This window comes from Malurus melanocephalus, unplaced genomic scaffold (genome assembly GCF_030028575.1).
Source record: "Malurus melanocephalus ecotype Western Australia unplaced genomic scaffold, MMel_1.1 scaffold_136, whole genome shotgun sequence".
In the NCBI taxonomy this organism is placed as follows: domain Eukaryota; kingdom Metazoa; phylum Chordata; class Aves; order Passeriformes; family Maluridae; genus Malurus; species Malurus melanocephalus.
This window is the reverse complement of record NW_026623368.1, coordinates 1469030-1541118: the sequence shown is the minus strand read 5'-3', so window position 1 is coordinate 1541118 and position 72089 is coordinate 1469030. Positions and strand designations below refer to the sequence as shown.

The following is a 72089-nucleotide window of genomic DNA, read 5'->3' as shown; positions in this document are numbered from 1 at the left end:
TCCTGTCAGTTCTGCCAAAATGCTATTTCACAGGAAATTAAAAACTCATGACATAACCAGATGCTCTGCTTAAAATTCTCATTAAAAAAAAAAAAATTGAAACTACAGATTTTTGTTAGAGTGAAATATCTGTGCTAATCTGAGTTAGAGTAATTGCAGGCCTAGATTTCTTCTGCTGAAATTTTCTCACTTATCTTAGAGTTCTTTGGTGACAAGTTCAATATTCAGGTTTCAAAAATTTCAACATCTTTTTGAAATAAATTTTTCAGCCCCTTTTAGGGATTTTTAATTTGCTTTCTTAATGGTTTTTGACATAAGAATTTGATTTCTAAATCATAATAGAAACCAGCCAATGTTTAGTATGCAATGTTTCTTATTCTATGAATGTTACATTCCCTTATGGAATGGATCAGCATTTTCAAATAGCGCAGAGTAYCACTTCTGCACATCCTCTGAGGTACTGAGGAAAGTCCAGATGTCGCCAGGCTGTTCCCATGGCAGTAGAAATGCTGGGAGCCCTTTCCAGAGTACCCACGGGTCCGTTCACAGCTGATCATTGATGGAAGGCTCAAGACCACACAGGTATTTCTTTCCATGATTTCTAGGAGTAGAAACTAAGGAGGAGGCAAAAATGAGGGAGAAGCAGCAGAGGGAACACAAAGGTCAAAGAAAGGGGGAAGAGGTGCTCCATATGGGAGYCCATACAGCTGGCCAGCAGCCCATGGAGTCTCTTTTGCTCAAAACAGCACCTGGCAAGCATTGTTCCTGTTTTTATGCTGGCCYGTGATTTTTCTCATCCTATTTTCTCCCTGTGTCCTACAGGAGAAGGAGAGGACGGAGGAGGGTATGAGCATCTGGGTGGGCATTTGGCTTTACTTTAGTTAAGATTAATCCTTCAGCCTCCTTTTGGCATCCAAGGACTTATCCTGCATGGAAAGGGGCAGAAGTATTCTACTTTTTCCTTACCCCTCCTCTGCCACCCAGAAGTATGGCTGGCACARCCATTGACTGACCAGTGCTCCACATCTGGGATTTCTAGCAGCGTCTCAAGCTGAGTCAGGGGCATCTCCTCATAGTCCTGGCAGGAAATGTCATCTGTGGCCTCTGTTAGAATTGGGCTGGGATTAGCACTAGGGGACAGTTCAGAACCTATGTGCTCAAGCTCCACGCTGCCCAAGCTGTCCTGCTCAAGCTGGTTTTGTGAAGAGCTACGGCACATAACTCTGCATGGCACTGCACCCTAYGGCTCTCCTTACCTGGGCTAGTAGCCCAACTTCAACACACAGAATAACCAAGATTGCTTAAATAGCCAATAACCCTGGCAGGGTGGTTCATCCTGCCTCTTTGGCCAGTCCACATTAATTTTATCATAAAAAGAAGAATTAATTTTATAAAAATGATATTGCATCTTTAATAAGGATTATAGCAGAGTAAGAAGGCATGTGTGGCCTTTTGTTACTATATACAGCCATCTAGTGGCTAATTCTTGTTTAGTTTTCAAAAGGGAACAGGGCTAACAGGAGACCAAGAGAATGATAGTGCACAAGCCAGAAAATTTGCTTCCTCCTTATATCTCACATAGAGTTACCCTGAAAGTCTCGAGGCTCTTGGTCACTTGCCCATCTCAATTTGTGACTAATGGCAGACTCTCTAAACGAAGCCATAGTAAGGTCTGGACTGAATGCCCACCAACACCAAATGGGAAATGCCTTACAGAAATGGCAACAATTCTATTGCTCCTTGTATTAATTCAGTATTTATGTGATTGCATACCTCTAAAAASACCATGCACAAACACTTAGCATCCTGGTGTGCTTTTGATCCTTTTGTTTTACACATAACATGTTCATTTCCTAAATATATTGTTACTTATTTTCTAAAAAAAATCCTAGGCTATTTTAGCATTTCCACTTGGGTTTGGAAAAATGCTGACTCAAGAGTCTTTAAAAAATGCATGAAAACTGAATAAAAAAGAACATGAGTACTTAACAGCTTTATTTCAAATAAATTGTTTCACACATCCTAAACAGGCCTTGTGGAAAAAACTAACTATTTAGCTAACAGTCAAATCATTAAATAATAAAAAGGAACAGCAGAAGAAGCTACAGAAATGTCTGACAATAATCAAACCATGCTCACACATAACGCAGAGTATGGCAGCATCAGGAACAGATGTATTTTAGCAAGACAAAAGGAAAAGCAATTTCGGTCACTTAAGCCCAGCCATAGATCCCTCAGTGCTCCACTGCCTGAAGTGGAGCTGGATGAGTTAGTTAGGGGCCTGATAAAGCTGTAGCACCTCAGAGCAATGTGGGAAAGGAGGCAGGACTCCCCATCCCATCTCTTAATGCTGATTGCTTTAACCAGGTACACACATTGCAGTCGAGGTCTTCAAGTGTCAAAAATAAAATTAAACAGAATAACCTTTAGCAGCTATGTTTGTATTCTCATGCCAGTGCAGTTTGCTGTACCTTGTGTGGCAATCTGCCGACAGAAACAAATCAGCATATTAATATGAAATGCATACTAATGAGCCAAATCCTTTTTRGCAAAYTRTAGACACACCATGAAGACAAGCYCKTTCAGGCACATGTTATTAAAACAGRAGAACATATGGATTTATACRTATGGATTTTTAYAYATGGATTATRTGGTTTTTGAGAAAAATGTAGAAATCTGGGGTCAGAGGAAGCATTACAGTTCCCTGGTTTAACCTCTTGTATCACATTAGCCATTTGTTTCACTGTTAGCCTTTTCTTCAGCTGCAAGTGAGTGTGAATATTATTCCTGCAATGGGCTGGTCTTCCTGTGCTCCCCCTTGGATCTCACACACTCACAGGTCAGGCATGTTTCTGTCCCCCATAACCTCAYAGCCCAGGGATTCGGGTGCCTGCAAGCCAAGGCCCAGGCTTGCAAGGCAAAGTTGCTTGGCTTTGGTGCAGCTTTATTGAGGACACCATGATGAACTGTGGGGAATACTTAAGCTGAAGTTGTACCACATAAGAGAAGTAAAAGAAAGACAGGAGTGAAAATGTTGTAGCAAGATTAACTTCTAACACGTGACAAGTGGCCATGTGAAGCAGTATAAACCCCCCCAAAAAATAAAGCAGAGTGTCAAAATGCTCAACAAKGTAAGAATCAGCCTGTTTCGAGGTCTGATGGAAGTTGCTGTGTGCCCTTGTCACTGAGGGCTGCCAGGCTAGCAATGACACATCACATGTCTGCATGCCAAAACACAGTCCAGTAGCACATTAGTCCCAGAAATCTTGCATGCATTTTAGTCACTCGATTATCACTGTGTACTCATAAAGTTGTACATAACCTGCTTATGCAGCTTTTAGGCACAATGGATGCCTGAGAAAAAGCAAACCAATGAATAAACAGTTACAAATCATACTGAGCTGAGAACATCCTACAATCCAAAGAACATAATACTGATACAGTGTGATCTTCACATCAAGCTTTCCAGTGAGAACAAAGGGTTCAGGGCCTTCCTGTTGAAAGTCTTTTAATTTTGTGCTATTTAGAGTCCCTGAACTTTCGAGTATTATAGTGCCAGCTGGGCACTGACCCCTCAGGTTTCTGWGTGTGTGCTCAGCACCTGATAAAAGCTACACCCCAAAGCAGCGAGAGGGGTCCCAGCCCACAGCTCCGAGGTCTAGGTTCATCTGTGGTGGGATTGCTGCTTTCCTTGGACRAGGTGAAGCTCTTCACATCCAGCCAGCCTGTGGCATCTTCCTCATCCTGGATAGAGGTCCCCAATCCATGTGTCTGTCCCCATCTGAGGAAGGCCTAGCTTTAAATCCAAGGTACTTCTGGGAGCCTGTCCCAGGTTTCTGTGAGTGGTATAGCAATGAACCGGACTGGCAGTTTCCAAGCTGTTGCCTGGCTGCTGCTAATCTCTTTTAGGCAGATGGGGACGGTGAAGCCGGACTGTCCAGCAGCGGCTCGGGAGAGCAGGGGATGGCATGAAGGAGCGCGGCTCCACCCATGGACACGGTCCCGCCGGYGTGGGAGCTGCTCCTGCCCCAGCCTCAGGAGCCACCGCCCGCTCTGCAGCAGGGAGCTCCCGGTCCGGGCCCTCATGCCACTGAACACTTCACAGGGAAGCGAAAAGCTCTGCCCGCTCTCCCCGCGGCCGTGGGAAAGGCCCGGCCTGGGACCAGCTCTTCAACGATTGCCCAAAGCGGAAAGGCATCTGCCAGCCTTTGTTCCGCCTTTGCCTTGGTGCTGAGGCTGGCCCGGCCGGCGAGAGCCGGCCCTGCAGTGCCGTGCCCGGCCCCTCCCTGCCCCTCCTTGCCGGTCCCTGCCCTTCCCTGCCGTGCCCGGCCTCTCCTTGCCGTGCCCTGCCCTTCCCTGCCGGTGCCTGCCCGTCGCTCCCGGTGCCGGTTCCCCCCGCCCCCGCGGCTGCTGCTCCGTCCAGCACCAGCAGAGGGCGAGCGCGGGCAGCGGCGGCGCGGCGGGGGCAGGCCCGAGGGAGAGGCGGGGGAATCCCGGCGAGTGGGGTGGCGGCTGCGCTCGGCGCTGAGTGCCTGYGGAAAAACGGGGCGCCGTCCTCTGGCAGAGATAGGCAGGCACTCTCCTCGCCCTTGCCCTCCCTTCCCCTTCTCTCCTTCTCCCTCSTCCTCTCATTCTCCCTCTTCTTCTYCTCTGYTCCTTMCCCAGGCCACTGAAGCATTTTCCCACAGGCCCTTCCCAGCCCAGCCCTCCTTTTCCGCATGGAGCTTTCTTGTGTCCGGCAGTAAAGGTTTGCGGTCTGTCGTGTCACTGGCCAAAGGAAACGTCTTTGTCATTTAAAAAGAAGMAGGCATGAAACAACAGTAATTCCAGGGGGACCTTACAAGGTTGACATGTGAACCTCAGGACGTTCAACATGGCCAAGTGCAAGGTCCTGGGTACGGCTCGGGGCAATSCTAARCATRAGKACAGGCTGGGTGGAAAATGGATTGAGGGCAGCCCTGAGGAGGACTTGGGGGTGCTGGTGGATGAAAAGCKTGATATGACCTGGCAATGTGCCCACGCAGCCCAGAAAGCCAAACATGACCTGGACTGCATCAAACAAAGTGTAGCCAGCAGGGCGATGGAGAGGGTTCTTCCCATCTGCTCTTCCCATTCCAGGAGTGCTGCATCCAGCTCTGAGGCCACTAACATAAGAAGGTCAGGGGACCTGTTGGAGTGAGTTCAGAGAGGGGCCACGAARAAAATYAGAGGGATGGACCTTCTATTCTGTRAAGACGGGGAAAGAGAGGGGTTGTTCAGCCAAGAAAGAGAAGGCTCTAGCGGGACCTTACAGTAGCTCTGGGGAGACCTTACAGCAGCCTTCCMGTGCCTAAAGAGGACCTACAAAAGAGCTGGAGAGGGACATTTTCCAAGGATGTGTACTGACGGACAAAGTGGAATGGCTTCAAATTGAAAGTAGGCTTAGATTAGATATAAGGAAGAAATTCTTTACTTTGAGGGTGGTGAGGCATTGGAATAGGTTGCSCAGAGAAGCTGTGGATTCCCCATCCCTGGAAGTGTTCAAGGCCAGGCTGGATGGGGCTTTGAGAAATCTGGTCTTCTCCTGCAAAGTGTTCCTGCCCATGATGGGGGGGAGGGGGGGAGGGTTTGAAACTGGATAATTTTTAAAGTCTCTTCCAATGCAAACAATACTATGATTTCACATTTTAAAAAAAGCATGTAATTTCACATGGCAAATCGTTCCATAGTATCACTCAGGATTTAATTACWCTGCAAAAGCTGCAAGCAGCACTTGCTGCAGTCTGTGACACCTTCAAGGAGCAGCTTGCCATTTAAGTGCCCCACTGTGATGGCTTGGAGTCACTGTGGGCTTGCCAGTATAATGTAAGTTCACAACTCTTCAGTGTTTTTATGCCTGCAATTTGCTCATAAATATCCTCTGCACTTTTGTATGAGATTTAACATCAAAAACTCTGAGCTGAGAGCCTGAAGTCATTATTTCTCTAACAAACATAATAATCAGAATTAAGTMTGTCAAGGACACTGTCCAAAAGCAGACAATGCCTTGCATGGGAAAAAKAATTCAAATTAATTTGGTGAATGACTGATTGTACCGTATGAGAAAGATCATGGCTCTTCATGCAATGTAAACCCATAGGATCACCATCACATATTTCTTCAGGCAAAGGAAATAATCCAGGTTTTTGTCGAATTCCAATCTGGATTACTTCATCCGATGTAGTGGAAGTTCCCYTGCAGGTTCAACCACTGTTGTTGCTTCTAATGCAACATATAGGTACTTTCCCATTTCTCCTGCTGCTGTGGTATGCTGTAAATCAGCTCCTTTATTATAACCTGGGCAGTGTGGARAGATGAGAAATGACTTCCTGTACAAATTGATGATACTGGATTTTCTTTGAAAGAGAGCTGCTGCAGTAGACACRCTTCTGCAAATCTTTTTTAAAGAGCTGTGCAGGTACAGAATTAATCCCCACTGCCAAATCCAGGCCACCTTRTTCCCTTCCCGAGTTTGGTCTAACTCCAAAGCTGGGGCAGTGGAGTGTGACTGGCAGAAAAGTGCGATGAGGAAATAGTATTTCAGAGTGGAGTTGCAACTCTTTGTATTATTAATCCCTTTGATCTTGTTCTCCCTCCTGCACAGGGGTGGGGCAGTGGCTGTGAATATGGCTCCAACAAAAGGAGGCAGAAACTAATCTCAAATCACCGAGCCACTTTATCTTTTCTCTAGCCTGTGAGCATGCCTCACCAATTTGAGGAGACATCAGCTTCCAGGATATAATCATAGGTAACTGCCTCAGTGCAGAGGAGCTTAAGAGTTGGAGAGCTGTACACGATTCCTGCTTTCTGTGCATGCAGCAAGGTGGGACGGACAGATTGACAGGTGCTTTGTGGCTGAAACCACCCCAGTTTGGGTGGAGCAGGCTTCACACAGCTCCAGCTGGCAGATTCACTCTGTCACTAAGCCACTGGAAGCAAATTAAACTGCCTGGAGTTGCTACAATTAGATATTAATCTCTGCCTTGGTTATGATTAACTCCTTAATGCCATTCYGCCTCACCAAACAATTTGTTTATCAGCCGAAAGCATGCATCTCTAACAGCTCACTGCCCCTCCTGCAGTGACTTTTCTTCCCAAGACTATGGATTTTGTTGTGTATTTGACAGAAATGGTACCATCTCCTTGCCCCAGGACTAGCACAGAGCTCCAGGGCAGAGGCAGTAGCTGAAGAAGACATTTGCTCCTGGAGAAAGGATGGATCAAGGTCTCCATCATGGCTCTTAAAGTGCTTTTAGAATAAAGGCAATRCCTGACAGTACCTGACCCTGTTTGCTCATGGCTTCTTTTGTACCTTCAGGAGACCTGAAGCTGATAACCAGAATGGGGTTGTGACATGGTTAAAAGTTTCAGTAACTGGACAGGAGCCAGAATGTGTCTATACAGGCTGAAATCGTATAGTTAGATGTGATTAATGTTGTTCTTTGATTGGCTGGAAGGAACCACTTAGGTAACTACTTTATCCCTAACCCAGGGAGCCTGACAAGTGATTTTATCCTGATRTCTGTAATTTTGCAACATTTCAGTATGCTTAAGCCTGCCGTTTACTCATGAATATTCTTCTCTCTCTCTCTTCAATATTGGGCAGAAAGATGGAGAAATTGAAAAGACATAGGTAATGAATGGTGCATTGTCAGAATGAAGCATACATATTCAGATCAGCCAGCTCCTGTTCAGCTGTCCTCTATTCCTGTCGTTTCTAAATACCATAAGTGCCTTTCTTTTTGACAGGCTCCAGCAGATAGTCACATGGCCCAGGGTGCCTGAGGTTCAGTTGTCTCCCACAAAATACATGGCCACAGCACTTTCTCTCACACTGAATCTCATGACTYCACATCCCACTGGTCTACAGAGGCAGCACAATTCTGCAGCACAGTGATGAAGATGCTCATGTGGCAGAGAAGGGAAAAAGCCAGGGAACTGGATTATSRCCACTSCTGTCCATGAACACGAACATAYGCACATGATCATGACTATGCACCARTTCTTAAATGTATAATCAGCACATAGAGAAAAGGCAGAATTGTAGGTCTTCCCTAAGACATGCAAGGCATGCTAATCTCTGAGACCAGGGCACATCCTTTTCATCTCTTGCTTTGCTGTTTTACTTATCTTTATTCTTTCTCAATGTCCCCACCTCAGGAGGGAGCATAAGTGCCACCTGGCAGAGAGATGCAGTTTTTAAAACCACCCTACACCTTGCCCTAGCACTGTGTGCCCATTTAAAAAGTTGCTCTCCCTCTTTTTTAGAAGCTTCCTTTAAATAMTGGAAAGCCACAGTGAGGTGTTCCCAGATCCTTTTCTAGGCTGAACAACCTCAGCTGTCTCAGCTTTCCTCTTAGGAGAGGTGCTCGAACCTTCTGCTCACCTTCGTGGCTCTCCCCTGGACCTGCTCCAACAGATCAATGTCAAACCCCTCTATGATTTTATGATTGTTACTTCTGTTATTTCACTTCMGCAACACTGAACTGCATAAACCACTTTTCTTTCTCTGGTAAATAATGCAGAGAGCGTTCCTGTTGACCATAACTCTGTTCCGGAACCTGGTTACCCTGCTYATTAGCAGCATCAGTCTGACCATATCACTCTTTGTGTGTTTGTACCCCTACMGGTCACTCTCCCTCATACACAAGCACACAGCATGTTCTGTGTCAGCAAGGTTGGAAAATTTAATCTTCCCTTCTCTAATCTGCTGAATAAAAGTGGATGGTAGAATGGCTCTGTAACTTCCCTCACCTGCAAGAGCTTAATAGCTCTAAATGTGCAAACAGTGTCATTTTAATGTGACATGAAATAGGGAAACAATGCTCTCACCTGTTGCAAATGTGTGAATCCTGTAAACAGTGTGGACACATGCTCATCAAATGGCACAAGATGACAGGACTTGGTCAGTCCATTAAATGATTCACTGTCAACAACTTGAAACCAGAATTGAGAAACTGAGCCTTGGTTTCAGCCTAAGGGTTTAGCACTTTTGAGCAGGATCCTGCACTGGAAAACGTGTCAGAGAATATATGGACAAGGGGACTTCTGTACATTTCTCTGTCTAATCAGTTGACTGATACTTTCACAGCTCTGTGTGCATTTTCTGCTTCTGGTTCAAATCAACTGAGATTTTGCTGTGTGCTTGAGTGTGGGCAACATCAAATTTAGACATTGCTCACAACAGCTCTGTTTGCAGGTTTTAGGCCTCTGGGAACTTTCAACCTTCTTGATCACCATGTTCCCGTTCAAAAAACCCTCAGGTCATGGGACCTGCAACCTGCACACAGACAACAAAAACCATCTGCAGCTCAGGAGGCAGAGAAGCCCAAGWTGTCACTACAACATTTTCTTCATCCCTTCCTGTATGGGGGAAGAAGTGATTTTTTTACATGCAAAGTATTAATTCCATCATATAGAACAATGAAATCTGAACTGTTTACTAAATCTACTCCTAAACTTCAAACTCATCATACCATTGAGTTTTCTACATTTCTTATTAAAAATTCATTGTAAGCTGTTTCAGGCATATGTCCATGGAAATAGGCTAAAACTTTCTATTAGAGCAGGTGAATGGAATATTTAGAGCACACAAGACTGTTAAAATGCAGATGGCCCATATATTTATATAAGCATGGTCTAAATTGTAGCAATGGAGGCAGGTTTCTCAAAGGCTTTGAAGGGAACTGGGAGCCCAATTGTCTTAAAAATTAATATGAGTGTGAAACATTTACAAATTTCAATCTAGAAAGCAGTCTGCCTCTTTCAGAGCAGTTTCAGGCATGCTGAGATTCTTGTCTGAGATATTTTAAAGAGAGCCATTGAAARTCCTAGAACTTTTCTGTCAGGAAGATAAACTTGCCTGGTACAAGAGGATTAATAAATATGATTCCTTTCTGCCTTCTGATTAAGACTCACACCCATCCACAGCTAGTTACTATTTGGATTTCTTTAGGATAAAYTTCAAAGAACTTCATAGCATAGTAGGCTTCAGCTGAACTTGTGACAGTCTTCCTAGTGAAARATGCTTCTAAACCCTGTCTTTTGACTATTTTCTGCCATGAAAGAAAAATCTACCTGAAGTGGAACAGGTCTGTTGGTAGTCTGTTATAGCTGCAGAAGGTTGGCTTATAGGATTGTTTAATAACAAGATTGCATCAGAAGGTTGCTTGTACCTCTATCAGGTGGTAGCAGTGCCTGTAAGTACTTGCAACCTTTCTGAATGCTGCAGTTAATTCTTCCTTTTGTGTGCACTGTCCCCTACTAACTATAATTTCCATGGCAGAAGGCACTGAGTGGGTTTTGAGGATTTTTTTTTTTTTGCAGAGTGAATGGGAAGTTCCATCCATAAGATTGGTTAAGCTCAATGGGGTATAAAGCAAAGAATGAAAGTAAAGAGCTCCTGTGCTATGACTGTGGCTGTAGATTTAATTTCAATTACATTATAGAGCTCTGGCTGCAGAAGGGAGACTCACCTCTGGAGAAGGAGATTTTAATGAACCATTGAGCTGCCATCCATAAAATGTTGTCAGAGGGGATTTTGCAATTCACTTTCACTGGGAAGAGGCCTGCGAGAAGCTGCAGGGCCATAAATGCCGAAACATTTATATGTTAACCCACACGAGCTAGCACTGCTGTGTTTCCTGGCAGCCTGGCTCAAGTAGGCTTCCTCAGCTGATGGGGAGCACCACAGAAATGGCTGTGCTGGAATCCAGCAATGTCACCAGCTCTCAGGGATGCAAGCCTAGAGGTTCAGTTCTTTGCTTTACATCATATTGAGCTCAGCCTTTTCATCTCTTAGAGAAAAAATTTATTCTAGTCTTAAGGCTTATAACTTTAGATAACAGAGGACAAGTCTGTGACTTGTTAAAATTTTCCCAGTGATGGCTCTGAAATCAGATGTTTTCCGTTCTTGCTTTGCTTTACAGGCCTCCTGTGCCCAAGGTTTTCTGGAGGCTAATGGCTGAGCCCCTTCCCTACAGAACAAATGGAGACTCATCCATGCTTCCTGGCAGCTCCTGATCCTCAGAGGGTCACCCCCAGTTTGTTCCAGGACAAGAAATCCCAGGCCTATGCAGGCTTCTCTGGGTCAGGAGGTCTCAGCAAAGCATTGGATTGTAAGATCCGGATCTCTTTGAGAGCTCAGTCTCAAGCTGATTCCAGCTCTGCAGTATGGGAAAAAAAGCTGTGAAGTTTGAGTAGCATTTTCTTCCCACCTTAAGATGATCCAGGGAGCAAGCAAAGAGGATTTGCTTGGTTTTGTTTTGGGTTTTTTTGTCCTATGGATTCTTCAAAAGAATAAGCATTTAAAAAGTTGAAAAAGTGATCTCACTTTAAAGGATGAGTTTGGCAGTATTGACATTTTTCTCATTAAAAAGTAACATTATTTGTTTTGTCATTCAAGAAGCAAGACTGTAGTGGTGAGTCTCTTACAGCCTTGAAATCTGACATTGCTAACATTGATACATGAATTAAGAGAAAATGAGACAGACGTATGGATTGGTTAACCTCTCTCAGACACCTATGTCAAAGTGGCTCAAGGAGGGCTCACCCCCTCAGGGGAGATGATTTTCCTCAGACTCTGATGACTAGAAAATTATCGACTGTCAAAGGAGGCTGCACTGCACCGGTCTAAATTTTTATCTTAGATCCATGGCAGAGGTCTCTTCTTAAGTTTCCTTTTTTTGTGTGTTCCCTCACACTTATTTCACGTGAAATGCACTCAGCTGACATGACTCAGCTGATGGAAGACACAATTGCCTTTGTTTACCAGCAGACACAGCATACTACGTGATGCAATCTTTCCCAACACTGCTTTAGTAGTGTGTACGTACTCCTGATTTAAGAAAGGAAAAAGGTGGTTTCAGCTCAATCAAGTCCTTTCTCTTGATAGAGCAAATCAATTAAGTCCACTGAATTCATAGAAAACAATTTTAACTTTTGTTCTCTGCATCAAAGGAGAATTTTTCTTAGAATGATAGAGTCCCAAACCCAAATACAGATCTGTTGTACTTAACATATGACCTAGAATATTTATACGGACAAAAGATCTTTTTTTTTTGTTTAGTTAGTATGGGTTATCTGTTATGTACACTGATCTAGCCAGAAGACCCTGAGCTCCTGTTGACAACTTACATGTCCTTTTGAAAATATCTTGACTGTTTTTGTGCTCTTGTATCTTTATTTTTCTCCAGGGTGCAATGGATCTTTCCTTTGAAACCATAGAAAACATTAATGGAGAATGAGCTGCATGTGTGGGCTACAGAGAATTGCTTTATATTGTCACTTCTTAGAATTGTTTCTAAAGGTCTGTGGGATTTTCAAGGAAGCAGATAAAGAATTAAGTGTAGTTTGAAAAATATAATCACATTCATATACTCCTAAAGAAGGGCTTGCCAAAGACGTTGRTGAAAAGATGGTAGGGCCCAGCTGGAGAAGCTTTCAGAGATGCACTTCATATTGCAATGATAGAGGTTCTCTTTTGGGTCCAGTGAYAGCAGGAAAAGTGATTCTCTGCTAGTTTTTTCTTTCACAACTCTTCTGTTAACATCACAATTGCAAAAGCATTTTCTAACTCATGTCGCYTTTAATCAATAAAGCTAATTCATGTAAATCAGAGAAAATTAAAGACTTGGTGGGAAAAAATATGGAATATTTCAACTGACTATGTTGGAAACAGGGTATGGAGCACTAACACAAGTCACTCTGCAGGCTGATCATTGAGGTATTAACTATGGCAGGAGGCAATGACAACTAGAGAAGGTAGTAAGAAGAAATTTAAYTGGAAGGAAATAATTTTCTCCAGCTCTGAAAGACTGTCACAGCCATTGCCAGGTTCTGAGAAAGCAAGAGCTCTAGTCACATCTCATTTTTATGATCCAAAGTATTTTTCCAGTATTGACAAGTGAGAAGACCTGAGAATCGGAGAGCTTCTGATGTGGACACAAATCCTTATGGTTCAAGCAAACTCAATTTAGATCMGAGATTTCTAAATTCTGGGCTCAAACTCAAAGTTGATTTATGTTTAAAAAGGAACAACAAAATTAGTGGTTTGAAATATAGCCCCATGATACTGGGTGTAAAGGATAAGTTTTCAGTCAGTGACTTTTACATTCTTGCCTGGAGTCTCTCTGATGAAGAGGTTTGCCACAGCTTACATATAACTCAGACCAAATGTATTGCTATTTGCACGGCTTTCCATTAGTGAAATTATAGATTTATACATATAATCACTCAAAAATTGCACTTCATGTGYTGGTTTGCTTGTTTATCTGCCAGACTCACCAAGCTGTATAACTGACACAGCCCGACCATGCTTTATTTCCTATTTTATTAGCAGGGAATGGGAACATTTGCATAATGCTTACTACGGAATATTAAACTCTCATAAATCTAGTTTAAAGTTAAAAGAAAAAATTATTTAAAGAATCCATTCTTTAAGTCTGCATATGTTTCTCAAATTGATACTAAATTTCAAAGCTTCTAATTCTGCCAGAAGGGCTAAAATCCATAAAAGACACGGTTCTGCCAAAAGCTGTTGCCTGGATCCTGTTTGTCTCTCTGTGTTCATCACACACACAATATAATTTGTTTTCTGGTCACTATCTGGCACTTCTGGCTGTGAAGCTGAGGGCTTTTTCCTGYGAATAGACTGCAATTTGTTGCACTGGCTAGTCCCTGACCTGGACAATAACAACACCAGTGTTTTCTTGGATTTGTTCATGATCTGTTAGGCTTCCTTGTTCAGTGCTTTCCCCAAGCCAAACCCTGCTAAGTCTGAACAACACCCTCATGATTCATCATCCCCCCATGCAGCAGCAACGTGTTGCTCAGTTACCAGAACAAACCAACATCTGCCACACCACAGCTTCCAAGAGGGCCGGGGTAATCACTGCTGTGCCATAAACTGGGAGGGGAATGACAGCACCAGCACTGCTAATGCCACAAGGATTATTACTCTGCTGTCCTTGGGGCACTGCACCACTGCTGCTGATCACAGAGGGGTAGGCTTCAACCTCTCTAGCATAAAGGGCTTGAACTTTTAACCAGGTCTGCAAAAAAAAAAAAAAAGTTATGCTGGTTTCTGCTAGAGCATATACAACCCCCAAACAGTTTGCAGGCTGCTCAGAATCAGCCATAAAAGCTGAAATGTTTAATATATTCTTGCTATTTTAAATATGCTTCTAATTAATTTATTTTGAGCTGTCTCAAATGCTCTCTCTAAAACATGGGAAAGGGCATAAAGGGCAGTATTGCTTCACCTGCTTCAATCACCATGATGTCTGATGTAAGCAAATTGGGATGTGAGGACACAGAGGACTAAGAGGAAGGAAAGCAGCTTCTTCCTTTCTTTTCAGATCAGGGTGTTGGTTTTGTTGCCTTGRGTGTTGCGTTTGAGGAGTGGCTGCATTGGCACCTGAGGAACAACAGGCTCAGATTGTTTGCCAGCTTTAGAAATCAATTAAATTCAAAAACAGTCACAGTTTCAGTGTACCTTCTAAATATGCATCCTTTTAACAACTCTGCAAAGAGTGGTTATCCCTGTTACACATAGAAACACGTGTTCAGGGGAGGTAAGTGGCACTGGGGGATTACAGCACTCAGTTCCTGCACTCACTGGGTTATTGAACATCCTTTTCTGTTCATCCCTCATATCCATGTGTAGCCAAAATTGAGGTTCCCACTCAATAAAATAACAGCTAAGCTCAACCCCCTGTAGGTTCCTCCTGAACTCTCACCACAGCAAACTGCTGAAAGATGATGACTTTCCTGAAGCAAACGATAACATTGAAAGCCCAGTTTGCACATGCAGCTCACTAAAATCTTTCCCCCCAGTGCTCCCACATGGATCACTAGCTGCAGCAGAAACGAGATGCAATTGAAAAATAACATTAGGAGCAAGCCCTTCCGGTACTTGAAATACTGGCATTTCTCATCAGGATTAGCTGCCATTGCAAACTCTTCTTGAGGTGCTCCCTGTCACTGTCACATTTTTCTAATAAAGACTCTCAGTATGGCCTCCTCCTCAACACCATTCACTCCTTCTGTAGTTCACTTACTGACCTGACCAGTCACAGTCACTCTGCATTTTATGAGGAAGGAAAAAGGAAAAAAAACAAAAACTACTGATCCTTTTTATCATTTCTATGTGGTTTCAGGGTTTTCTTCACTAGGATCTCAGGAAAAGTCATTTTTGGAAAGAGAAGTTGTCCTGAGTTTCTGCTCTCAGAGGACTTCAATGTAATCAGACAAAAACAGATAAAAATGTGGGTTAATATTAACTCATTGAATTGGAATGCAGACTCTTGTCTTGAGCATGTGCATTTGTCCTTTGCTCCCACATATTCCTTGATTGATGACTGAAAGATTTCCAATTAGAGCAGCTGATAATTACTCAGCCCAGGGTAGCTTTAAAAAGCTTTAACATTAATAAGTACCGAGGAGCTATGAGCAAAAAATTTGCCTTTTATGTGAGAAATGCATCCTTGATTGTGTGCTGCTACAAAAGCTCTTACTAAATTAGTAACATTTCAACATATATAATTTGCTAATTATACAATTAACAGTCTTTCCTTTGCTTGTAATCCATCTTGTACTACACAGGGAGCAAAGGAAATGTCACGGATGCAACCCTGGACTGAAAAAGAAGCCAGCACTTCACAACATATTATCTTCGGCAACAGCAGCCGCGTCGGTCATAAACTGGTCATGTTGCAACACCTCCCACTCCAAAGAAAGAGGCGGATCCGGATTCAGCTTTGTCTCTGGATGCAGCTGTGTCCCCCACAGCCTTGTCCCAAGACTATGGACCTAAGCAGTCTGATGTGCCAGGTGCTTGRTGGCTTGAGGCAAGCAGAGCAGACAGTGCTGGGGAGTCAGTCTGAGCACGGCTTTGCTTTGAGGCTGTGTCTGACCTACAGAGAGAGGCTGCAGCCCCACTGACAGAGCTCGGGGGTTGGTACTCACTCTTCAAATGGACAGGACATTCACCGTCCCTCCAGAATGGACAATTCTCCTACCTTTTCATTTCATTACATACAACTGCAAGAATATTTCTCTTTTCCACATTTATTCACCTTTCTTTTTCCCTGTGCAAAAGTTCCTTGATGAAAACTAAGCACAGGTTATACACCAGAATCAAAAATTCCATAACACTGATCCTTAAAAATTCCATTTATTGGCAGTGGTCATTGAAGAAATTTCTTTTCTACAATTTATGTTTTATGTTTTTATATTTCCATCTGTTGTGAGACAGATCTAAAAGATCTATCGAAAAAGCTATTTAGAAACATAAACTAAGGATTTACTGAAGTAATTTTCATAAATCCTTGTTTTGATAAGATTAAAAATTTCATCTCATTAAGCACTGCTTTTGTTGTTCTACAATAATAGGAAGAATATCATAAGTGCCTAAGTCTGCAAATGAAGTGTTACAGTCTTATTTTGTTCAGATTTGCTTTTTCCAGTGGGAAAGGTTTCTCTATGTTTTTTCTTTTTCATTTTCAGTTTTAATGGCCACACAGGCTCTTACCAGCTGCAAAGACAAACAAGAAAACTGCAGTGTCTAGAAATGGAAGCAGGCTGGTAAAGGATTCAATGCAAACCCATAAATCTCTAATTATATAAATTATATTTGTTGATAATAATACATTCTGCTAGTCAGATGATGGAACAAGGACTATTAAAGTTAAAAGGAAGCTCTATTACACAGAGGAAGAGAAAAACATCCTCTTAACATCCTATAGGAGATATTAAATTATTATTATTGTTACAATGGGCAAAGTTGTTGCTTTAAATGGCACTCATGAGGTTATGCTCTTTCCTTAATTCAAGCCCACATGAAAAGAATGGACGCTGCAGAGTTATGAGCAAATGAGGAGGCAAATGAGGAGGAGAGAATGTCAGAGGAGGATCCATATGTTGGGTAAGAGAGGTTTCCTTTGCAGCTGCTACCTAGTGACCGAGTAACATGACCCATGAGGGGAGGATGCAGATGTGGTAAAACAGAGGGTTTACAGCAGCTACATACACCTTTCTTCCTCATTAAAGCAGGTGCTGCCAGCCTCCATCACGAATCTGATCACAAGTTTCCTCTGTGCCATTTGGCATTCAGAGCAGTTTACTGGGCATTTAAACACACCAGGAAAGGTCTATTGACAGACTTTTGGAGATAAAAATGTAGGTCTTGCACATTCAGAATTTGAATCAGAAGTTGCCAATGCTTGAAAAATATGTCTACAAACCTGCAGTGGTTTATAAAACCCAGGAGACTTAAGCAAAAAAGTATTTTAAAATAGTAATTAGTTGTACAATTTTGATGTTCTTCCTTTCAAAAGAGCAAGATTAGTGAACAACGTGGATTTCTAGGTGCAATATCTGGGTCACCTAGGATGAGATAGGGGTATACAGAGAGGTCCTACAGAGAAGACAATCTCTTACATCTAGATACGGTTAGGAAAACAAACTAGTAAAAGAACATCTTTCGCTGACACTTCTAGCCTTGCCCTTCACTCAAGACAAGTCACAGCTGGCTGACAATAGAAATAGAATCCAGACTGAAGCATTGCAGTTTTTCCATTACTTTTCTGCCTTCTCTGCTTCCCCTCTCCTTTCTTTACCACTACATTTCCATTCCACTTGTTCATTTTTCCTTTTGGCTTTGAATACACCATCAGTAAATCTAAATAGAAAATTAATTAGGTGACGAGGCTGAGTAGTTGTTGGTTGTGGCATAAAGTAATTTCTCCAGTAATTTCTTGCTGTCTGTTGCTGATCTACACAGAATGGTCCTTCCTGGCCTCCTCCCCCTGTTTGTAGGATGTTTGCAATCTCTATTGGGAAGGGTACAACTTTAATTGGAAATTAGGGCAAGAGGGTGGAGGCTCCTAAAACATAATTATAAAGCACCCTGGTATGTCCCAGCACAGCCATGGGAAAGCAGCTTGTAAATTTAATTTCGGTGCTGTGATGGCTTCTCTGCCAACTGTCTCACTGCCCTCAAGCGATTGCAGAGGAGCTGCTCCCCAGCACCAAGTGCTGGATGACTGTGCCTCCTTGTCTCCTTGCCAAGGAGGTTTGGAGCAGCCCAGCCCTAGCCTGAGGGCCATTTTCTACCCAAGAACTGATACTGAATGTCTCCTCACCAGCGTCTCMGCCCACGGTTTTCTGCAGATTCAGCTCCTTGGGACAGCACAGTGTATTTCGTAATCTCTTGTGACAGGAGAAATGCACCGGCTGCCCTAAAGCTGGAAGAAAGGCTTTCTGTTGCCCAGATCATCTGCTTCATGCTGAGCTTAATTGCATGTGAGTAGATTTTCTAGATGCCTACTATTTGCATCTATACAGTATTTTGTCAGTCCCTAACCCTGATGGGAACTGCCATTTGAGGGATATTAATTCATATATTTTTTGTTTGCAAGAGGTGGATGGATAATAGTCCTATTTCCCATAGCCATGGGGGAAGAAGGAAGCACAATGAGAAAGCTCTGTGAGACTGACAACACAAGCACTCCCTTTTTGAACATCCCTGCATGATAGTTCATTCATTTCTTTTACTGCTAGGCCAGCCTGCATCTTCAATATACTAATTCAGACAAAATGAAGCTCCCTCACATTACAAAACTAAAACACCTGTAGAGCTGTAGTGAGGCACAAGTCACATTTTTAGTGGCAGGAGCATAAGGCGAAGGCACTGTGTCATTTGGCATTTCTCTGCCTTCAAAAGGTTTTTCACAAGCTGTCAAAAAGTCTTTATGTTTGTGTTTGCCTTGGCAGGAACTCTCAAAACCAGGCGAGTAGGTGCAGAGGAGCCCTCGTACAAGCCCAGTCATCTGTAACTTGGCTCAGTCCTCTGTGATCACTCATCTGATAACCCTCAAAGCTGGTCTTTCTGTTTGGATGGTATCGCTAGAGACTTGAAAGACAGAATTGCTTTGGATTACATTCACTTTACATTAGCTGTGCTACTGTTTTAATAGCAAAATAGCTACTATATTTACAATAGAACCAGGCCAGTTCTGGGGCAAATAGATTACTCACTACAAAGCTATTCAGACCTCAGCTTCTYAGGTCTCTTTAAACTCTCAGATTTGTCATTTATGAATGTTTTCATGCACCAGAAAATAAAAACGAAATACCTAAAATGTCATACCTGCATTCTTTGGAAGAAAGTTCATATTTTTCCTTTCAATATTTTATTATTCTAAAATCTGGGAAAAATACACCAGAAAAAGGAAGCTGAAATAGGTATATTGTTTTGAGATGATGTCCATGAAAGTAAGCCAAATAATAAGAAACCCAAAAAATGCCATAAAGAATCAATCATTTAGGCAAAGTTAATATCAAACTTCTGAGGTTTTTATGCAGTAAGCTATATAAATAAGTACAGCTCAGACCCAAGCTGTTTTGATGACACATGGTTGATGAATACCAAGGCAAATTTCCAATATTAATCCAAGCTGGTACACCACCTGTAGCAATGTTTACTACATTGGAACAAACCACCCTTTTTCAAAACATACACTGTATATGATCTGTGGGCTATTCTGTGTAAACCAACATTATGTATAGGTGACAGTCCACTACGATATCTGAAGCCATCTTTCCTCCTCGGAACTATTTTGGTTTGATTCTTTGTGTTATTTACACTCCTGTTGCAGGTTCCAGGCAATCTTTGAGAGGCYTCACTAGGAGGAGGTGGAGTGTATGTGGAGAAGAATTCTTTTCACTTTCTTTGAACCTTTAAAGGACTCATTCCTACAAGCACCATGGCTTCCAGGCGCCCTCAGGAGCCTGGGAGGTGAAGGCAGAACATGTCATTTCAAGTCCACCACTGCAAACAGAGTTTAGCAAACAGTTCATTTGTCCTTACATGTCTTTACTACACAGATGGAGAACTGAAGAAGTTTGTTTTAATGTTTTAACCTTGTTNTTTTTTTTTTTTTTTTTTTTTTTTTTTTTTTTTTTGCAAAGCTCTGTCATGCTGGTCTAGTTACTCTTTAAGCATGCACTGCTACAGAGATAAGCAAGGCTCCTCTCTAACCTGCTTTCATGGCCGGAGTGAGGAGTGCTCCTAGCGCAGCTGCTGCATGGCCACCTCAGAATAATTGTGCCCTAGGCTGGGCAAGAGAAAAGAGGGACTTGAAGGATGTCCAAGATGCCACTGGGGATGACAGTAATTGCCCGTTATGGCTGTTGTGGGAAATTAGGCAGCAGCTGAGACAGGAGTACAAATCTGGAAGGCAGTGTGCTGCTTGGGGAAGAATGCTTTGAAAGGTACAGAGCAGACAAAATGAAAGTTTTCGCAGTTGAAACAAGAAGCTGTGCTGGAGGAAAGCACAGAGATGACAATGATGCCCCTGGGTATTGCCACAGACAGCACCAGGAGAGGTGCTCTTGTCTGGCCAGTGATACATGTTGGATGGAAATCAGAGGCCGACCCTCAGATTATTTTTCAAATCAGCCTCCTATGACAGATGGACAGCACAGCAGAGTTGGGATAAGATAATGAACAAGATAGCTGAGACGACAGTACTTGGTGACTCAGGAGATCCTCACCTGTGCTGTGACTCAGGGCAAAGTGTAAAGTTTCAGCTCTTTGTACTCATCCTCCTGTTACTAACACAGAGGGTATTTTGTGATGTCAAAGCGTCAGGCCTAACAATTATGAAGATAAATAGGTGTGTCTGTTCCCTCCCTTTTTCTGTGTATTATACATGGGAATGTTTTGAAGAGGGATGTAAATCTTGGCACAGTGAATTCTTGATTTACAAAATTCTGGGGCTAACCACTGTAAGTCTCCCAATCTCTAACCTTCCTCTGCCCCCACACAAAAGCCTCTCAGATGAACAAAATGGCATTTTCAGCTTGCTGGTAACTTGTTTGGGACTGTAGGCTAAAACAGAAGGAAATTTTCCACTCAGGTGGGCAATCATCCTGCCTCGAAGACACCAGCCATATCATAAAAGGATCAAATGAGTCCTTTGGGCTTCCCCCTTAAAACTCTCTTCCCTGGTCACTGCTCAAGGCMGAGGTGATGGGCAGCTCCTCCTTCTGCTTTCTGGTGCATTCAGAAACCAGTGCCCAGAAGATTTGCTGATTCTAGGGAAAATCTGCAAGCACCACGGAGTGTACACTCACATGAAGGTGGGGCTGGAAAGGTWAATCGACTGCTAATCACCACAAGCCATTTTACTATCAGGACTGCAAGCAGATTTTGGGATACTGTTTTTGCACTGGAAGAGGTTTTTCTCTTAAACATTAGCTCTTGTTTCTTTCTTCTTTTGAGGATTAATTCTTCAGAATATCTCCATTCTTCAAATTTTCCTAATGTCAGCAGAATTTTGTTACTTCAAGCCTTTTTATTTAAGAAGAAAAGAAGGAGGGTTAAGGGATAAAAGCCTAGTTGCATTAATATTTTGTATAAGCTTCAGATATGAGCATGGCAAGCACGTGTGTGCTTGTCAAGACAGGTTGTGGTAMAATCGGGACAGCTTACAAAAAGAAAAGTAAGGCTTTATAGATGTGAGGTGAGCAAAWTAGGGGAAAAGAAGAATTAAAATCTTGAAATAACAGCACAACCCCAACTGTGATTTACACAACTTTGGTCCATCCTTATTCACATTGAACCAGCTACGGACTAAACGGTGATACTAACGATGTGTATGTGTAAATACTTTATGTAATATTTTTCCTTCACTCTTTCTCTTTTTTTTTTTTTTTTTTTGTTTGCTTTTTTACTCAAATGTTTGATGTTTTCCTGAGGGCAAGGCTGTAGGCCCCCAGTTACTTTGCAAGAAATAGGGAGCTGGATATGCAAGCCAGGTCTACAGTCAATAGTTGATTAATCTTCTTCTGGGTTTATGTTATCTGTGGAAAAATCCTACAGGCAACATCTGCCTCTCTGTTTGATCTGCATTCGAACACTCAAGGGCTATTTAAAGGTTTTATGATGGATTTTCCATGGATACCTAATATAATTTCTTTTCAGTATGATACTAGAGTAGGTTTTCACAAAACTGTTTTTACAAAAGAACAGATGGCTTGGGCAAACCATGGCRCAAGTAAAAGGATATATTATCATAAAAGCTACCCAAGAGAGGGCAGTTTGATCTAATCTCACACTTTATTTTAAACAGTAAAACAATTTTGAAAGTTGTTCCTGTAAATTTTTCTCACACCCAGCAGTTACATGCAAAATCCTATAATACATCCACATTTTCACTCTGATAATTAAAAATGACATGCAAAACTGAAAAAAAAAATACTACATCACTTCACATGCAGGAAATCTGTGAAACCAGCATGTACGGGTGGGCTAATGAACTCTAATGTATGAAGTCAATTAAGGAGCCATCTATGAAAACATCTCTGACGGCTCCATTGGAATCATCTGCAGCCTTGAGGTTATTCAGGTGCTTGTTTGGATTTTGACACTCAGCACTGAAGAACTTTGCAGATAAAATCAAGGCCCAGACATTCCAATAGAGCTGCACCAAAGTAACAATTTTTTTATTGAAAACAAAATTTCTGGCAAAAGCAGTATTTTGACAGTKTGGAAAAAGATAAAGGAAATGACTTAATCTCTCTTTCCTCATTATTACTTCCATAGCAGCCTTCTAATTCTTAGGTCTGAATTTCCAATATGATTCAGAAGGAACTCTTTGCTCAGATCACTATCCTTCTAGCAAGATGGTTTGATTCCTGCTTTGTGACAATGTGCAAATGAGCCAATCCCCTTCTCACTTATCACAAGCTTGATCGTTTCACTCTTAAATCTATTAATCTTCAGAACACACAGAAATGGGTGTTAAAATGTGCAAGGAAGCATTCCAAGAGATTGAATTACAGGAAATAATAACTGTCACACAACTGAGATGTGTCAAAAGAAAACATGAATCTTTTTGATGTGGCCATGTTGTGCAACTAACAAAATGTGATTTAATCTTGCACACATTGAAGWGTCCTTTATTTTGGAAATTATGTTGTAAGAAGATGTAACTCTTCTTTCTTACCTTATACATTACATACCAGTGTCTTATTTCAGAAGTAAACAGAGCTGCTGAATGGAGAAYCCATTAGAGATATTATTGATCCCGAACACATGTATAATAAGGGGGTTGCACCTCAAGAATGAAATGTCACACTAAGAAAATCAACACATGTTTTGGAAGTGATGTCAATGGGGTCAAAACTTCAGTCTTGTCATTAGTTCCTACAACAAAATATGCATGACAAATACAATGGCAAACCAGATTGCATTTGAATAATTGATTAAGCAGGATGTATTTTTAAACTAAATGGCAGKTGCCTGAAAAATGTAAAGTGAAATATGGACATATTTGCAGAAAAAATTGACAAGATCAAGATGCCCACATGTTGTTCAAGCTCYGGCAGAAACATCAGAAATTAAACTGAGCATATTAACTTACCAGCAGGAAGTTTTCATTWTTTCTTTTGTTTCATTTTRTACCWGTAGGGCTGCTTGACATTCCACTTGTTTCCAGCACAATTTCTCCACTGCTTTTCAGTAGTAAAATTGAATTAGATAAAACTTGTTTGTTGGAGGATGTTTCCCTAATTCTTAATTTGACAGGAATAGCAGCAATGCCTTTGGCAGTCATCTTTATTTCTGTTGTTKTAGCAGACCTAATGTTCCCAAAAGCTTCAGACATCTGTTCTTCCCTGCTCTTTCTTCATCATTGCCGTTGGGCACAATGAAACTTYGAGTGCTGTATTGTGCTGCTCTCAGTGTTTAAGTGCCTTTTCTCTTAGAGACAAGACTTGAARCAAGAACCCTGGCAAACAGAGATGCAGAACTAAGGAGATGTCTTCTCTTCCTCTAATTTCTCCTTTGCTAGAAAATCCAAGCTTTCTGATTATGACTTAGCGCAAATTAACCTAAAATTTTTGTTAGTTAACACTGTACTTGACCTTAAATTGTAGTCTAATTTAACAATTTATTTCATAACCTAGCAGTTGACCGTTAGTTAATAATCTAATAAATTGAGGCACATCCTTGGCTTCTGGATTCGGCTTCCTTTTGTGCCAGAACCAATTATATTTTGCATGCTGTTTTTACCTGTTGCAGCRGTCACAGGAAACTGCACTGGCATCTGTAAAACAGTTTTATCCTTCTTCTCACTGTTATTCTAGAATCTGTGTTGAAGTGGCCTGACATGACTGGAAGCACACTACCCTAAAGGCAGGATTTCACCTGAGCACTAGTGCCAGTTATACTTCTGCTTGTTGGATACCCACCCACCCATCTTTTTCTTTAAAGGAAAGCCTTTCCAGTGAGGGCCTGGGGCAGGGAGCCAGGCTACCCTCCCTGATGCTGTGCTGGGGTCAGCTATTGCTTCATTCCTCCTCTCTCCCAGGAAGGGAAATGGAGCAGTGGGGAATGGGGACTGGGGCTGTGTCCTGCAGTCGCCAGTCCTGTCACTGCTCAGGCACCTTTAGGGAAGAGGAGGARCAGAAGGAGAAGGGAAGAGAGGAGGTGGTGAAGCTGCTGAGATCAGCAAGGAGAGGAGAGAGAAAGGGGGATGATCGCCGGAGATTTTCTTTGCTTTTAATTATGCTTGGCTGTCTCGTCAAGGTTGGAGTCACACTGCTAAACCTTGTTTTGTGCACCTTTCCCCACCTCCAGATGTTCTGTCAGCATCCAACTAAGACAAAAGAAAAGGTAAATACAAAAGGTGGCTGGTGAAGTTCTCTTTAGCTTCCTCAGGGGATTGCCAGATCTGTTGGAGCCAAACCACTGAGCAGCACCGTGTTGGTTTCCATTCAGTGAACAGAAGTGCGTTACCACCCGTGCCAAGATGAGCTGCAGCACATCACAGCACAGCACCATGTGTGCTGCTACTCGGCACCACAAGCCCATAAGCAAACAGARTGGACCAAAAGTGTCCACCGTTCTCATGTGCTTGTGCACAGCGCCTCAGGAGACAGCCAGCATGGGACTGACAAATAACACAAACTGCAGTTGTGATGCTGACGTCAAACTCCAGCCAGCATACTCACGTACTTCAAGGTGGTGCCTGAGGAGGCTTTGGGGGCTTCCATACTTCACCACTCTCAGTAGAGAACAAAATTTAGGACTCACTTTTGAAACAACACATAGATTCCATCTTTTATTAGGTGTAATAAGCATARTGAAATGAAAATATTTATGAGAAGGTTTTTTTTCATGAATGGATAATATAACACAAAGAATTGCAAGTCATTTTATACAAACTGTGTTCTCAACTGTATTTCATTTCTATTTTYTTCCAGCTAGGAAATATTTTTAAAAAGTATTTACATGTTCTTKTCTAACTATTCTTGTTGCATATACTCTCTCCATTGTTTAGATTCTCCCCATCTCTTGCGCTCACTGATCCAAGTTAGGAGACATTCCAGAAAAAATTAACGGAGTTAACTGCCTAAACAAAAAAATCAACCAACCAACCAAGAATATCCAAACAACCCAGGTGAAGCCCTGCACCTTTATTAATTTTAGATACTGAGAGGTTTTTAGAAAAAAAAAAATTCYACCTCTTATTGGTTGGAGCAAGGTGCACTGGGCTTTTCATAGTACAYATAGTTACAAAATTGCAATGTGTTACATGCTAATAAACATCAGTAGTTAAGGATTTAGATGAGACTCCTTTTCTACATCACCTATTACCCATTTTTTCCATATTACCCATTAATGGAATGTTATAAAGTTGGGTTTAAAAAGGCAGAAACCAGCAGAGTCTTGAGTATACTTCATTGCCTGCAGTATATTGAGGCTTGAGGCTTTGTGGAGTATAAGATGCTGGAAGATGTTTTATGATGGGATTTTATCTGTGAGAGCTTTCATATGAGATGGGAAGGGCCATTTATGCATTTTACAGTTACATATGACAGTACACAATTTCCACTTTTAAAATAGTTCAGAACAGCAAATGAATAAAAAAGGGGCTTTTAGCAATTGTTTAATACTCACACTGATCCAGCTCAGCTCCTGAGGTGTAGGGAACTCATACCTGACCTTTCCACACTGGATAAAAAGGCTGGACCAGTATAACAAAGCATTTTAAAATCATAGATTTTGATACAGCATAAAAAAAAGTGTCAGAGACCCAAGAAGAAAGCCACACCAGGAGTTTCATCAAACCAGGTCTCAGGTTGCAGGGGTGGCTTGAAATCCCCTCTGCCTCTGCCCACTCTGTACTGACACCAGCAATGGCATAACCGAATTTTTAAGGGTTTACTGGTGTTCSTTGCTTACTCTTGCAAATATTTAGAAATAAATATATTCCACATGGATGAGGGAAAGTCAGGATGCTGGTTTTGATAGGGGGTTTTAATCCTTTCTTTACTCTGCCCTTACGGATTAAGTGAATGAATGTAAAATAGAAGCAAAGACCTGAGGTTCTGGCTGACTAATTTACTGCTTTGGCAGTCAGTGCATAAAGGTATTTGACTTCTTGAAAAATGTACAAAATCTTCAGATTAAAGATGATACATACAAAATGGGATTTTTGTGAGTTGTTTTCCTTCAGGAAGATGATATTCATTGTTTTGTTTATTGCCAATTTAATAGATTTTTCTGAATTTAATTACAATTAAGAATGTATTTAAGATGCAATGGAATACACATCAATCCCACTTGTGGGAATGAATGAGGAAGACTGAGTGTTTTTAACATTTATGCTTTATCTAACCAACCCATGTCAGATTTGAAGGTCCAGAATAGAGTAGATAAATTTATTGCAGATGCCAGTGCCATTTTTCTACACACATTAGAAAAGTTTCCAGCCTTTTCTAAGAACATCTGATGACAATGTTCTGAAACACATAGCTAGTTTGTCAGGTATCTCTGGAATATGGATACATTTTTCCTGGTGCTTATGGGGAAGAGTAAAAATATGTGGGCTTGACATTACCCAAGATCTGATCCTCATAATTAGGAAGGCAGCAGAAGAAGAATCCCAAGCATATTTCCATAATGGCGGTGGTCCAGGCAAAGCCGTAGGCCCAGCTGAACATATTGATTCCTGTCATTTCAATTTCAGATGAGAACTTCACTGGATAAATGACCAGGCCCATGATAGAGAACACAGCTGAAGAGACAAGAGAAAACAAAAAAATGTTTAACTCCCAGCACCACTGCCTTCCTTCATAATCCCTGTGGTTAAACCCATCMATGTTTTGGAGGATCTGAAAATCGATCCACTGTCGTGACAGACTTTAATTTTTCATAGAGAGCTCAGGTGCACAGAGGCAGAGACTTGGGTATGGAATCAGTTGAGGGAAATATCAGTTCCAGTATGGATATATCTGCCTTACCAGCCACGAAAAGCAAGCCTCCGATCCCACGGATGAAGTTGAACCGAAGCGTGTCAATGGCAAATGCTATGATGGCCAGTGCAAAACAGATGACTAGAAGCAGAAAGCCAACCAGGTATGTGGCAGCAGCAGCTCTTCCCCAGGCTGAAATCAGAAGGAAGATACATTAGAAAGGAATAAAAACAAAAGCAAGAGCTGTTTTTCTCTGGTTAGTAATTAAAAGTTAATTTTAAAACCTGTGAAGAGGATCATCTCCCAAGAAAAAAAGCATGGGAGTCTTCTCTCCTCTATAGGTGAACATTTCAGTTCCACAAGAAATCATGCACTAAGTGCAGAATACATAAGAATTCCAGCTTTGTCTTCTCATACAGAATGCGATGAGGGCTAGTTTACTCTTTAATTTTACAATTCAGAATCAAGATAAAAATGGCTCTGAAGATGTAAGAAGGACACTATCCTTCAATAGCAAATGTTACCTCAGCAGATGCCATAAACCAGCTTTGTTTTGCACAGACAAGGAGAATCAACCTGTTCCTGAAACTAATAAAAATCTTCCTTTGAAACAAAGTGTTTATATAAGCATTACCAATCTGACAAACTTAAAAATATGGAAATTGCCCATAAATATCAAAATACAGTGATTTCTTCCTGTCAGCCTTAGTTTAGCTCTGTGTCCTAAACGGAGCTAAGGATTTGGAATCTGTTTTGTAGGGAAATTGGACCTCTGATTTTGGTCCAAATTTAGAATTGCTTCAATTCAAAAAGCTTTTTCAGGATATTAATTCCTTCACTTTGGAATTATAAAACTTTATATTATAACATGTTAAAGCATATTGTGTTGGCATAACAACTGGAAAAATAGTTTTTATTTAATATTTCAAGATTTGAGGAGCAACTACTGCTCAAAGAGATCAAAGTGTCTCTTCTGCTGGATGTAAAAAACCCACTTTGACACATTTTAAATTGCATATTAAACTGAAAAAGCAGTTAAAGTTTGCTAGGCATATACAGACTTCATCCCCTCACCTACCCACTAAGCCTTTGTCAAGTGTTGGCCTCTAACCAAATATATGCAGCAGCAGTGCCAAAAAATTATCACAGCCCAAACTACCCTGACAATAATTACAATTCAGCTTAAATGCAGTGCACGCTGTTCAGTAAGAGTTCCCTCTGAAACGGAGTAAGCAACCTACCAAGTTGTTTGCTTTAAGCATGGAAGTAATAAAATGCAAAGTGTCCTGCCTTTCTCTTGACCAGAGTCAGGTAAGCACGAATGCAACCGTCCTGTGCCCAGTAAGTGACAATTTGGTGTTTAATCTGTCTTTCCCCAGGGCCCACGCCACTACTACTACGAGGCAAGAAAAATGGATCAGGATTTTCCACCTATCATTTTCTACCCCTCAGTCCATCAAAACCAATTTCCCTTTTATTTGTGTTTTAGCATTCTCCCTGCTTTGTGATCCCTGCTCCATTCCAGCTATCACACTGCATCTTCAGTTTCATGTCCATTGCCTTCCTGCTCCCTGCGTGTCTGTTACCCCTTTAAAACAGAAAAAAAAAAGGGCACCTGGCCAAAAGAGAAATTTCTCAGCAATGATGACCTCACTGCTCTTGGATACAAGAGTTCTGGATACTTCTGGCAAAAGGGTGRAATGACAAGAATATCTAGAGGTGATGGTTTTTCTTAAATGCACAACTGCTTGTGGTCAGATACAAAACTCACAGGCAAAGGGGTGYCCTTTCCCTGAGGACTCAGAGCCCAGCTGCCGCCCAACAAGTTCTGAGCCCCCAGGCATCCTGGGGTTCCACCTCACCCACTGTGAGACCATCTGTCAAAGCTCAGYCTTGCTTCCCAAGAGCAGCTGGGGGTAGAGCCCCAACCCCTGGGGTGGGAGCATGGCCTGGGCTGGGGACTCAGAGAGCTGTGCCTGGTGGCTGCAGCCATGTGTGGTGGCACTYTGCCCATGCCAGCACCTCCCTCTTCTGCCAGGCTCACCCAGGTGTTTTCCTGAAGTCGGGTTCTGAATGCTGTGACTGTATGGAAGCGGATTGGGCACACACCCAGCCCGCTAGGCACTGGCTAGGTGGCAAGAAGATACACGCTTGTTGCAGGGTGCTTACACCATTTGGAGGCATTGCTCAATCACTGACAGCCAGCTCTGTGGCTCTCACTTGTACAAAAGAGAAAAAAAAAAGTACCTCAACATTGGAAGGAAAACAGTACACAGCTCCAAGTAAGGCAGTAGAGCCGTATGCAAGAGTGAGTCTCTGAGGGGGCTATCTGAGGAACAATATTCTRAGTTTGTCTGTCCTTTACCAAAAGCAGCAGTTATGAGCAAAATAAGATCACAGCGTGTAAACACCTTACCTTTCTAGGGTAAAAGATAACAAAAGCTTTGTGTAGCAATAAGTGTAACTATTTCTATATTCAAGATATTTATTTTTCCTTGCGCCAGGCAGGAATACTAGAGTAGATTAGCTCTTTACCAAYAGAACTAAGACTTAAAATTCCTTAAAACTGTCATAATTAGAAGAATTAAATTAGTCAAAAAACACTGACACGCAAGTGACTAATTTGGTTCCAAATATTTTCTTATCTTCCAATGTTGGGCAGTTTTTTTTCCTTTAACACGAGTAAAAGTATAAATAAATTGTTCTATCTGCAAAGCTTTTTCTTAAAAATGTGAACTCCAGGCCAAAGAATCCACACAGGTGCAACACCAACTCAAAGTATGCTTGGTGGTAAAGACAAGGCAGTTGAAAGCTGAAAGGATCCAGTCCCACCTATCACCAAATCAAAAACTGAAACAGGGAGCAGCAGGTTACAGGATACCAAACTGAGTCTGTGAAAATATTCAGCAAATTTTCAGATCTGTTTTCTCAGACCCAAAAATGCTGGTGATTTTTTGTCTGTTTAAGAGCTAAAATGTGCTTGTGAGAAAAKAAATGTGTGTTTATACAGAAGTGTCCTTGAATACCAGCAGGATCCTGTAACTCTTCGGTGCCAGCCCTATTTCTCCCTTTTTCAGTGTTCCACCAGCTGAAAGAACACCAATGAACACTATGAAAGGGTTTGTGGGCAGCTACACACTATCTGTTCTTCAAAACTCCTTCTAACTGGCAATTTTCTAATCAATTTTGTCTTAAACGAGAMCTTGCTACCCCAAACAGGCTGGAGGAACCCCTGTTTTTACACCTATCTCAAGCAGAGCAAGGACAGTGCTTCTGATAACAGTGTTTTGTGTGTCAGTCAGCAATGATTTGTGAGAGTCTGGGCTATCCAAAGTGAATATAGTAATAAGTGGCCACTGGAAAATGAAAGCAAGTGCTCGGCTTCTAAAACTCCCTGCTGTGTGAGAAGACCCCCGAGCTAATTTAGAGACCAKAAAGAGCCCATCCATGCCAGGACGGAGCTCATGGTATCTTATGAGCACCATAATCAGCTGAGACAGAATTCAATAATAACACAGACTTATTGCATTRCACCATATAAACACATTCTGAATATCCTATATCTGGCTACAGCCACAGGGAAGCTGATGGACTTAATAAGAYATCCAGGATTAAGAATATCTCCAGTTTCCCGCTTTCCCGATTTTACTCCCTCACACATTTCACAATTTACAAAAGTGTGAACAGTCTGAGATTCACACAGAAAGAAACAAATGTTCTTGCCCAGCAGTAAATTGAGCCAAACCTTTGAACCACCAAATCTAGCATGTCCTTAGCCTGCCATCTTTTATTATCCAAATGGTGCCTTCAGAAAGAGAGCTGCTGTGTCTTGAAAATAGCATGTGAACTTTACTTCCCACATGACAAATACAAATGCTCATGTTTCTGGTGAATGTGTTTCAAAACATGGGAAAACATTCACAATAAGATTCTCATGTTTTTCTTGATGTGGTACCCGCACACCAAATAAACTGCTGAGGCTCTCTTTGGGTGACATTTTCTGAAAGCAGCCCCAGAGTGTTCAGAAGTACTGTTCCTTGTATAATCAATAAAAACATACTTCCTCGAATTTTCCTCTTAGCTTGAAGCTAAATACACAGCTAGCATTGGAAAGAAAAACAAATATTTATTGCCAGTTCAAAGACACCAACAATTATCTAGAGGTTCTTGCTGACTGATCATTTTCACACTGCAGTAAATTGTACAGCAATTTGAGGAAGGGTAATTCACAAGAACTAGGGAGGGGTGAAAGAAAATGTAACAGACTAATATTTTGCTCTGTTATCCTTCATAACACCAAGGGAAAGAAACACAAACCCYGCAGTTCTAGCTGCAGTCTTGCAAAGCAATTCTAACAAGAACTAAAATCTGCAGTGGCAGCAATTCATCTCTATTGTACTTAATGAGAATGTTTCCAGGCTGAGTTTGCAGAGCTCAACCTGTTTAACATCTCTCTGATTAAAGGCAAAGAGTATTATTTTGGAAACAAAGCTGAACTCACTTAAGTTTCTCAACCTGACGTTCTTCATCAGGGTGTGGCAAACACTGCAGAGAATATGCTTTGCTTTGAAAAGGAACTGCTTTGGCCARGTTTTACCCACTTCCTTTTGGGTTGTTTTCCTCAAGAAAGTTTTTATGTGAAAGTGAGTATGTCTGCAGCAGGACTCACGTTCCTTTAGCTGATATCTTAAGGTGGTCCATCAGACTCCCTTATCCATATCTCTACCAGCCAAAGCATTACTAGCTGCTGGTGTGTATGCAAACCACTATCATCAGGACTCTGGATTTCCTGCATTACCTGTGAAACACTAGAAAGCGCGAAATCCTGTCTTCTGAAAATCCTGATTCTGTAACACACTGAATATGAGCAATAGCTCTGCTTTTTCAAAAAACAAATGTGTACTACAATCTCTGCAAATGTTTGCAGATCATGTGAGCTGGCGTTGAAATACCAGTGTGTATGTGTTTGTATACAGCCAAGATAAATCAGAAACCATCAAAAGCAGCTTTTTATGAATAAATTCTATGTGCATACTGAAAGCCATCGACTGAAAATAATTTCAAAGGAAGTCTGTACAAACAAGGAAAAATCTCATATTAGTCATGGATAATTTATGAACAGAATAAAATGAGAAAAATAATATCAAAGGTATTATTGGATGTGTGTCATATTCTGAGTTTTTGTCTTCATTGGATCTGGATCATTCTTAAAACAACTTCATCCTCTGTAAATCTTTCTCATGGGTAGTCAATACTGGARGTTTTTCTTCAGTTGTTTTTTTGTGTGTGTGTGTGTGTGTTTATATCTTTTGAAGTGGAATACAGAATTTTTAGCCTTTCTGTATGGCATCCTCTTTGGTAACCCTGTTCGTTTTCCCCTAGCATTACTTTTTTAGAATTCATTGGCTGTTATTATGGATTTCTCACTTAATAACAGAGTATTATCTCATAACATAAAAGCCATTTTTATGTGAGCCGGAACCAGCTTTTAGCTTGCCTCTATTTAAAAGACAACCATGGAAACGGAGAATGACCTATTTAGGTCCACACTAGGATAATGTCATTGCAGAAGTTTCTCCGTGATTAGTAACAGGTCCCATATAAATGAGAAAGGATTAGGACATTAGGACAATTACTCCASAATAATGATTTTAAATGACAACATTAAGGAAAAAAAACCTTTATGAGTAGGTCATCTAGCAATAAAACATAGTATATATTAGCAGAAGGCAATATTTTGTCCATAGCTGCATGCTGAAGTGATAGCTCACTRTGGCTTGGTGGGCTTTCCTTTAAAGGAAAAACCTACTCATTCCTCACCACTGACTTCACTTGCAAATAAACACAGGCAAAGCCTTTATGTAACCTGCAACCCTCCTTTCTTACTGAGCAAGCAATTAAACTCAGAASCTATTCCGACTTGAATTTGAGGGGAGGAGCATTTACGTCTTGAGGGAGTGGTTCAAAGTCATCTCATCGTAAGCTCAGGCATGTAGAAGCTTGACWGAGAAGCTGGCTCCTGCAAATCTGGTGTTAATGAGGGCTGCTCCCTGATGCTTCCTTAGTGCTGGGAAGGCAGAAGTGGCAGAGGGTGTAGCGCCATCATCAAAGGGAGCACCTAGGGAGTAGGTTAGCTATTCAAAATAAGGCACACACAGTGCCTCAAAATGAAAGRTTTCCTCATGAGACAGTCAGGGTGTACCTCTATCTCACATTATCTTCAGGAGCAGTTCCATACACAGAGAAAATCTTCAGGATTAAAGCTCAGTCTCATACAATTTAATGCTATAATTTTTTTCCTCCTACTTTTTTCCTATTCATTTTAAGTTAAAGCAGGATTACTTATACTTGGATGTGTATATGGGGTTTGGGAGGGTCAGGTAAATAAAACAGGTGAGGTATTGATTWATCAGTTCATTTACATAAGCTCAGTTAATAAGAATAGCAAGAAGTACCTGCTCTCTAATTACCCCTGAGTGGGTTGAAATATTTAATGTAAATTAAACAGAATTGATTTCCATGATAACACAGGCTATGGATTAGGACTTTTCATTGAAACAGTAGAGTGGAACTTTTCCCACAAAAGCTCATTTTAAGTTTTCTATTTTCAGATTCATTTGGGACTGAAGAGCAGTGAATTTACCTCTTATTTCCACATGCACCAAGAATGGTTGTCACTCTTGATCTAAAGTTTTCATGCTGAGAGAAAACTTTGTCCTGAAACCTTGCTTAAAGTTACCCTTTCCACTCGAGAATTTCCACTAACAGACATCAGCTGTGAACCAGGATCTGATTTTGTGGTTGAAGCAAAATTTTGCTGTTTGCAAAATAAAACCCCCAACATATAGGCAAAAGTGGTGCTTTGCGCCCATAAAAAATATATTAAATTTATTTACTCTTGTAAATGAAACAGCCTCTACAATGCACCTTGAAAATCTTCATCCCTTGCTGCTTACTGCTGATGAGATCTTTAATGAACTGCACACAGGCTTCCTATATTTGGGGCCTGATTTGGGCACAGAGTGCATATGTCAGCRTAGTAGGTGATACTGGATGCATTCAATTTCAGATTGGTAATTCAGCAGGACTGAAGTGATGTGAAGTGTTATTTACTACTCACAGAAGGAAGCCAGATACCTCTGGAACACAGGCTAGTGTCGGTACTCCACAAACTACTTTGAGTTCCTGGGAATTTTTGGGCTATGAGATATTTTGCAATGGTACTTGACAAAGGAGAAACATGRCATTACAATGCTCACTGAGTCAGTGTGTTTAAGGTTTCTCAGAAYAACACAAGCTGCCAGTGAGAAGTGATACAGAAACGTGAAAAARCATTCTGAGAGTTTTCTTTCTTCTGTTGTGTAACACCTTCCCACTTAAGTAATCTGTTTAAACCTACAGTGGAATTTACAATACAAGAAATGCATCTAGTAGCCCTTATCACTGTCCAGACTGTGGAGTTGTTATTACAGCCCGGCTGTATCAGATTACCTCAATAAACCAGAGGAAGAGATGAGCTAAAGAGAATTGAGAGTTTGGTTCAAGTTTCCACATGCTCTCAGCAGAGATGCCTCCTGTGTAAGAGAAYGGAATCCTCTCTCAAGGACTTCAGGTCCTGACAATCCAAAACTTTGAAGGTCTTCCCAAAATCCTCAGCACCAGCCTTTCATATCTCCTGATGGGCAGAGGAGAATGCTCCACATGGTTGCTATTTTTCCACATAATCTAACTGTAATAAATATTAAAGGAAGGCTGTATAATAAAYGGTGGGATTACATCTGCAATTGCTCTCTGGAGAGCTAATAGCTCAAAAGCATTACTCTTATTCAGAAAAGGATCTGATTAAATGAATCTGCCACTGAAATTATAAAAGGATAAGCTCTAAAACTACAAGGGAAAGCACACTAGCAACTGTGGCTAAGGAATAAAAATTGCCATGGTAATTAAATGCTCTGGCCTTGATTCYCTTCTCTTAATACCTGTTTAGAAAMAATGGAGTGTCTCCTAAAGYTGRGGGAAAATARWTTTTTTWTCCTTCTTGCATCATTYCATACACTGTGATTTTGTCATTRTCTAGAYGTTTSAGACTGTATTGTCTCTCATTSTAAACTTTGAATAATTACTGAATATTCTACMTTGTTCAGTAGCTAGTCTTGCTATCCCWTTTCTCACTGGTCGGTCYCAGGTAACATTACAGTTCTAGGAAGACTGATATCTTAGTAAATTCTATGCTTCTCTACATATTGTCATTAAAACTAAAATCACCTTACATAAATATAACATTTCATGCTACAATACAGCAGGAGCAGCAGCAGGCTCTCGTTTTCAGTTCACCMTGTGTCAAAGGAGTGAAGGTTTGCACTTTAACCCAGGCCATGCACAGGGCAGAGCTGGSCTCCATCCTGGGCTCTCCCACAGGCTCCCTTGAACTGGTCAGAAACCTCCCCAGCCTCTTCTCAACCTGTAAAGATACTTTTGCAAATCTACTTGGATTTTAYCAAATTCTGAAAGCTGTTAACTACAGAACTTTGACTTCAGGAAAAAWCTGCAATGAAGGCCCCGTGACTCGAGCCAGTTCCTACTTCAAAAGCACAAGTTGCTTGTTTACTGCATTTCTATTCCAATGTACAGACACCTTCAGATGCCAAGAACCACTGGGACAGCTTGTTTCTCCTYCCAGAACCTGCTGTATCCCATCCCATCCCTCTGGAAATATCCCCGTGTCACTCTGCTTAGGGTGCTTGCCTTATCTTGAGGCAAGGAAGGGTTTCCCAATGCCTGGGATTGGGTGCTGACTGTCAGATGTGATGGRAATGTGTGGGAAGGAAAAACAGCTTTACATAGGTAGTGTGGCAGTGGCAAAACTTGGTGCCTGGTCTGTCCCGTGCCCCAGGTGTGATGGAGGAGGAAATTTTCCAGAGGGAGAGCTGTATGGCCAGCAGTGTGAGGCCAGTGGTCAGTGTAGCCCAAGAGAGGGTCTTGGCTGCTTGGAAACTGATCCCAACCACACCATGCAACCTTGCTGTTGGATCATTACCTGGAGACTTTTTAGTAAGTGATTTCCATTTTGTTCTCCCTCCAGAATAATAAAAGGTTCTTCATCGTAGCAAAAGATTCCCCAGAAACAACAGCCTGATACACGCAAAACAGGGAAGAAAATCTCTTCATCAATGGGGATGCAGAACATTTCTTTTTTCAAGAGGGTATTATTTTTGCAACATTTCCTTCTTTCACTTATCCTGTAGCAATACTCCTCTGCTGTCATATTTGAAGTAGTTTTTGCTCATTATAATCACACTTTACTAGTCTTCCTATCTYGTAGTATTGCATTAATATTCATAGACCAAAATAAAAGTGGAATTACCTAGAACACAGTTTCCYAGTATTTGCCTGAAAGACAAGCTGCAAAAAGGCATCCTTTCCAGATGGTAAAATCAATCCTCCCTCCACTAATCTCCACAGCCACAAAACCCTCCACGCATCCTAGGAAAAAGCTATAATCAAATATTATTATGTGAAAATAACTGAAGATGTGGATTCCACTTGCCATGCAAAAATGTCTTCTCCTGATCTTTTTTCCCCAAGATCTATGTTTGCACTGTGCAAATAAGAAAATCTCTTCAATATACACCTTGAGCTTTAAATTTTCAGTTGTTTTGATGGCAGCATCTGCACATGGAAGAGCTGCAAGGATGGGTGGAAGATAAGATGGGAAGCGTAGTCACACGTTTTTCACCCTGTTGTGCACTGCATTCACTCTAATAAAATCAGTTATTTTCCCCCACATTTTTTAAGTTTATTATGTATTTACCTACACATGTTTAAACATCTCCAAAGCCTGCAGTGAAATAAATTACATACTGAAAAATTGTCTCAGGTCTGCAAGACACACCTTGCTCAAGAGAGGTAATTTAGCCAAAGAGCARGAAAAACAAAGGAGTGCTCTGCCAKCATCATGATGGTGTTTAACCTCTGCATTTTCTTTGTAAGCATAGCCATGGCCCAGACAGATGTATTCCACATTGTGATCACTATCTATCAAAAAAGTCTTCATCTCTCTTTGTAAAGGTTCAAGTTTGTTGTAAGATCAAGCCCTTTGTTTGTTCAATGAAGAGCTACAGTTGTATCTGTCAGTCCCTCATCTTAAACCTCGTGCATTTTGAGTAAGTGTCCTCATGCACTGGGTATTTTTTCCTAGAAAGTTCTATTTTCGAACTAAATATGCTTGAAAAGCAAAAGTCTTTAATAAAGTCTACATGAGTGTCATATGGTTAAAGTGGATGAWCTGAAGCCTTGGAGAAGATAACAGAGTGTATAAACTCTTCATATTCCCACTTTCCACAGAGCTCATAAACTTTGCAAGAGCCCACAGGTGAGCAGATGCTTTCACAGAAGATATGTGCACCAGTAGAATTACTCTACTGTCTTTCCAAAGAAAAGGAAAAAAAAGTCAAAAACTCCAAACTCCACTAGTGCAGCCAATGAAATGTTTAGCCTTCCTCCTTTCCAATACACCCAACCTCAAAGATGTTGGGTTTTTGTCTTTCAACTGTATAAATATATCTTAAGCCAAACAGCCGAGATTAAAGGGGAATTATAAACACTGCACGTGCAGAATTTGATTTGAATTTGCACATTATAATTAACAACTTGCAAGGATGTTGCAATTACATCTCATTACGATAGGATGAAAATGACTGTAGTGGATTAAGATAACTACACTGTCCAAGTCATGTTGACAATATTTGCTGGCAGCTGCTGGGGTACACATACATATCATGTTTATCAGTGAAACCACCCCTGCAGGAGGACCAAATTTCAGAACCTACCCAGCCAGAAGCAGATTAGACAGGGAAACTGAGAGCAAAGGTCTGAAGAAATAAGATGGAGACTGTGGAACAGAGTGGGGGAAAGAAATCTCATCTCAGGAAGGAGATGTTTACATCACATCTTTTGTCCCTGCAGTCAGGAAGGTGTATAATTAAACTTTGTTTAACCAGTGCTGTGTTTAGCTTGGCACAAAGTTAAACATCCCACAGAACATGATGCTGAATGCATGTTTTGCCTGACCCTTCTGGAGAACAGCAGATACATGTAATCCCAGAATTACTGAAACCCTATATTTCATCACTAAGCCAGGTGGAATCAGGCTCAGCACAAGGCCTGGATGCTAACAAGTGAGATGCTGTCTCATGGCTTGATCTTTTGGGTGGAATCCAAGACCAGCACCAGCCACCTCTGCCCTGCATGAGAAAAGACAGAAGACACAAAAGAAAAATCCCAACATCCCTGAGCAAGGAAAAATGAAGAACAGGTATCTGAGCACATCCCACCTCTGGAAAGAAGGTGTCTGAGGAACAGGTCTGGAAAGGATTAGGACAGTGAGATTAGTTTGCATCCTTGACAGTCAGATCTACAGTCCTGTCCTGGGTCAGGGATAACTCACCCCTGTGAAGGGCAAGATCTGCATTTTAATGGCATCATCTAGCAGAGGCAGAAGCCTGGCAGCACAACCCACCGTTACCTGGCCTGTGCACACAGTGTTTACATTCAGCCTTCACATACCCTCCCACTGGCTAAGTGACTCTGATGGGCCAGACATATCTTGGAAATTTTGTYCAGCAGGATTTTGAAGCTAAGGCTTCCTGGGCATTTATTTCCCTTGAAGAGGTCAAGGTGACAGATGCATCYCTATTGAGGGCATAATGCAGTCGTGCAGCTCATAAACCATTTCTAATGCTCTCAGAAGCATCAGTGGACTCTTCAGTGTCCCTGCTGGATAATGTCCTGCATATGTGAGCAAGTCCAACATGTCTGAGTTAAAGCTGCTGGACATACTGCCGATGTGGTGCACAGTAACCCCAGATGTTGCAGGACAGTCCCCACAGAGGATGGCCTCCCTAGTTTGTCTGTAGATGCTGTCCCATTTCCAGGGAAACTGTGCRTACAGCTGCAGGATTTAAGGCTAACAGAGTGAGGCAGGATAAGGAAGGAAGTGAAATGCCAACACCTATCTTGGTCCTGAAGTAAGGTGAAATTTGTCTTGTAGTATCAAGAGAAGCAAGGTGAAACACCTTCGTGGTTCTGGTCCAGTTAAAGCCGGCATTCATGGCATTCTCCAGGGCCTAACCCAGAGACCAAGAAGAGGGCTCACTTTTCAGGAAACTTAGGAGGAAACTCAGGGCTGAGAAGCCCTCTACTAAGCATTATGTCCTTTCTCCTGCTCTCCAGTGCCATGTAACAGAGGCCAGTTTGCTGGCTTGACTTATCCCAGCCACAGAGCTGATGCTGGAGCCCTGAGAGCAGGACTGGGCGGTGATGCTCAGTGGAGGGAGCTGGTCATGCCTGGAGCCCTACACTCACAGAGACCTGCTACAATTAACTCATTACAGCTCAATTTTGTGCATGGAAGGCAGGGTTTCACGGCACACAATAAACTTTCAGGAACAATTTTGAAACGCTGTAATAAATGACCCCTGAGATTGCTTCAGCAAGTACATGCTTTTACATTTATTTTGAACAAGACTCTGAGCCCTAGAGAAAATGCTCTTCCTTTTAATTCGAATTAGCATGGATTGTAAGAACTCTTGAAATGYTCCTGGCTTAGGCTAACAGCTCTTCATTCACAATTACTTGTTTCAGATTATGTCTAATTGTACATATTAAGGTGGGGGGAACGGAAAATGGAAAAAAAAAGGGCAGGAAGAKCACATCCAGAGTGACCCCTCTCTTGGGCTATTCTCCCAGACTTAGTGGTTTACATCTTTCCAAGCTGAAGACTGCACCTGGGTCAAGATGTTTAATAGCATACTTAACCAAAACTTAGCATGAACAAGAAACCCTTTCATCCTTTAAAGCTTTCTTTCATAATCACAAAGGAGACTCTTTCACACGACCCACCTACCAGAGCAGTTTCAGGGCAGCATTCTGCAGCCTGACACTCCCTGGGAATATCTTCCTGCCATCTCACATTTTTACCTCCCTTTTCCTGGCTCTCAGACCTGCTTGTCACATTAACGCCAGGCTTACCCACACAACTTGTCGTTTGGATATTTGATCACCGATGCACGTTAAGTTTTGAAAAGTGGTGATTAGTGAGAAGAGGTTGCCAGCTTCTTCTAAGAGAGGAATAAAATCCTGCAATATTTTCTGCACCGGTACATGTGGTTTTTTGCGTGCAATCCTCCAGGGTTTTTTTTCTGCAGAGGTGTGTGAGGGCATTTTATTTCGTCACCCAGTCAGTCAAAAGCCTTGGTGTATTTAGTGACWGTCCCTATTGCCCACGGCTTCGCGGATAAACGCCAGGTATGAGGTGATGCATTTGGGAGACCCGAGGGAAGGTGATGTGGGGGATGTGACCCTGCTCCCGCCACCCGTGCAGGCTCTTACCGTAGCCCATGAGGGACTGGCAGCTCCACTCGCCGCCCGGGCTSGGCCTCCTGCAGTTCTGCCACAGCGACGCTTGCTGCACATAGGGCAAGGTCTGCGACTCCAGCCAGCCATTGCCCGCCAGAGCGATGATCCCGAAGATGACTCCTATGCCCAGGAGCAGGGGAAGGATCCATCTGCAGCGCGTGTAGTCGAGGCCGTACTTCACCATGGCTGCGGGCAGGCGGCTGAGGGGACGAGGACAGCTCTGTGTGCCACAGGCTCAGCGACACGAAGCGATGGCTGCTCCTGCAGGGCTSCTGGAAAGCCGCGCCGGTACCTGCGAGTGCAGGTGTTCCAGAAAAGCTTTCCAGCAGGACAGACACAGCRGAGAGGGAGGGAKGGAKGGAGGGAGGGAAGGAGCTCCACCTAGATTCAGATGAGWAAGAGCTGCCGCTGAGCAATAACCAGTTGAGCTGGGAGAAGCTTGAGGCKGGGTTTATCTGCGGGATCTTCTCTGCCCTGCTGACGAGGTAACAAATCAGGAGCTGTTTACCCTCGGCATTTAACACTTTCTTTCCTGACATTCCCACCAGCAGGAGCATCCCACAGCTGTGCTTACACCCTTCTGTCTTCTAAGGGATTTGTGTTATGGCAGGTGAAAACAGAGACAAGAGAGGGAACTCTTKCATGATATGGTGGATACTTCCAAAACTTGCCACCTGGAGGCTGAAAGCTGCCTTTCTTTGACTCCACTGAAAAATAAAATCATACCTTATTTTTTACAGTTAAAGGAATTCCCCTAGCTGCAATAAAGCTAAGACAATATAGAATATGACTGTCATCTCTTCCCCTTCTGGGGCAYAGGTGCAGAGGAAAACAAACCAAAGTTTATGATTAAAAACATAGTATGATCTGGATGCAGCCTTAGTGGGAGAACAAAACCAAAGTTTTGATTTGACTGAGCCTCAGAAACATTCCCTGTGTRTGGATCTGGCTGTACATGCCCTGCCTGGGGCCTGTCAGAGCCTGTYTGTGGCTGCTATGGGAGCAATGCAGGGATGAGCCATCCCTCTCCATGCCCTGGGAGGACACCCAGCCGAGTGCAGRGCTGAGTTTTCTGTCTATCGGCTCAGAAGCAATATTGCTTCTGAGTGCATTTCCGGCACTCTCCCTTTGAAGTAGCATGTGCTCCAATCTAGTATTTTGGTGGGGCCCAATCACATTTACATCTGGAAGCAGCTGCAACCCTTGATGAAAATTGGTTTGTGTGAAACACAGTTAAGCCCAGAGGATGCAAACTAYCCTTTGCTCCCGTGGTGGATTTTGACAGGTGGGGCTGCATCCAGGTACTGACCTCATTTACTCAAAGAAATTTGCTACTGTCTTGCAGCTCTCATGGTGCAATGCGACAGCCATGAGCTGTTTGTGAGCTGCAAACTCCACAGCATTTTTCTGAATTCATATTAATAAATCAATAATGGCCTAAATAAAAGAAATAAATGGTGTATATTGCATTAGTTGCATATATTAATTTATATTGCATTAATACACTGTGCCTGAAGAGGCATTGAGCTTGCAAAGAACCAAACTGGAACTTCCACAGCAACGAGCTGCAGCACAGTGAAGAAGTAGTAACTCCATGAAGAATTTGGTTTGAAAAGGTTAACATGATAGCGTGCCTTATCTCTCACCAGATACCTGATTAGCCTGGTGATAGATTAGCAGTGGTGTGGCTGTGTTATCTCTCATTTTGGCCAGCTGAAGCATCCTGCCAGCAGCTGCCCTGCAGCACAGACATGGTCCAACACCCCTGTGGCTGTAAGAGGTCCATCAGGGGTACCCAACAGGCGTCTGTGAGTGCAGGAGACATTTTTACAGTTTTAGCCATTGGATTTGAATGTCACTGAAAGCTAAAGCCAGCTCTGAAGACACTTCAGCTGCTGTTTTGTGTTGGAAATAAGGGACAATCTCACTTTTTTTTTTTTTTTTTTTTTTTTTTTTTTAAAGTAAACTTTAGGGAACAACCATTTCCTTAGAATAGAATGTATCTTCCATTGCAGTCCATAATGGCGTTATCCACAAATTCAGCTATCATTAACCTTATGTTTAAAATGCCATTTACCAGTTCTTTAACACTGCAATATAGATATTTTTATGTGTGGGTTTTAAAAAAAAAAATTACATTAAAGGAAATAGCATTTGAAACTCAACCTTAGTGCACTACACTGGTAGCTGCAAGCTGTCCAAGTCTGCATACACGTTCTTTCTGTTGCCACAGCTGAGGTAGAATTGGGCACAATAGCATTTGAAAGATGGAGAGAACATTGGTTTGGATAGGAAATGGCTTTTAAAAGATGGCTTCAGAAACACTCATGAATGTGGCAGTAGAGTGTAGACAAGCCTTCTGTCATCTGCCTATACAGTCCCTTGCCAAGTTTCAGCCTTCCAAAACATTACAGCTTGGTAAGGAAATAGCAAATCAAATAAAAGCAACTTTGTACCTGAGCTCTAGTATGAAGTCAGGTACTGTCATGAATTTGAGAACCACTGTCTGTTCAGGAATAAAATGGTCTTCCCTGGATTTGGAATGCTCAGCCATGTTTCAGATAGGCACTTACTGAAGGATTTGTCATCAGTTTCTATTACAGCYCATACTGTTAGAAATGCTCACATCTGCAAGGTGGTATCACAGAGCACATTACAATATTGTGAAAGAAAGGTGAGTAGTGTTTCGTCACCACAGTGTTTCTGTGTCTCRCCCACCTTGGTCATCCTTAAGTAACTTAGAATTACAAGCAATCTCYACACTCAGTAAAAGGGTAATTTGTGATACCTTGAACCATAGAGAGGGTGATATCTCCAAAGGTGACAAAATGATGTATCTATCTCATGTCATTTTGATACTCCTGTGGCAAACAGGGAAAAATGATTGGAAACTTTATGTGATGTGATGACTTACCTTCACCATGCTCTGTACAAGCTGTGTGTTTACATGAAAGAAAATGCTTGTTCTCCTTCTCCAGTATCTGTGGATAGTCTCTCCTGGCTAWCATCAGCTTCATCTGTCAAAAATTAAGATTTATTACCAATGTTAAAACTGTTAGACTGTAGTGCACTTTCTGCACCTAAAAATATTGGTAATGAATCTTCATTATTACTTGAGGTAACCAAATAAAGCAGGAAGATATTGATAAAACAAACAAGAATTTGTTTGTTTTAATTTAACAAACAAGAATTTGTTTGGTTTTAGTTAATTTAATATAACTCTACAGCATTAGAGTTAAAAATAAAAATATGCCTTTTTCAGCCAAGACACAAATGGTTTTCTTAGTCGAAGAAGAAGCTAACAAATCACTGGCAGCATATTTTCGTTCACCTTTAGATTGACCTGGTCAGCTAAGCTATACAAATGACTGGATTGGCATAAGCTGACCAGTTGTGGTGCACGTTCATGACTTTTGCAGCATGTACATTTTCGTTCTCTGATGTTCACACTGCTTATAAACAAGAAGTCCCCAGAATCTGGATTTTAAAATATTTGCTGAGATTATTTTATAATTTGTATTCTTGTGTGCTAGCTTACATCTAACAAGTCACTCCGAGCATATATCTCATAATTATTACTATTATATTTATTAATCTATTTACAACCATTGGTCCTTTTTTCTGGTGATGCCAACCTACTGTTTCCCATTGAAAAGGGCTGCACTGCAGTTATTGTTACAACCACAGGCTACAGAGTGGCAACTCAGCCAGCCAGATTGTACCTTGTGGTCACTCCCTGTACCCTGCATCCCCTGGGCAGACAGGCAGTAATGKTCTCAATATGACTAATAATTCATCCAAAGCAAGCACATGTAAAAAAAGGCCTTCAGACATCAKAAGTGTTCACAGGGTAATCCAAGCTGCAATTCCTTTATGTTAATTAGMGGGGCACTTGAATTGTGTTCTGAACAGGACCTGGCTTTACTTCTTTGCAAAATAAGAACACCCACCTATAAAATGAGCCCAGTTGAGATCTTGTAGTTTCCCCTACCCCAGCCCTCTCTGAGGAACTGTCCCGTGGTGGCCAGGCACYGTGACTCCTCCATGACATTTATGATGAGCTGGGAATGGACAGTGCTYAGTCCTGCTGCACTGTGTTTGGGGAAGCTTTCCTCTACCTGTCCCACACAGCACAGGAAAGCTCTGCAGATGTTGGATAYATCCTCTGTTCACTGACTGCTGAGCTCAGAGAAAAATTCCCACAGGTTTTTGTTAAGGGCCATCCAGGACCAGCTTGCTGCTGGACCTCCAATGCCTGCCCCCCAAGAGCAGCCCTGTCAGCTCTTGTCAGTAAAGAAGRCTTGCCTTGACAGGAAAAAGACTTAAGCTTAAAAGGGCTTTCTTCCTCTCCTTAGCAAGGCTACATGTGCAAACCAGTAACTTTTAACATCCAAAATGCAAACATGGGGCAGCATCCAGGATTCTAATTTATGTGAGCAATTCAAGACTGTATTCGGAAAAGAAAACAAAGGGAAACATAAGATTTAGAAAGCACAAAGACACTGTGAGMATGGATTTAACTGGCAGCTAGTTTTTGCTAAAGGACATGATAAGCTAGAAGTTTAATGGGTTCAGTCAGCTCTCCCTCCTCCAGGCAAATGGCTGAAATCAAGGGTGTCCTGTAATCCAGCTACTCAGCTAGCAGCTGAGATGGCCTCTGGACAATTGCATCTTCCTTGAGCAGCTGTCAGGAGCACAAACTCTCTGGTGAGCACACAGAATCATAGAATGAAAGAACCATAGCATGTTGCATACAGGAATTTTATGAACCTGTAGCTAAGTTAGAATGGCACAGATGGTCTGGTTCTACATATGGGATAACTTTATTTTAGCTACTTGCTTTGGGCTTCACAACTTCTCTGTGCAYAGGTGAGCTAACTAAATACTTGTCCTGTTGTAGCAGATCATAACAGTAACTCCTTGTAAAGCATAAAGCTCAGCTGCCTTAGGAGAGAAATAAAATCAGCTTCACTTAGGTAATTCCCAAGTGCCACAGCCTTGCTACTTACAGCTCTCTGTCAAAGAAATGCCTTTTATCTGCTCTGCCTTATGGGTCAGGTGGGAATAGCTACTTGTTTAAACACTCTGAGATTTACAGATATGACATGCACACCAGCATATCTTTGAGGGTTTCAGCCAGGAATTTTCACTTTGAGATTCTCCAGCCAGAAGTAGGATGTCGCTGAAATTAACATGTTATATGGAAATGATTTCTTCAGTTTTAAAGGTTTGATATGAAATTGATTTTAAAAGAGGGCTGAAATTAAAATGGAAGTCTCCTAGCAACATTTTCAACTTACTCTCTTGATACCAAATGCCAATTATTATTTTTGCAAGTTTTGTTTTGCAAGTTMTTTTGTCTATTTCAAGTCAGAAGCTAATCTTCTGGTATAAAAATTCACCTAAATTATTTTTTTTCATAGTAAGTTCTGCTTATTTCCTGTTCTAAGAGGTTGCTAACACAATGAGAGCTTAAAAATAGGCTATTTCCTGACAAGGGACTGCAATGGCCACAGGTCAACTCCTGTCCCAGTCAAAAGTCTCWATGTGTACTCAGGGCTGTGATTATCAAACCTGCTTCAATCATGATAATTTCCCAGGGCAGCACACTGTAGGGCAGGACTTACCTGGCTTCTATGCAGGTTTTTTAATTTTTTTAACAGTTTCATCTGAATGCTCACTCTAAACCTTTTTGGGCCCTCTCAAACTCAGTGAACACTGATTTCCAATGTATCACCTTAAGGCTTAGCAACGTTTGATGCTTATATAGTGTTTTGTATTCACAAAGACCTCTGTGAAAAATAGTATGTGCTGTCCCCATTCCCACAGATAAATAAAAAGCAGCAGCCATACCAACTCCTCTAGTATTATCCAATCCTGCAAAGATAAACCCATGAGGAACAGAATTTATTTCTTAGTTATATTATATAATGCATATTTCCTATCATTATTATTTATCTTGTTTATAGCTGTAATATTTATATTATAAAGCTCCAGGCATGCCTGCATATTTTCTTCTACAGTCTTTATTATAAATACAGCCTTATTAAATTTATACATTCAAAAATCCCGATGAAAAACCCCTTTGGATTATTCTAATAATCTTCAAGTAATGTAAATGTAACTTTATATAGGCAAAATTTGAGTGCATTGGATTTTTGCCTGGAATTTCTAGATGTCAAGGTTCATAGCTGGTGCAGCTTTGCCCACACCTTAGGACACCAGGAAATCCCAGACAAAAGGCTGCTCACTGTGCCAGTGCAGACCTGCACCATGGAGTCATTGGACCTCTCTCATAAACAGAATGCACATGTGCAGTAAATGGGATCTACACACATAAACTGCTGCAGCCGTGCAGCAACACTCATTCACCAGTTTTGTGAACTCACTGTGCATGGATTTCACTGCTCCTGTACAGATGTTACAGGAATCAAATTCAGAAACTCAGCATCCCTATTTTTGACATATGCTTTCTTCTGGTTGTATTATCCCCAAGTTTATTTAAAAGTCTGTGCAACTTCACCTACTGGCACAGAATAACCTGCTTTTTCAGGGTGCTGTTCTATATTGCCAGCAACCCCCATTGCTCTGAGTTGTGGGATCAATACCTCAGCTTGCTCAAATGTTGTGCATCTCCTAAAGAATTTTGGTTTCTGTGTGCTTGGTTCATAATTGATTTGTAAGTGCCCAATGATCTTAAGAACTCTCTTTGTGTGTGTGTGTGCAACATTTTCTTTTAACACGCAGTTGTTTTTGTTTCTGGAGCTTATCACCATAACAACCCTCCCCGCTCCCGAACGATCTGTTACTACACTCCCTTGATTTATGTATGTATTCTAGATCCAAAAGCCCTTGTGTGCAGGTGAATAATCTTTTAGAATTCTACCTTGTCAATGAATTGTCTAAAAAATTAGTCACTTGTTACGTCAACTRAAAATACAAAATCCCAGTGGGGTGTGGCAGCTGTTTCCCATATCCATGAGATTTAAGCATTAATCATCCCATTCAGGTCAATTACTCTTCCCCAGCACTCAGTCATGCACATTTTTGATTGCTCATAACTCCCCCTGAGACAAGGGCCACGTGTGCTCAGATTCTCCTGWACTGCTCTCTCGTCTCCCAAACTGGATTAGAAGAGGCAACCCTGCAGCCTGAAGCTCACTGGAGATGTTCAGGTGACTTTAGTGAGCACAGATTGAAGTTGCAGCTTAATACAGACCAGTAGGTAAACAGGAGTACAAATTTTCTTCCTGTGTAAAGAAGGACACTATAGAAACCCTGCAATTATCTTCAAAACATTTAGGAAAATCTAAAAGGAATCAAAATATTTTTCCTATTTGTTTATTTAAAATTAAAAGTAATTAAAAAGGGAGGGATATGGAAACAAAACTCAAAAATAAATACTTACAAAGCACCAGAATCCGGGATAGTAAGTGTATTTAAAAATTCAGATATTTAGGAATGAGGACGGATTAAAAAAAAAAAACAAACAAAAGAATGATGAAACCTGTCTTTCCAGAAATCAGAAGGTGGTGTAAGGCAAAAGTGACTGACTGATGTGCTCTCTTTAAAAATGCTACAAGGACAGGGCTATAATATGGGCCATGCATAACCCGAGGTTATAACTAGGAACGTTTCTAATCATGAGGGAAGCACAGCCTTCCACTGAAAATAGCAGGTGAGTACACTATATTTTTTCACTATTTAAATTTCTTGATTTCTGATTCAATTTCTTGATTTCTTGATTATAGGAAAGGCACTTGGAACAGTTTTGATAAAGARCAGACTTCCCACACCCAAGACTTTCTGTAGACTGTTGTGCATTTCAAATGTTTAGAGTTCCCCCCTTAAGTTGTGATGCACTTAAGAGGTTTTGGCTCAAAGAACCTTCTATGCCTAGCACTTCAATGAAAGTGCAGACATGCTTTGCAGTGCATACTGAAGCTCATTTGACTGGAAAATGAAGTTGCTATCTCCTGGACACAAGGTCTTTAACTTCATTCTACTTACCTGATACTTTATGGATACTGACATTCACATTAATGAAAAAAATTGTTTGATTTGAACCACAAACACCACCACATTTCTACAACTGTCAGTTAAAACATTTTTAATTAAGCCACCACATTTGAAAGGAGTGTCACATACATTGATATCACTTGAAAGTAATTAATGACTATTTGCAACAGYTTTCTCTGGAACATCTTGGTTGTGTAACATGCTGCTTATGCTTCTACCCCTCCCAGTACATTCAGAGCCAAGTTTATTTTACATTTGTGCTTTTTTGACAAGTTATGCCAATGCTTATTAAAAAGCATACAAAATAGTTAAATTATGCTAAACCCAATTACCATATTTCCATACCATTAGGAAAGGTGTCCATTTTCTTACATTTTTTTCTCCTTTTCAGCTTTAGTTGTGCAAGGATTTTCCTAACTTGAGATTTTCTGCTGTGTTTTGAATTCAGTGGAAGTAGGTACTATCATTACTTATGATACAAGTCTACACAGTAGTCCCCACCAGCCAGTACAGTACAGAAAAAGGAAAAAAAATAAATTTAAAGGACACATTTGTCACAGAACTCTCTTATTCAGCAAGAATCATTAATACAATTGATTGTATGYCACAACTGAGCTTGTAACGCAATTCTGAAGTCTGCAGACATTTATGCTTTGTAAAGTCATAAAATACAGGCCTAGAAGGGACCTTCAGGAATCACCTGGGCTCTCTAAAACAGGATCACACGCAATATATAGCATTATCAAATTGAAAAAGRTGTTACAAAATGGAAGCTATACAATATATAATACAAGAAATACCAGGCATTGACAAAGGTTAACTGTAAATTAGCTTTACAGTCTRTTGGTGAATGCTTTTTAAGTTCTATTTTGTACATGTGTATGGAAACACATAGCCACACACTTACCCTCTCCTAAGCACCAGGTTCATGAGAGTAAGAAAGAACAGAGAGTAACATGCAGCATTTGCTTTCCACCCCACCTGYAGACTCCTCAGTCTGTCTTTGCTAGAGCTACTTCTCCCAGAGATGGAAGACCAGCTCAAAACTGAACTTCTTCCACCTTCCCCAGCTGATGAAAGCCCTAACAAAAATTACAGACCATAATTAAATCTGCTGTAAGATGCTGCAGGTCCATGACCAACACAGACACAGCTACACCTTGCTGGAATACTTATTTGCAATTGCTGGCTGCAGAAACACAAATGAGGAGTCAGCCATATTACTCTGACATGGATGTCTGYATGAAGTTTGCATATGTAAATTGCTCTGAACCGCCTTTCTATTTCTGGCTGTTAACCCTACTCACTCACAAAGCAGCCCCAAGTTTACTGAACTCTGGAGTACCTACAGCATTAGAAACTTCTGGAGGTTTTCAAATACCTTATGCTATGATTTCCTCCAAAGCACTCTGATAATTAAATCACTGCAGCTTTAAAAGGGCAGACAAATAGAACAGCTTATGTTTCTGCTCAAAGATACTTTCTAAACAGCACCCCTCAAATACCATGTAAAAATGTACACAGTTTAACACCTGAATCTATGACAATATATAGATGTGATTCCATCACAAGTCCTGCTGTGGCCACAAAACCACCAACATTGCATTAGCCACTGTTATATACATCAGCTCCGTGCTTTGGAAGAGACCTTGTCCAACAGCACCAATTGGTGGAAAATAAATTTTATTTTCCCTTTAATTCAAATAGCTAATAGTCAACAACAGTCCAGTAACAGGAATGAGAAAATATTTTTAGGCAGCAGTTGACTATGATAGCCTCCCGTGAAGTCCTCCTTTGGGACTGACTTTGATAGAAGAAAAAGCATTCTTTGGAAGGCTGTGGTTTTTTCCTAGTTTCATTTAACACAATTTTGTCAGAGGTGAAAAAAAACAACCTATCCCGCAGGAACCACTAATGAGTTGTTTAAAATCTATCCTTTTCCTTTCTACACTTGAAACTATCATCTTTATTCATAAGAAAATGATGTTTGAATAAAATAAGGATGACTCAATTAATCAGGAGGGGAAGGAGCAAGTAAGCGGCCCAAACTGAACTGGCATGAGAATATGCAAATACTTCAGGTAAAAGCTATTTGCTTAAAGATGCCAATGTTTTTCCTAATTTATTGCCAGGGACAGTAAGAAATACTCTGGTGAAATAAGGTGGGTTTTTTCAGTCTCCTACAATCACACCAAATGTACATCAGAGGTGCTCCTCTGTTGTTTTGATAGTTGATCGTACTTGGATGTAATTTTTCAATTTAAGTATGGTGCTCTCTCTGGGGAGGAGTAGTAATAGGTAGGCTTGATGTTTCCCAGGACTTCATCTTCCCAGTTGGGGAGGCAGCAGAAGAAGAAAGCACAACCTATTACAACAACAGTGCTGGCCCATCCAAAGCCATAGGCCCAGCTGAACATGTTATCTCCGGTCAGTGGAATTTCTTCTGTGAATTTCACTGGGTAAATGACCAAGCCAATGATCTGGAATGCAGCTAGAGCCAGAAAAGAAAGAAAAGCAAGAGTAAGTTACAGTGAACATATTAGGGTTCCCAGTAAAAATAGGTACCTGGAGATAAGTGCATACTTAAGATATGTAAGGATTAGCTTCAGCCCTGCAATCCAATCTGCATTGTTACAGAGGTACATGACTTCTGTGCCAGGCAGATCCCCACGCCTATGTGGTTGTGGCAGCTGCCACTGCCAGGTTGTGAAGGCACATACCTGCATGCTGTGACCAGCCCTGTCCTACAGCCAGCACCGGGAACCCTGCCGAGCCAGTTACCTCCCAGAGCCCTGCTCCTCCTCCCATGAGAAAGGTGGGAAGCACCCGGGGCTATCTGCTCTCAAGTTTTAGCATGTGACATGCAGGGTCAAAGGTGTTGGGTGTCCCCATACAGTGCTTTTTGGGAAAGTGAAAACTGACAAAGGCCACTGGAGCTTCCCTTACCATTATCCTCTCAGATGGCAAATCAACCTTTCCTTGTTCCCCATGAAAATGAGTCATAAACCAGACAAGGGCAGCTGATTTCGTAAGGGAGGCTCCATCTAGCATGTTYTTCTGCTGATGCCTGTTTCACATCTAAAATAAGTCTGTCTCTGTGCCCAGCCTTACCAACAACAAAGAGCAGGCCTCCAATTCCTCGCACAAAGTTGAAGCGGAGGATCTCGATCGAGAACGCGATGACTGCGAGAGCGAAACAGATGACCAGGATCACAAAGCCAACAAGGTATGTGGCAGCTGCTGCTCTCCCCCATCCTTGAAGAGAAAACAGAAAAGGTGTTACACACAGCAGTACTCTTCCGTAGGTCACTGCAGCTCTTCAGTTTGCTTTAATAATTTTTAATTTAAATCCTTTCCTGTAAGAAGCATATCCTTACATTGTCAAAGCAATGCTGAATGCCTGCAAAGCACACAGCTGCAGAGCAGGGAAGCACCATCACTGCTGGAGCAGCACAGGATTCCCAACCTGCTAATTTGGATTGCTGAAAAGGGGAACAGAGTGCACCACAGAATAGAGATAATACCTTCAAACTGTGTCTTTCAGACACCCACAGACATCTGAACAGATAGGGCACACAAGGGCTGAAAATGCCCTTTTATCATTACAGTTCCTGTTCGATATGCAAGTTTACAAAACCACTTCCATGCACAGGGAAATGTGAAAGCAGACAAGAGGATACCACCACAGGAGATAACTRCTGGGAAGTAACAGTACGGTCAGCATAAAATTTCTGTTTGTTGATGACAAGAATAGTGCATGTGGAGCAAAATAAGCATGACCAAAAAGAAATAAACTTGGAATAGCTGAAACGATGGCAAAAAGGAAGTTCTTTAAGATAAATGTACACACAGCTAAAACAACAAAACAAACAAAAAACAACAAAATCTGAGTTAAAAGTTGATGAGTCCTTTTTGAATCATTACTTTGACATTTGCCAGAACAGGGTGTATCAAGCTACTGCATGCTGGAGAGGCTCAGGCATGAAGCAAGTGRCTGCATTCCGGCAGAGCAGCACCAGCACCCAGAACTCACTCACCACAGGCCAGGGCCAAGGCAACAGTGGTAGGAAAACCTCCTAAAAAAAACAGCCAGTAATTCTACTTTTGCAGTAACATGGCCTTGTGAAAAAGGCCTCACACACCTCGTGCTCAGAAACCAAGTAATTTAGGTGAGCCCAGTGCAAACAACTACAAGCTAAGGTGTYCCTGCCCTGGAGGCAGGATACCTGCCCACAAGAGCTAAACCATACTGGCTAGTGCTTTGTTTTCCAGTCAGCCATCATCACAGTTCAATTCCCACATCTACATAATGTGGGTTTCTACTTTCACACACTCAGASAGAGGTAGGGCCAGATCCTGAGCTCCCTCTAATGTAGAAATAAAGAGGCYAGTAAGATCTAGGTCAGAACATTTAAAACTTCTCTCATCACAGCTGTCCATTCCAACACAGCTTAAGCGACTTTGGAGATATTCTGCTTTCAATGTAGTCTCAATTCTTTCTCTGCAATTTGCTATCTGAAAGCAAAGCATTGTTTTACAGCTATTTTAATTAGATTTGTTTGAACTGGTTTCTTGCTCCTCTAATCCAACAGCAAAAGTAAAATACAGCAGGTATCTATCAGCCAAATCTCTGCCCAAAACTCGTAACCACCACCACTGCCATCTGAAGACAATAAAGCTGACACAGAAAAGCTAAGCAAAAGGTTTTTCTTTCCCCTCTCCCTTCCTGGAGCTCCTCAAAACAGTAAAAACTTTTCAAACTAGTCTTCCTTCAGCTAGCTGTGCATATTTCATACTCCTTCCCTAAGGTAATGCTGAGGGGAAGAAGCAAGGAGGAGACCTGATGAGTGTCTGCAGGTTAGAGCCACGTCAGAAGTTTGATAAAATCTTTTTATGCAAAATATTCTCTGACATCCCTAACACAAGAGTTGAATATTGTCTCCACAACAGGATTTCTTYAGTGATAACTAATATACAGGGATTTATTCACAGCAAGTCCAGGAGAAACGATTCAGACTAGATCATCCAGACAAGCTATTTATCAGTATTTGCCCCATTAAGAAAAAAAAAGCACAACAAGGAAGAACACTCAGCTATCATCACATATTCCCTTTCAGATGCATTTTTTTATGCTGACAAGATGCAGGAAGACAAATCTSGCATCTGCTAGATAAAATTTAGGTTGTAAACTCAAATACACCTGCATCTTAGGCACCTTGAGGTTCGTGCAACACAAATACAAGTGGAGGAGTACAAGGCAGAATGCCCACAGTGCTCCCTCTGCCATTTTCACATCATCTGTGCTGTCTTTACAAGAGTAATAAGCTTTTGGATACAGGGCAGCCCTGGCTCCCTTCACGGTGATTTATTTTCTTGTCTCTGGCAATAAGAAAAYGACAACACATATAGCTGCAGGAAGTGTCTTGTCAGGAAGATTAATATCAAGCTTTGCTTCAGGTCTTCAGAAACGAGGCAGCAGTAGGCACCATCATTACGAACCTCAGCGAATTTTGTGCTCATGTGTGACAGAGCTCAGTGCTGGTGGCCTGGTACCCTCCTCTCTTTCTCCTGCTGGATTATCTTTTCCAACAGCAGCCAGCAGCAGGTTCATGCTGACAAGGCCTGATAAGACTGAGTCATAGGTGATGCCCACAGCACCAGATGGRTGTGCTCTGGGCTGGATGAATGTTACCAGCCATTGGACAACAAGCCAGCCACTTGATCCCCTGTGAGAATCATAGGAACAGCAGCATAAACCTCTGCACTTATGGTTAATTTTTGAGATTTTTCTTACATCGTGGGTATATCTAAGTAAGTCTTTTAATAAGTGACTGATGGGAGAGACTGGGGTGGGAGACTGCACCTTTCCTGAGCACAGGGTGCAGCCCTGGCATGTTCCTTATCCACATGACCTSTTGCCACCTTCAGCAACAGGGAGTCTTCCCTAGAGGGGCTGCTGCAGGCCTAAGGCTAAAATTGCTGTTTCTCCATGCAGGACCCCTCTCATCCCCATACCTATCAAGTCAGGCTTTTCAGGCTCCTTTTCCTCCTAAAGGCTTCTGAGAGCTGATTGAATACCCACAGGTGCCCAGCTCTCCTGTTTTTCTGAAAGGTCCTCTCTCTACATCTCCCAGCTGCCAGGAGGGGAGAGGTGCAGCTTTACCCCTCTCACTGTTTGCTGCTGTAAGAGCTCAAGAGACTTGCTCACAGCCAGAGAATGACAGATTAGTCCCAGTTTCTTTCTGGTTTGTGCTCTTAAGTACCTTGTAATCGTAAGATATTCAGACAGAATTTAAGCTTTTCCATAAAAACATTCTCAGATCCATTCWCTTAGCAGAGAGAGTATTTCTTATGCGAAATAAACATAAATATGATGCCTGTTTATGAAAACAACCAATAATGCCACCATAATTTGGAGCTGCATCATTAGGAAGGCAGAAGGAGAGCAGAAAGCAGAGAAATAGTTGGAAGCATTAGTGTTTCCAGGTCAGCTTGGCCTCAAATAGTCAAGTTCTTTGCATCTAATCAGCAGAAAAGTATTTATCACTGAGGTGGTGTTGAAAGAACATTTAAAAAACTGTTCAGAAGCTGAAGGTCTATAATTATTAGGAAGGATTAAGAGTTTTATTACATAGCATTACATTACATTAATGATTACTATGGCAAGGAACTAAGCTGCAAATGTTATCATGCAAATAACTAGGAGGGGTCAGGATTACTTAATGTTAAAGATGAGCACCAGTAATATGATGAAATTAAAAGCAAGCAAGCAACAGAGCCTTAGTGTTAAGTGTATTTCCTGATTTCATTTGGCCATGCCTCAGCCTCACCAGGGAGGAGATGAAATCTCTACAGGCTAAGATATTTAAATCTAGATTTCTCTTTAGAAATAAATAAAAGAGCTGGGAAAATAATCTAGCAGGAAGATGAACTACTACAGGATTTGAAGTAAGAAGACTCTCACCTTCATTTACTCACTCCCAGAAGCAGAAGATAGTTTGTTAGCATACGAATAAAAGGAATCTTAGAGTAGAAGCTTTTAATATGACCTGCATAGAAGGGGCACATCTTACACTGTAGCTGTAATATTCTTCTGTATATAAACAGCAGTAGCAATTCTTGCTTGGCATTAAGAGCCCATTACATATAATGTCAAAAAAACCTCCCTTTTTTGATGTAATAAAGGAGCAGTGGATTGAGAGCAAAAGAACACTGTCAGCACTATTTTCTTGCTCAGATAATGTGCAAACTTCCATAGTAGCATGACAGGTGAGAGGAAGTTTTGTGCATACCCACCACAAGCACAGAGGAGCACAGAATTGAAGGTTTGCTGGAAATTAGTATTGGGAATCACAACTGTTTTGGCTTTGGCAGTGCAGGAAAACCAATTGCTATACCTCCAAATTATTAATACAAGCCCTCTAGTACTTGGGTTCAGCTGAGAGCTGAGGAGAGGCACAGTCCTACACATTCGCAACTTTTAAAGTCTCTGGATTGTTAGSAGTGGAAGCGTGCCTGCCCAGGAGCCAGGAAAGCACACAGGCAGAGACGCCAGCCTCACCTGTTCACTGGGATCTTTTACCAGGGAGTTGCAGTGTTTTCTGGGCGTACGCASGGACACCAACTGCTACGCCTTTTCCATTAGCATTTCCCGAGTGCCTGCACTTGGCTGATGTTATAAAYCATGTTAGTTTGCTGTGAATGCATCCTGGCATTGTAAATCAGRCAAAAGCATGCCTGAACAGAGGTGCATTGAAAAGATAAGCATACGTCTAACATTCTTCCTTTATTTACCTGGCCCCTCAGTGAAATCACCACATGCACTCAGTTTCACCAATAATCTGCGGTATCAAAGTCCATGCTTCTAAGGACACAGGTAAAGTGGCACAGCTGCAGTGAAACATGATTCACAAAGGCTGGGCTCCTACTTCTAGGCTCCACACCTTTTTTTCTTCCTTTCTGGGTTTTTTTTGGTTTTTTTTTTTTTTTTTTTTTTTTTTTTTTTTTTTTTTTTTCTTTTGGCACTTACTAAGGACCAAGAAAAGTGCTTCCCTTTTTCTTCGCTGGCTGCTGTGTTCTTAATGAATAACGACTGTCTGTTAGGAATGCAGGAAAGAGTTAACCTAATGGGGTTACCTTTACTGCACACAGTACACACCCATCTTTTACAGTGTTAATTCAAAGCAAAATCACTGGAACCAGCCATTCAGAAATAGGAGGACACAACCACCCATAAATACTGCTCCTAAACTTACAACCTCATCACTATAAAGACAATCATCCTCTCCAAGTAACAAACACACTGCAAATAATCCTTGTCATAGCCGATGGCTTAGTGATACATTTAAAACACACAGTCAACAGTTAAATCCTGCAATGGGCTAGACTAACTCATCTTGAGTCACATTCTAGTGCAGTACAGCACTTCTGTATTGCAACATTTTGATAATACCCAGACGCTGCCAGCCAGGGCACTTCCCAGACACAAACCAGTAGAGAACTCCAAACAAAATCCCTTCCCTGCCTCCCTACCACATGACATCCTACTCTTCTTTTTCCCTTTCACTTCTTCCTTCTCATGTAGCATTTGCAAATGTGCATTAAGGAACTATGAAGTTTAGGAGACACTCCTATTTGCAAATCTTTGTCTTTTCCTGCCCCTTCCCCTCATTTAAAATAAGTGACTCGCCTGCTTTTTTTCTTCCTCTTCCTAGTACACATGCCACAGCTCAATTAAGAATTTGTCTAATGGAACATTCTGTTAATGGAGGTCCACTCTGAAGTCTTCATTTCATCAGGAGAWGAGCAGGATGGTTAGTGCACAGCATTTACTGTATGCAAATCAGAAGTTATGCATCTCAATTAGTTAACTTCTATTTTCCTGCAGCAGTGCTATAAATGCCTGATAGGCATTTTTTCCTTTGCAAATGCCCTCRCCTATTTTGACACTAATTGCATAAGCATAGAAGAAAAGGAAACAAAATAAATCAAACCTGAATTCATATGTTACATCCTGTCTCTAGATGTAAATATACTATTTGAATAGACAGCAGCATTGATATTATGAAAATTTGAGAACAGGCAAATTCATATAAATAAGCCAAGGATTTAAATAAGTTTTRGTTCAAATAAGTGAAGTCAAGAACATTGTTCTTCTCTGTCAGCCTGTTAACTAGAAAAAAACGCAGAAATTTACTTTTGTCCCACAATTCTGAGGGCTGATGCAAAGCACACACCCATCAGTACTCAGGGACGTGTGAAGCAGTGTCACTACAGGAGAAAACAAATTCCACCAGCTGTACTGTATTAGCACTTTTTCCCTGTGCAATGCAAATTTCAGAAACTCTGCACTAGCTTTTCTTCTCTGYCTGATGCAGGAGATGGATATTTTCATCTCACTAGCCAGATTTCTTCCACCTGTAGTAAAGCCCGAAGTCATCATCCAGCTGAGAAATGAAGCCACTTCTCTTACAATATATTCAGGATTTAGCTTGTGCATGAATGTTGCAATGAAAGGCTTCTGGAAGTGAGTCTGCCGTGCTCAGGCGGCAAGGGATCTGCGCAGGGAAACAGTCCCAGCTCTCCCAAATGAAACACACCCTTCCAGCCCCCCAGTCCCTAAAGAACTCTCATCCAGGATCTTAAGGCGGGTCTGCTTATTTGTCCAGAAATATTTTGTTTGAGGGAAAAGCAGATGTAATCAGACCCACGTGTTCTAGCAATAAAACAAAAAGTCCCCCAAAAGACCTAGAAACTGAGTGTGCAGTAAGAACATCACAGTGGTGATGCCAGATACAGAAGCAGCTAAGCAAGTCAGAAGAGAGGCACGCTTATCCCTGATTTAGGCCCCAGTGCAACAGAGAGGTGYACACACGAAAGAGCATTTCTTTTCCTGTCTGCGAACCCACATCAGTCCATTTAAAGCTTTAGATCAGGAGGCATTTTAATAGCTGCGCTCTTTTGGCCAGGAGGGTTAACTTAAGGTGCTCTCTCTCTCTGAAAGGTCGGGTAAATTCCATTTTACTACTGTCCAGGTGCAGTTCCGTGTAGGACACCCTGCATGAAGGTTCCACACTCCCCCTGCGATCAAGGAGGCCACAGGCACAAGCTCCCGGGCACGGAGCTGCCTGGTGCCAGGTAAGCCCGACGAGAGCTCAGGGGAAGCAAACACACGGACTTGGAGACAGCTGCTATCTTACTCTGRTTGTAAGATAACTGTAGAAAAACCCAAAATACAGCACCCCGGCTTCTCAGTGTTGTACTGATTAAAAAAAAAAAAATATCGCTCTGGAGCAGTCTAGTCCTGTGTTTCGTTGCTGGTTTAAGCCCCGAAACAGCAGGGAGACTGGTTCTGGAGGGGAACTCCGTCCCAGAAAGCAGCTGCTCCACAACAGAGTTAGGGAAGGTCAGTGGCTTCGGCACCCACCGCCCGGCTCCGTCGGGGGGCTCCTCACTCACCGTAGTCCATGAGGGATTCGCAGCTCCAGTTGAGGTCCTCCTCGTTCCGCGTGCAGCTCTCCCACAGCGACGCTTGCTGCACGTAGGGCGCCGACTCGGACTCGAGCCAGCCCCGGCCCGCCAGGGCGATGATGCCCATGATGATGGCCAGGCCCAGCAGCAGGGGCAGGAGCCACCTGCACCTCCAGCAGGCGAGGCCGCACACCACCATCGTGCCCGGCCGGCGGCGCGCCCAGCGAGCCCGGGCCCAGCGGGTGTGGTGCGGCGGGGACGCTCCGCCGGGACGGGAGAATGCGAGCGTCCCGCTCCGAGCGGGGTTTTAAGGCGCCGGGGAGGAGGGAGTCCCACCCACATTCCTCTGACTAAGCCTGCCGCCGCCGGCGGCCCCGACCGGTGGGGCTGGCGGAGAGCGCAGGAGGGAGCGGGGCCCAGCCCGCTGCCGCTGTCCCGGTCCGTCGCCAGCCCCACTCAGCCCCGTCCCTTCCCTTGRCCCGCCCGGGTTCACCATCGCTCTCCTCTCGCTGACCGCCACCCTTCCGCACCCGCACCCGCGTCCACTTCGCTGTGGTGGCACCGCAAAAACACAACCACAGTGAAAAACTGGCGGCTCTCGGGGTTCCATGAGCCCTGCCTTCCTCATGGGRGCTGGAGATCATCATCCTCCTCTCTGATCACTACGTAGACCTACGAGCATTACCCAACATTGATAATACTGATGGTGTGAGCCACTTCAAGTACCAAAAGCGTGCAAAAAGTTGCTTTGCAGTTGAAATAAAAAGATGCCTTAAAGAAAGGTCTCATATGAGGAAGGGARCATGACATTATTAACAACAAAATCATAATTTGTCTCACATCATGCTCAGCATTAAACAAATGCATGGTTTCTGATGGCAATCTAATGTTTGATTGCAATTGTTCTCGGCTTCAGATCAGGCTGTGCTGGGCACTGGACAAAGCCCAGCACTGTACTCAGGACCCATCCACCCTGATCTATTCCCAAGATGACCAAAATGAATGTTCCCCCATCACATGGCATGAATGGACACCCAAAATTTTGGYCGTGGGAGAAGCTCTCCTCCACAATAAGACTTCTCCATATATCACATCATGTCATCCCACCACTCAGCACCAAAGCAAACCTGTCATGTGAACAGACATGTGCTCATGACAGGACTAGAGCTGCGTGTGTTTTGGGCAAMCAGCTCACCGATGTTTGATTGAGTTTTGGAGCAGCCTCTAGGTCTCAGCAAAGAGGTCAGTAGGAACAGAAATCTTTGAGATCTGAAGGRCTGAAGAGAATAATGGGTAAGCAGGATTACATGTGTTTCATGGAGGATGGAGCGCATGAGTTCTTATTGGTCTGCATGAAATGGGATTTTGTAACAGTTTTGTCATATACAATCAAACTGTTCCCTGTGTCAATTCAAAACATATTCATTGGAGCTGTCCTGTGAGGAGGGACGGTCAACCTCACCTGAGTACTGATTSCTGGCAAATATTAGGGAATAGATTGTGATGCTAAAATGGAAACAATAACATGATRTCACCATGGGTAAGTTGCAAAAATCTCAGACAGGGTACTCAAATCATGTTAAGCCCTCTTAACATCCTTCTGATATTCATTCTCACTGTTCAGATTTCATTCCAAATTCATAATAAAGTAGAGCTGTCAATAAAATTTGCCAGAACTACTTGCAAGCCTATGTCACCAGTACCTAGGTTTTGCATAGGGGAGGAGTAAAGGCAGAACTGGGCACCGTGATCCTCTCTTTTTGTCATTACAGCAGAACTTCATTTGTGCAGTGTCAAGCAGGGATTTTCCAGTAGTCTCACTATCAGCACTCAAGTCAGCTCAGAAAGAGATGCAGAAAGCATTTTCTTCAGCACTGAAACTGAGAGCTGTGGAAGAGAAGTGAGGTTAAATTTCATCCATTTGGCAAGAAAAAGAGTAGAAATGCACTGCTCAGGAAAGTGGTCTCTTCATTGTAAGTCAGAGAGTTCCCTCAGTTCAGACAGCACTATAGAGCTGGCTCCTGCTTTTAGTAATTTAATTATTTGGTTTTTCAAGACTGTCCTACACCTGGAGTGCCTCAGTGCCCAGGCACAGTGGTGGCGTGATGAGAAGYTCTGAGGGCAGCCTCCAAGCCCACCACCTCTGGCATGAGTGGCTTGTGTGGCCTATTCTGCTGCTCCCAGTGACCCCATGAAGAGAGAAATGCCATCTTCTCTTTTTTTTTTTTTTTTTTTTTTTTTTTTTTTTTTTTTTTTTTTTTTTTTTTTTTTTTTTAAATACTTGGCTTTTTAACAACTAGGAAATCTAACTAAAGTTAAAAGATAATATACCAAAGATTCCATTCTGTAGGAATGAGAGCCTGCAACAAAGTCAATGAAGTTATCTGCCTTCAGTCCCAATGATACTTGGATTTACTAGCAAAGAAGTCTAGAAAACTAATAAACCAGTGCCTCCTGCAGCAAAACAGGCAGCCCCAGCAACATATGTAGCTTTTCTCACCTCTGGGCTGTATAACCCACATCTTCCCGGAGACCAGATGGTCGGAGTCAGCTCTGTGTGGCTGCAATGATACATGCATAAAAAATATACAGTGCTTTGATTATGAGGARAAGATRCCCTAATATATAAGAGGAAAAGATGCCCTAATATATAACAAAACAAACAGGAGGTTTTTGCTTTACTAAACACGAAATCTGAATGTAGCTTGGCATTCTGGATCAAGCCGCTCTGCCAAATGTACGTTATCTTCAGCTGTGAACACAGCTATGTGTTCTGCAGTTATGAAAATAAGGACACTTTCCCCAGTTTTACCTTCGGCCATGTTGAAAAGGCTCATAAACTTCTTTCACCACCACTACCCKTACCTTTATWTATTTATTATGAAAATAATAAATTMATTTYATAATCTTTGTGGCTCAATAGAAATATTTTTTCTCTGCAGCGTAACAAGGGATATGCCTCTCTAGTAGGCGGTGCTTTACGTGGAGTTAATCATTTACTACTRCTGGCAATCATTCACTCAGCTATCAGAGAAAACCAAGTAGCAMRGAGTGAAGGTCAGRGATCAGCTCCAGCCCAGACAGGTAYGGCTGGGCTCTYCCAGGGTTTGAAATGTGCCATCGGGAATCTGCAGGTTGGTTGCCAAGAGTGCATTTGGGATGAGGGGAGGGGAGTGGGGGACATAGTGGGTAGCACAGTGCCAAGGGCATCCCTTTGCCTTGCAGCACAGAGTCCCTTCAGGGATGGTGTACCTTTTCTTTATCCATTTTACTTGGATATTTTTTTCTAGGCTGTTTACCTGTCAGCTAAAAAAAAATCAGAGAAAAACAATGTCCACAGACTGAACACCTGTTGTAAATCCAATTATTTTGTAATTCATGGGYGTTGTCCTTCAGCAGCGTCTTATGCTCACTTTCCTTCCAAGTGCCCCAGTTCAACTTAATCTCTCTTCAGGCATCACAGCCACCTAATTAGCATCACCTAAACAGGGTAGTCATTCAACCCATAAAACAGGATAGGCATTGGATGTACTTTGTATAACCCACAACAAACACTCCATCAGTCTTACCAGATCAAACTTCAATTTCCTCATGTGTGCTCAAAAGCTGCCATTATGTGAATTTATAAGAAAGCATTTTTCTTTGACCAGCTCTTGTCAGCAGCCCTTAGTTGAACTCAATTCACTTTAGAGACTCCTCTGGGGACGGCACAGATGAAAATAAGCTGGCTCTCTGCAACTGAGGTGCTGTTTATCCTGCTTCAAAAACCTTGTGGATATACTAAGGCAACAGTTTGGCCTGCAGAGGTGTGACTAACCCTTTCTCATTCCAGCAAGGGACACCTTGTGTGACTCCATCAGCCTTAGATGACCTAAAAGCTTAGAAATACAAGGATAATAAAAGCTTCTTCTGTGCACATAGTGCCTATGGTTGCCATACAGTCGTAAAGGTGCACATGTTCTCGCTAGCTCCAGTGTTCTATGCTTGGGCTGTGCAAAGATCTCTCTATTGTCCTGAAGTTCCACTGGATGAAATTCTGCTTCTAATAAAGGAAATAGCAGAATCCCAAGTGGCAGGGTTTTTACCCCAGAGCTCTCTAAAGGCCTCACTTAGATCATGCACATACAAAATCAAGGGTCTTCAGACAACTAAGGTCTATGGATATGTTGCTGCAACTTTTCGTCTTTTGCCTCACCCTCTCATTTGCATTTCTAAAATGCAAAAAAAGAAAGCATCAAATAAAGAACTGTGTCATCCTTGATATCCTCATTGATTTTGGTTTTGTTCATAAACCCTTTTCCAAGGTGGCAAACTGATCATCTTCATGTGTGATGTTACAAAATGCTAGCAATTGCCTGGCTAACACTGGAACTGTTCCTGCAGGAATGGGAGCTTGGTACAGTGTGTGAACATTATTTCCTAGAGYTGCTATTACTGGAACCACCCCTCCWAGAAAACCCAAGGTACAGTGTGTACTTAYACTTGAGAGGCYAGAGGATTTCACTRGCTTTTTASTTTGTTTTCTTTTAAGATAAACTTCTGTTTATTCAAGAACGGGAAAGATTTATTAATTCTTGCAGAGCAGCATGCTTGTGTTTATTGTGACTTTTGTATTCACATCTGATAAATCAAGAAAAGATGTGTCTTGGAAAATATCACATTTATGCAATATCAGATACAAAGCTGGAAATCTTTTTTCACTCAAACTCCCCTTGAGACCTGAGGTTTCTCCTACGCTGACACGGTTTTATTTAAACACAGCGCCGCGGGTGTCTGGGGGCGGCGGGGCGGGGCCGGGGCTGGCGGTGCCTCTGCCGCCAGGGGGCAGGAGACACCTCGGGAAAGGTGGATAGGGAAATGAGATCCAAGGGAGAGGAGGCACCTCGGGAAAGATGGGATAGAGGAGGAGACACCTCGGGAAAGATGGATAGGGAGATGCGATCCTAGGGGGAGGAGACACCTCGGGAAAGATGGGATAATGGGGTACAATCCAAAGAGTAGGAGACACCTCAAGAAAGCTGGGATAACAGGGTGCAATCCAAAGGGCAGGAGACACCTTGGGAAAGCTGGGATACGGGGTTGGGATCCAGGGGGAAGGGCGGCCTCTCGCCAAAATCCCCTGCCCGCAGAGGGGCRTATCATGTCCCGGGACCCTCTACCTGGCTCCCCGGAGCCTCCCGAGTAATTTGGCCAGGCTCGGCGGGGCCTTCTCAACCATCCTGATTTCTGCTCTTCTAGCGACTAGACAGGTGGCCAGACAGGCAATGGTATCCTGGCCTGTATCAGGATTAATGTGGCCAGTAGGACCAAGGCAGGGATSATCCTCTTGTATTTGCACTGATGAGGCCACACCTCAAATCCTGGGTTCAGTTCTGGGCCCCTCTCTACAGGAAGACTTTGAGGGACTGGAGCGAGTCCAGAGAAGGGCAACAGAGCCAATGAAGAGTCTGGAGCACAAATCCTGTGAGGAGTAGCTGAGGGAGCTGGCAGTGTTTAGCCTGAAGAAAAGGAGGTTCAGGGGTGACTTTATTGCTTTTTACAAGTCCCTGAAAGAAGGGTATAGCCAGGTGGGGGCCAGCCTCTTCTCCCARGTAACAAGTGACAGAGCAAGAGGAAATGACCTCAAGTTGCATTAAGGGAGGTTTGAATTGGATAATAGGAGAAAAACTTTTCATGGAAAGGGTTGTCAAGCATTGGAACAGGCTGCACAGGAAAGTGGTTCRGTCACCAACCCTGCAGGTATTTATACGATGTGTAGTTGTGGCACTTCTGGAAGTGATTTAGTGGTAGACTTGGCAGTACTGGGTTAATGGTTGGATTTAATGATCATAGAGGTCTTTTCCAAATGATTGGATTCTATGATTCCATGGCATTTAGGTGTTTACCTCCTCTGAAACTGCAGGCCAAGGACCTAAAGCGCAATTTCTCTCTCTCAGATGTTTTAGACTGAGGCTCAAGTGCAGAGAAGTGTCTGATTGTCTCACYATTGATGATGGAGGTTCACCCAGGCCATGGCATTAGTTCCCACCAAGACTGCGCCACAACTGTGTGTAAGGCAGAGCCCAGCACCTGTATGCCTTCCAATGGGAGTGTGGCACTGCCTTCCATCCATTGGTTTGAGTTCATTTAGGGACGTGGAAGCCCCTGTACTGCTGTCCATTATTAGCACTGACATTTACCATATATATATATATATATATATATATGTATATATATGTATACAAGCTCCATATTTTTGAGGAAGCAAGTCAAATCTGGAGTTTTTCATTCAAAAATCTCATGGAAGAAACTGGCGTAAAAGAGATACAGTTTTTCTTTCCACCAATATTTGCATTTGCTTATATCAATCTGCATCCTGTCTCCATTCCTCCTTCTCTGTAAAAAAACATGTGCATCTCAGAGCTGCCCACACAGCATTGTAGAATCAACATTTTTGTTCTTTCCAGGCTCAGCATAGTTAGCWCTTGTAAAACAGTATCTTGGTTCCCAGGAGTGACATCAGGAGCTTTCAGGATAAACCTAATTACCACCTGCACATCCAGAAGAAGACAGAGTATGTTTGATTGCAGAGCTCCACATTAAAGTCTCTGTTTAGCTTTCATAAATGACTCACCCAGCTCAGTTCATAGCTCAGTTCACTGAGGCCTGGTTTCTGAGAGACAGTCTGGTCTGTAACCACATGCACAAATGAGGGATCACAACTCAAAATTARCACATGTGGATGTGGCACTCACTGGATTAACACAGCATGCATGAACGTCAATACTTTGAGTCATTATTTTCAGGGGCAAATCAGGGGTGCTGCTTCTGACTCAATTTCTCCCAAGCCTTGTTCCACCAGGAGCTGCTTCTGAGTTTCTCCCTGGCAATGACCCACTTTGKTCTATTATTAAGAAAAGCAATATTTTAAATAGTTATAATTCTGAGTTTTCTCTCCCATTGTGCTGGACAGAGAGTAGGAATTTCCATCCATTTGTCCTGCTGCTCACCTTCTTCATATTAGTTTAATCACACTTGCAGGGTTTAGCTTCCCCTTGCATTAACAGTGCTGTATTTTAAAAGCATGCCTTTCTTGAGCCCCTTGCTGTGATAGACAGTTGAGTGCAAAAAAGATGAAACAGGACTGTGCGGAATATGGTGTTCTAAATGCCTAAAAATACAGGAGAAAAAGTAATTTTAAAACTACATAGAGAGGCATAATTAGCACATGCATGACCAAGAGTAAGTATTGAGAACAGTAAGAAAGGGCTGGGAGATGGAAAAGAGGGAACAGGGAAATAGTGCTTGCAGAGAGAAGTTCCCATTTTTGGGAAGGGTTGCAGGGAAGTGTTTTAGCTCATGAAGTATGACAATATCTACCTGTTTCCATAAAGTGCTGGTGACCTTATTTTGTATACACTTTTGTATTTTGTAGTAGCAAACACTGAGATACAAGCATTGTCTCATGTAGAAAAGAGTGGAGATGAGGGATTTCATTTAAATGCTGTCATTGATAAGAARTAAGCACTGAAAGATATGTGCTTACACAAAAAGAGAGAAATGGTAGGCAGGGGAAAAATAYCCTCGTCTTTTTGCTCCTCTCTCTCTAGTTTACACATCATACAGTAGATAGCAATTACATTGAAATACAGTCTGTGGGATAGTGTGATCAGTTGGAAAAGTGAGACCACAAGAGACTTTAATTGATCACTCAATAACAGATGGGGTAATAAAACCTGGGACAATAAGGAATATTTGTGGAACAAATGAAAGATCAATTCCCCTTCTGTTGTAGAAGCAARAAAACAGGCAAGTGTTAAAGAACAATCTAAAAGGCAAATTGATGAGGAAGAGAACATATGGCAAAGATGGAAACTGCTAAATACACACAGCGGAAATGTATGTTTTTAAACAGTCTTTACAGCATGCATATTTCTAGTTTTTGTATGCTTTTTTTTTGCTACCATTTGTGAAGAAATAATTCCTTAGATCACAGTAGTACAAAGCATGAAGAAACTAGGTACAAAATATAGGTTCTGCAAAAGTTTAAAGCACAGTAGGCAGAGGAAAAAAGAAAATGAGTCCTTATCACARGTGATTTGAACAAAAATACTACTAAGATTTTTTTCCCACAAATATTATTGTAAAGGAGATTATGCCATGTTTAAAAAGTGAATGCAGTTAGAAATGGGACAGGAATCAGCTCTGTCTAGCTGCAGAGACTATGCTTTTCAGTGCAGTATCTAAACAGCAACACCCAGTGCATCCTGTACTCCGTTCTTCTGGGAATAGAAACATGGGAAGCATTGATAAACTACTCAAATACTGGAATCTCTTTCAACTACTCAGAGTCTCCTTGTACAGTCTGAGGAAGGCTAGGAGGAGCCCAGGTTAAATGAAGGGCCAGTGGAGAAAGTCATTCTAAAAGGGGGGCTGCAAGCACAGCCAGAGCTTGCTCTCTCTCTGTGGGACATCTATTTCAAGAGGGCCTCACATGGCTGGCACTTCAGCAATCCCAAATGGTCTTCTGTTTATGGTCAAGACAGATGTGAAGAGGAGAGGTACCCTGATCCGCGCTTGCTCCCATTCCCATTCACATTCAGAGCACCCCAGATATGTGTAGTTGTCCAGATCCAGCAGTGACCACTCCAGGGACCTTCTATGAGAAGTTCATTGCAGATCCAGCACTGAGCAGCCCGACTCCCACTGWGAGAAGGAAGGCTGCCTTTAAACATGTGTTGGAGCTGCAGATTTCAGGGAGAGCACCAGGCCCTCTTGTTCCCTCATTCTGTGCCCAGCTCTTCACTAGGAAGGTCCCACAGAGTTCACTGGGACTGTCCTGTATTTTAAAGAAAGACCTGCCAGCCATCTGCCAGTTGCAGGRGTGACAAGGCTCTGGTCATACATGGGTACTGCCCACTCATGCAGCGGGATATGCAGCAGAGATGGATAAACCCTCCCTGGGGCCCATAGCTGGGTCAAGCCTTGTGCAATTCTTTGTAAGACCAAAAGTACAACTGAACAGAAAAGAGGTCAAAACACTGGATTTAGCAGTAACACTTTTTTTTTTTTTTTAATGTTTCTGTGTTTGTTCTAAATAAGTATTTCTTTTTCTTTATGCTGCATTTCCTATTTCTCATGTTAGTATGGAAAAGATGAAAATAAAATGGAGACATCCCTATTCCTCCCTGTAGCTCCATTTGAATACATCACAGTGAATAGTATCATTCATGGTAATGTGAGACCAACAACATGGAAAGAACAGCAACACTGATGCTTATCACCTGGGCTACACTGCAGAGCAGTGTGAGCTGTATTCGCAAGCAGRGCTTTTTCTGGGTTATGACTCATGCAGAGCCCTGTTTTTCTGCTGTTCTCCCACCTACTGAGACAGAGATAYAGTAAATAAATAAATAAATAACCAGCTATTATTATCAACCAGAATTCAATAAAGAAATGTAATATACTGGCGCACATCCTGTGTGCAGGTACACCAGGATCCTGAATCCAACATCACATTTGTGCAATACTTGTGCCTTACCCCCTCCCACTCTGAAACCTCYGTTGAAGCTCTCTTATTTCAGGCCTGCTTCTCATTTGCAGTCATTTGCCTATAGGAGCAGCAAAGAAGAGAGKTTTTTGAGGACTCTAGAGCCAAGGAAGTATAGGTGGAGAAGTTGGAAGGAAGAGATGAAAAAGCCAGAGGAGGTAAGCAGTAGGGTAATGCAAAAGCAAGTCTGGGCAGCAGGTGACAGCTTGTGACAGCRTCTTTGTCACTCTGTTAAAGACCTTTCCAATGATGTAGATAGAGCTTGTGGTTGTAAGGGTTTCAGTTTTCTCTTTTTTAAGGATGGATATGTTTATGTGCCTCAGCACTGTTAAAGGCAACGAGATGAAAGTTACAAAAGTGAACCAGCATTTATTCAAGCTTGGTGGAGAGCCCTCTCCTTTWTACCCACCATAGCAAAGTTGAGCCTGAGATATTCCAGAAGCCAAACTTAGGGGCCCAGCAATTTCTTACCATCCATCTTTGACCTTCAACAAAGTGAATTAACACAGGAGGCATCTGCATATCTGGATGGGAGGGGATATGTGCTCTATTAACCTGCTTTGTCTACACTGCATTTCATCTTTTTGATGGCTTAATGAAGGGGGAAAATCTTGACATAATTGTAAACTCTTGACCACCTGGAAGTAGGGACTGTCTTTATAAGGTTCACCAAAATAAAAAACATCAGCATCTGTTTCAAATAGCTGTGCACAACCAGACTCAAAACAGTAATAATAAGTGCTCAAGTATGATACATTAGGATAAAATCAGGATGCATATCAGCCGTCAAAATCAGCCAAGTAAGTGACTTAATCTTCTATGAAGCTACTTTTACTTAGAACCCTTTAAAAAGCTGCAATAAATTCATTCTTTTGGCTGAACTGGCCAAAGTACCTTAAAACATGGCAACAGCTTTCCAGATTCTTGAGTGTTAGGCTTTGGGGCTCATCTTTTTGAAATACTTAGCAGTTTCCTCCCATCCAGTCATTTTATGTCATTTTCYTTTTTTGCACAGGAGGAAGATTTTTTTTTTTGGTGTGCTAATACTGCAAAAGTGAAGCTCTTCCCTCAGGCTTGTTTTATTTTGTGGACATCTGAAACATTTGGGATCAGATTACATACTGGCAAGTAGGACAATGGCATTGCTGTAATGAGCTGGAGGCTAATTTATAGGCTTTGCAGATGTGAATGCATTACCATGCAAATCATGAGCAGCTCCTGCCTATAAATAAAATAACTTACCTTGCCAAGGATGGCTGTCCCAAAAATATAATGAGTATTATAAATTATAAGCAGGTGTCAGATTTCCACTTCCTTTGTATTTGTCTGTGCTTCTCTAAAGAAGCATTTTAAAGATAAAATATATAATACAATGCATAGCACAGGCAGTTACAATCTTTGCTGCCCAGCGCTATTATCACTTTTTGCCAACTGCCACTCCTTCATTTGCTAGAAAAGCAGCTAGTCAGACTTGTCAGCAGCTTTGAATAAAACCTTCCTACATAGTAGTCCTCTGAAAAGATGAACTGTGGTGAATGCAGTTAACACTGGTGAATGCACAGAAGTTTCTGTTCAGAGCTCTGCCTCAGACATGGCTCTTCCTCAGACTTGGTGTGTAACCTTCGGCAAATCTTTTAAGCAGTCCRTTTCATAATTTCTTTAGCTAAGAAATAAACAACATTAAAGTTTGTTTTACCTGTATTTCCTGTTAAGATATTGTTTTGGGAAAAAGCCTGGCTTTGCAAGGTCTATCTGTGCAAGGTTGGTTGTGTTGGCACACACTGGGCACACCTGGCAGCAGAAATAATGGCAGAAATAGCTKCTGAAGTTACAGCTTCAGACAATATYTARGAATTAGCACAAATCCAATGGGTGMAAAAATCTAAAGGTTTTTTTTTYWMAMRTSRWGARRASWWSWKRMKRCWSYWMWTMATSWKRYKWSYTKYWTYAWSWWGTKRWSWMMTSMWGSASKRMTGWYKYYWYKATKWTKYYRKCWKCYTSCYRCYWCYTMYYWCYYCMMMAMAMCTTTTAATGACAGAAGAGCAGAAASAGCAAAACTGAAGAATTCCTACATGTTTCACCAAAAAAACATTRCCTTGTGGAAGAGAGAATCCCAAAGTATTGCCTTCCTTCCCTAAACGAGAAGTCCTACAGTGAGCTTAGAGAGAACCTCAAAACTGCTAAATTTTGCTGCTAGTAGAGCTAACTCATTTCCTCTAAAAATCATTTTTTTGAGGATGATTCCAGTGGAAGAAAAATCCTTCTCRAAGTAGAATAGGCCTGCTGGAAACAAGGCTCACTGACAGCTTTGCTTATTTTATGGACACATTACACCAAGCTAAGCCTTTGCCATCTGCTCTGCCACCAATTGTAAATGAAAAAACCCMGCACCAACCAAACAAAAAGAACAAATCACAAGAAACATCAAGGAGATAAAAGTGATTTAACTGCCTGTATAYGCTCTGCCAACAATGCAGCTTGCACTGAAGATGTTCTTTCTCMTGATTCAGACACAAATCACAAGGAAAACAGTTCATACACAAMACAGTAAGTTTCCTGCTGAGCTGGAGTTTTCTTGAACCAGATCTGACTTCATAAGAGTGTTCAAATGAGCTTATATGAAATTATGTGAGCTTCATATAAAGAGTGTCCCTAGTAACTTTTTATATTGTTTGCATCTCAGGCAGTAAGGTACCATGGGGTGTGCTCATAGCCTTGCAAATACTACAGTGGTGAACTGCAATTTACAGGAACAGCCTTTAAGAAGGAAGGTCGAGTGTATGCACATACACTGAAGCATCCAACAACTGCACAGAATATGTGAGGTATGTTAACTGATGTATTGGGAAGGGTTGTGCTAGCTACAGGATTTGCTTCCAGTTCAGAAGGGAAAGTCTCTAACAGTGCTGGCAGGAAGGTGTGTCTTCATTCCATGGCCAGTAACAGTAAATCAGCTTAAAACATCTTGCACAAGGCTGAATGAAAACAAATGAAACTTCARAGTTTAATTTTTTAAAAAATTATTTATATTTCACATACTTTGTACTTATAAATCATGATTAAAGCAACATGAGTAAATTCTCTGATATCTACATCACCATTCATTAATGAGTCAATGATGCTCTGTTCTTCTGCACCAYAATGATCCGCTTACCCTTGGCCTGGCCAACCATGGGACTAATTTGTTCCCAAATGAAGAAATTATTCAAAGTCGGCTCTTGGTATTTAAGAAGATAATGTTTTCAACTTCCACAAAAATCAGAAAAGGCACAGTAAACTAAATGAACAATTTTCTCACTACTAGTGACATATGACTACAGGAAATCAATGTTGTGTCTATAATATATATGTAATTTATAAATTTGGCTGG

The 72089-nt window shown here is 42.0% G+C and overlaps 2 protein-coding genes across 2 annotated transcripts; both read right to left on the bottom strand.

Annotated features, from left to right (window-relative positions):
• Positions 1-26722: 26722 nt before the first annotated feature.
• On the bottom strand, positions 26723-41096 carry LOC130576338 (p53 apoptosis effector related to PMP-22-like). Its single transcript, XM_057370921.1, has 3 exons — positions 40675-41096; positions 27334-27477; positions 26723-27107 (listed from the first exon to the last, which is right to left on the bottom strand). Exons 1-3 carry the CDS (start codon positions 40883-40885, stop codon positions 26893-26895), a joined length of 570 nt encoding a protein of 189 aa, XP_057226904.1. The 5' UTR covers positions 40886-41096; the 3' UTR covers positions 26723-26892.
• A 7698-nt stretch (positions 41097-48794) lies between these two features.
• Positions 48795-59490, bottom strand: PERP (p53 apoptosis effector related to PMP22). Its single transcript, XM_057370920.1, has 3 exons — positions 59179-59490; positions 51832-51975; positions 48795-51211 (listed from the first exon to the last, which is right to left on the bottom strand). Exons 1-3 carry the CDS (start codon positions 59387-59389, stop codon positions 50976-50978), a joined length of 591 nt encoding a protein of 196 aa, XP_057226903.1. The 5' UTR covers positions 59390-59490; the 3' UTR covers positions 48795-50975.
• Positions 59491-72089: the final 12599 nt, after the last annotated feature.

Coding starts and splice junctions, on each gene's coding strand:
- PERP (XM_057370920.1), bottom strand. CDS start 59,389: ATGGTGGTGTGCGGCCTCGCCTGCTGGAGGTGCAGGTGGCTCCTGCCC. Junction 51,976..59,178: donor CGAATCCCTCATGGACTACG/GTGAGTGAGGAG, acceptor TTTCTCTTCAAG/GATGGGGGAGAGCAGCAGCT. Junction 51,212..51,831: donor AGGCCTGCTCTTTGTTGTTG/GTAAGGCTGGGC, acceptor TTCTGGCTCTAG/CTGCATTCCAGATCATTGGC.